This window comes from Triticum urartu, chromosome 4A, assembly GCF_056163025.1.
Source record: "Triticum urartu cultivar PI428250 chromosome 4A, HENAU_Tu73, whole genome shotgun sequence".
NCBI classification, from domain to species: domain Eukaryota; kingdom Viridiplantae; phylum Streptophyta; class Magnoliopsida; order Poales; family Poaceae; genus Triticum; species Triticum urartu.
This window is the reverse complement of record NC_141876.1, coordinates 513301841-513372685: the sequence shown is the minus strand read 5'-3', so window position 1 is coordinate 513372685 and position 70845 is coordinate 513301841. Positions and strand designations below refer to the sequence as shown.

General features: G+C 45.3%; 4 protein-coding genes across 4 annotated transcripts; 3 read left to right on the top strand and 1 right to left on the bottom strand.

The window, feature by feature from the left end:
* Window positions 1–11427: 11427 nt before the first annotated feature.
* Window positions 11428–17228, bottom strand: LOC147976355 (peroxisomal nicotinamide adenine dinucleotide carrier-like). Its single transcript, XM_087518724.1, has 12 exons — window positions 16941–17228; window positions 16788–16877; window positions 16600–16692; window positions 16447–16521; window positions 15889–16019; window positions 14940–14994; window positions 14219–14374; window positions 13706–13774; window positions 13513–13620; window positions 12774–12842; window positions 12035–12089; window positions 11428–11858 (listed from the first exon to the last, which is right to left on the bottom strand). Exons 2-12 carry the CDS (start codon window positions 16866–16868, stop codon window positions 11662–11664), a joined length of 1089 nt encoding a protein of 362 aa, XP_087374850.1. The 5' UTR covers window positions 16869–16877; window positions 16941–17228; the 3' UTR covers window positions 11428–11661.
* Window positions 17229–34629: 17401 nt separating this feature from the next.
* Window positions 34630–41344, top strand: LOC125552428 (Nucleoporin, Nup133/Nup155-like protein). Its single transcript, XM_048715981.2, has 8 exons — window positions 34630–34935; window positions 35141–35265; window positions 35361–37139; window positions 37520–38235; window positions 39095–39253; window positions 39398–39716; window positions 40163–40230; window positions 40534–41344. The coding sequence occupies exons 1-8, from the start codon at window positions 34760–34762 to the stop codon at window positions 41077–41079; spliced, it is 3888 nt and encodes a 1295-aa protein (XP_048571938.2). The 5' UTR covers window positions 34630–34759; the 3' UTR covers window positions 41080–41344.
* A 231-nt stretch (window positions 41345–41575) lies between these two features.
* LOC125552431 (oligomeric golgi complex subunit) lies at window positions 41576–47387 on the top strand. The gene is made up of 11 exons (XM_048715983.2): window positions 41576–41971; window positions 42073–42125; window positions 42448–42595; window positions 42724–42831; window positions 43448–43515; window positions 43937–44060; window positions 44170–44316; window positions 44481–44741; window positions 44821–45105; window positions 45840–45983; window positions 46705–47387. The coding sequence occupies exons 1-11, from the start codon at window positions 41756–41758 to the stop codon at window positions 47218–47220; spliced, it is 2070 nt and encodes a 689-aa protein (XP_048571940.1). The 5' UTR covers window positions 41576–41755; the 3' UTR covers window positions 47221–47387.
* A 1275-nt stretch (window positions 47388–48662) lies between these two features.
* On the top strand, window positions 48663–56642 carry LOC125552429 (Protein kinase superfamily protein). Its single transcript, XM_048715982.2, has 3 exons — window positions 48663–49908; window positions 51685–51765; window positions 55109–56642. The coding sequence occupies exons 1-3, from the start codon at window positions 49155–49157 to the stop codon at window positions 56404–56406; spliced, it is 2133 nt and encodes a 710-aa protein (XP_048571939.1). The 5' UTR covers window positions 48663–49154; the 3' UTR covers window positions 56407–56642.
* The last annotated feature ends 14203 nt before the right edge of the window (window positions 56643–70845 follow it).

Below are 70845 nucleotides of genomic sequence, written 5' to 3'. Positions count from 1 at the left end.
TCTGTCGGGTGAATGTGAATCGACTTCGTTTCACCAGACGACTGGAATGCTGAATCTGTGGCTGGCTTCTTGGCTCGCAGCAAGTCACTCGGATCTGCATTTTTCTGGTATTCTTGCAATTCTACCACGGCCATCTGGGCATCGGCGATCTTTGAGCCCTTCTGGAAGCACTCTTCTGCCTTCTTCCGATTACCAGAGATAGTGATCACTCCTCTGGGACCAGGCATCTTCAGTTTGAGGTACACGTAACATGGTCGAGCCATAAATCATGCATAAGCTGGCCTGCCCAAAATTGCATGATAAGCACTCTAGAAATCCACAACTTCAAATGTCAACTTTTCTTTGCGGCAATTTTTGCAATCACCGAAAACCACGTCGAGCGCAATCTGACCGAGGGATGCAACCTTCTTGCCTGGAATGACCCCATCGAAACTCATATTGCTTTCACTGAGTCTGGACATCGGAATGCCCATTCCCTTCAACGTCTCTGCATATAGTATGTTCAGGCCACTGCCACCGTCCATCAGGACCTTTCTCAGTCGAGTGCCTTCGACCACCGGGTTGACCACTAGTGCTTGCCTCCCAGGGGTGGCTATGTGCGCTGGATGGTCAGACTGATCGAATGTAATGGCAGTCTGTGACCACTTCAAGTAATTGTGTGTCATCGAAGCGACCATGTTCACTTCCCTGTTGATGACTTTCAACCGACTTTTGCTCTCAATGTCAGCAAAAATCATCAGAGTGGAATTCACGTGGGGATAACCATCATCATCCTCTTCCTCATCCTCAGCCTTGTCTGCTTCCTTCTCCTTTTCCTTGGGTTGTTTCTCTCGGAACTGCTGGATTAGGAGCCAACACTGCCGAGTGGTGTGCTTCGGGTAAATGAAATTACCTTCTTCATCTTTTTGGTGTGGATATGGCACGGCAGATCCAACACGTCATTTCCATCTTGATCTTTTACTTTCTTGGGGTTCCACGGCCCTTTGGGCTTACCCTTGAACTTTCCTTGAACCACAGCCAAGGCTTCACTCGGAGCAGCTGGCTCGACCTTGCGCTTCTGTTTCCGATCGGAGTTTCCTCCTCCGGCTTCGTGGGCGACTGCTTTGTGCTTGCCACTCCGGAGTCGCTCTTCTTCTTCACCATTGGCATACTTGGTGGAAATTTCCATCATCCGAGCCAGAGTCATATTTCTTGTCCGGCCGAATTTCATATTCAACTCCCGATACCTGACGCCTTCCTTAAAGGCGCACATTGCATGATGATCTGACACATCTTCTACCATGTGGTGTAGGATGATCCATCTCTGGATATAATCCCTCAAAGTTTCATTCGGTTTCTGAACACAACACTGTAATTCTGTCAAACCTGCCGGCCGTTTGCAAGTGCCCTCGAATGTTCTGACAAACACTCGGGCGAGATCTTCCCAAGTATAGATGCTGCCAGGCGCTAACTGATTCAGCCATGCTCTAGCCGAGCCCTCCAACATCAGAGGAAGGTGTTTCATGGCCACTTCATCATTGCCGCCACCAATCTGGACAGCCACTCGGTAGTCTTCAAGCCAAGTGTCAGGCTTGGCCTCTCCGGTGAACTTACTGACTCCGGTCGCCAACCTGAAGTTGGGGGGAATCACCGTAGCTCTGATAGCTCTGCTGAAGCACTCTGGACCAGAGACATGCACCCTGTTGCTGGTTTGCGGATCTCTGTCATGGCCCTCTCGGTGAGCTCTGTTTCTATCGACCAAGCCCTGCACGAGAATAGATCTCGCATCAAAGCCTAGCTCCCTGGGGTCGACTAGAATACCTCGTCCGACACTGTGAGGGCGTCTGTCTTCATGTGGCCGAGGCACGTATGACCCACTCCTTGGAGGAGGCGTGGGCACTCGATGGCGATCATCCCGATCGGCACGGCGGTCATACTGCTCTCGGTTTCTGTACTGATCACGCCGATCTCCACGTCCCTCACGTCTCAGGGGCGATCTTGGGCTATGGGCCAACTGAACTGTGTCTGCGACCACGGATTTGCTATGGATCCTATTCCATGACTGAGATACGACCATATTCTGCTCTCCCGCTGCCCGGAGCAAGGCTCTGATCTGCACCAGACCTCGGCCAGCTTCTGATTGGGAAGGTTGGATCGACTCTACTATCCAGGCAGCAGCTGCTAGATTCTGGATCGGTGTTCAGTATACCTGAGTCGGAGGTGGAAAAAGATGGCGTCGACTGGACTCAGGAGCACGTTGTCGAGCGCGATCGTCGAGTGCGTGCTGGAGGTTCTCCAGTCGAGTGCGCTCAGCCAGGTTGGCCAAGCGTGCCTGCTCCAAGGCCTGGGCCTCAGGGGTTTCTCCAACTATAGGAGTATGCAGTGCATCCATGTTTCGGCGGTGAAGTTCCTCCCTCTGCTGCGAGGAGAGGGGTTCGGGGAGGTACTCCTCGTGAACGCGTGACAGGTCGCCGTTCCCGTCGCCTCCGTCTTCACGGTTGAAGCCAGGAGGGCTGCGTGGTCCATTGACCATCAGGACTTCCGCCGTCAGGTCGCTGCTATCGCACTCGGATGCGGTCTCTACGGAGCCAGTCGACAGATCGAACAGGCCGTAGATAGTTTCGTCGGGCTCGATCGCCGCGACTTGAGGGGTGGCCGACTGGCGGGCCACCGCATGCTTCACCCACCGCTGAAGCCTCGACCGACCGGAGCGTTTGCTCCGTCGGGCCGCAGGAAGGGGGAAAGCTGCTGGAGTCGACTGATACTGGGTCAACGGCTGCCGCAGGAGGACGCCGCGGACGCACGCGCGAAAGTGCGTTGCCCCGCGGGCGGGGAGCGCATCGGCGTCGAGTGGTGCCTCCTGAAGCCAAGCGGAGTCGTCGGCGACAAACACGAGCGTGCCGAGACGGATCTCGCGGCCCTCAGCCAAACCTCCGCCTGGAACCATGATGAAGGGGATCGGAAAAATTGCAACTTCGCCAACAAGTCGCTAAGACACCTGCCCCACGGTGGGGGCCAACTGTCGTGGTTCTAAGACTGACAGTAGAATAGGGGGGTAGGAATGTAGAGGCAAGATCCTAGCTATGGAGGAGTTGTACACACGAGTTTTACGAGTTCAGGCCCTTCTCGGAGGAAGTAACAGCCCTACATCTCGGAGCCCGAAGGCGGTCGACTGAATATATGCGTGTGAATTACAGAAAGTGTGAACCCCTGTCCCAGAGGAGGGGAGTGGCTTATATAGAGTACGCCAGGACCCCAGCTCCCCTCCGTTACACAAGGTTCAATGCTCATAAAGGAGGGGCGTTACTGGTAACGTCTGTAGTAAAGTATTGTAAATGCCCATAAAGCTATGGTTTAAGCCCTGACCGTTGCAGAGTGGAGGGTTTCTCATCTTCTGGTGGTCGAGTGTCTTCAAGGTGGTCGAGTGAGCACATCTTCATGGTCGAGTGGATGATGGTTTCTCTTTGACTGCTTCTGATTCTTTGTAGAGATGTCCTTGGGGAGGGTACATTGGACAGATCCATGACCCTACCCTAGGTACATAGCTTCATCAGCCGTTGTCGCGTGTCAAGGCACGCCCTCGCGATCCGTAGATTGATCTAGTGTGTCCTGGTTTATTGTTCAGGGTTTGCCGGAGGTCATATGTATGCCCCTGGGCTAGTTTACCTCTGCCTGTGCGCTGAGGTGGGGCTGGCTGGTGTTCAGCGTGAGTTGTCGTTTTGTCTTGACCATGTGGTGGTCGGTCAGCCGCATTGTACGATGGAGGTATGTAGTTCGGCGCCTCCTCGTCAAACTGAGGTAGCAATTTGCGCTTTGGGTAGCTTTTGGTTGGGCACTTGAGGCCGTACTCTTCGGCTGCTAGGACATCGGTCCATTTATCATTGAGCAGATCTTGGTCAGCTTGAAGCTTTTGCTGCTTCTTTTTCAGGCTCCTTGCAGTGGCAATTAGCTGGCGCTTGAAGCGCTCCTGCTCAAGAGGTTCCTCAGGCACGATGAAATCCTCGGTGCCGGGGCTCACCTCATCCTCAGAGAGTGGAAGGTAGTTATCATCCTTCGAATCTTCATGCATGCCCTGTTTACCAGGGCTAACCTGCCCGCCCTCCCGTTCATCTTGTTCATTAACTGGATCAACGGGGTCTTCGTTGTCTTTGGCACCTTCTAGAGTGTTGTCTTCTCCTGTGCCGGTACTGCTGTCTTTACTACGGCATGACTTAGAGTGGCGCCGCTGACGCCGGCACTTGCACTGTATTTCAGAAGGTTTATCCTCAGGTGGATCTTCCTTGTCTTCGCCGATGTCCTCCTTTGGTGCATCCACCATGTATACATCATACGAGGAAGTGGCCGTCCAGCGTCCGGTGAACGGCGGGTTCTGGACCTCTTCTTCTCCGGCATCGTCGTCCATACCGTCGATGTCCTCGGAGTCGTAGTCAAGTTCGTCGGTCAAATCCTCGACAATGGCTATGAAGTGGGTGGCGGGTGGGAAGCGAAATTCTCCACCGTCAGCCCCTAGTTCGAGCCGGATATAGTTCGGCTGTGAGTCCTTAGTCAAGGACAGGTTTTTTAACGAGTTTAGCACATCGCCCACAGGCGAGCGCTGGAAGATGTCTGCGGCACTGAATTCAAAGATTGATAAACGATCAAGCTCAGCGTCCACGGCCTCACGTGGTTCGGAACTTACGGCCGGCGACGAGTCCGGAGTTTCGCTGACAGAGACGTCGTGAGAGGTTAAGTCTATATGCGGCTCCAACGGCGTGGAATCTGTGGCCTCCATGGTGGGGTTGATCTTCCCGTCCTTGGGTGGCGCAGCTTGCTCTGGATCTAGGGCCAGAGCGGTTACATGAGCAATCTCCTGGATGCAGCCTGATGACAGATTTAGGTCATGATCATCGGGGCGACCGGGAGCGGCTACCACGGTCTCGAATCCAGCGAAGATCAAGTCTCCACGGGTGTCCGCAACGTATTTCAAGCTCCCAAATCTGACCCGATGGCCAGGGGCGTAGCTTTCGATCTGCTCCAGATGGCCAAGCGAATTGGCCCGCAGTGCGAAGCCGCCGAACATGAAGATCTGTCCGGGGAGGAAAGTTTCTCCTTGGACAGCGTCATTATGGACGATTGAAGGGGCCATCAAACCTTTTAGCGACAGCATAGTGGAACTCTCAATGAAAGCACCAATGTCGGTGTCAAAACCGGCGGATCTCGGGTAGGGGGTCCCGAACTGTGCGTCTAAGGTCGATGGTAACAGGAGACAAGGGACACGATGTTTACCCAGGTTCGGGCCCTCTCTATGGAGGTAATACCCCACGCCCTGCTTGATTGCTATTGATGAATATGAGTGTTACAAGAGTTGATCTACCTCGAGATCGTAATGACACCCTAGAGGTCTAGCTTGTATGGCTATGATAATGAGTCTCCTATCCGGACTAAGTCCTCCGGTTTATATAGACACTGGGCGGATCTAGGGTTACACAAGGTCGGTTACAAAGAAGAGAATCTATATATCCGGTCATCAAGCTTGCCTTCCACGCCAAGGAGAGTCCCATCCGGACTCGAGTGCAGTCTTCGGTCTTCGTATCTTCACAGCCCATCAGTCCGGCTCATGGCTAATAGGTCGGACGCCCGAGGACCCCTTAATCCAGGACTCCCTCAACCACCCCTCGTCAGACTGGGGCATCTCCGCCGGCAGCTTCAACCGTGGGTGGACACACTTGGCATCCATCATGACCCGCTTGCTCCTGAAGCCATCGGCCTTCTTTCCGGCCTTTGAGATCTTGTTAGCCTTGCCGGCTGCAACGAAGTTGGCGCACCCCGTGGTGTGGCCATCGTTGATCCGGAGGAAGAAGTGGCGCAGCAGTGCCACGGACGGCATCACCCCGACATACGCCTCGCAGTAGAATGCAACGATCGACAGGAGAAGAACGGAGTTGGGATGGAGATGAAGACCCTGCAACCTGTAATGTTGGAGGACGGAGTAGAAGAAGTCGGAGAAGGGGGGAACCAGGCCCGCAACGACGCTGCTCATGAAGAAGGGGTAGAAGGAGCTCTTCGAAGCCTCCGGCATGGCGGAGCCAGCCCGGAGCTCGGTCTTCCCCTTCTTGTTGTTTTCCCTCACCGTCAGCAGGCGCGTGGCGGCAAGGTTCTTCTCCGAGACATTGGGCGCGTCCAGAGCCGGCTCGTACCAGGCAGGCGACGAAACGGCCTTGGGCTTTCGGGGCGCCATTGGTCGGAAGCTCGGAAGGGGATTGGAGCAGATCTGGAGGTTTTGGAAGTAAGGAGCGAGAGAGGGGATCTGGAGCAAGACGAAGGAAGAAATGAAGGCAGGCGTTGCCCGCACCGACCTTTTTGACAGATGGGCAGTTGCCGAGGCAGCATAGGGAAGCGGAGACGCCCATGTACAATCAGTCGCCACGCGCCAACCGTGGTCGCAGGCTATTGGGGCCCGTGGCACTCCGCATTTGCCCTTTGGCTTCGCCTCCAAGCCAAGCCCGAGCGCGCCTTGGGCCCGGGGGCTACTGTCGGCGTTCTGGGAACGGGGGTCCCCAGACTTGCCTGCCTGCGGCCCGTGGTGTGGCTGCCCCAGTGGCCCTGTACGGCCCATCTTCACCAGCAAACACTCAAGACCCTCGTGAGGGGCCAAGCCTCGTGAGGCGGACGACGCAAAACCTCCTCAGGGGCGGCCTCACCAGGCTGGCTCGCAAGGGGCAAAGAGATCAAGGCAAGGGATACCTCGCGAGGTTTGCGTGACGCAAGCCATGACGACTGGAGCCAGGCGGGTGCCAGCACGTGCAATGTCCTTGTTTCCTCTTTGGTGCTAAAGAGGCAAGCGCAGGTGAGGAGTCCCGAGGCATCAGGCAAAGGTTTCCATATCGGTGCAACAATACCAAGACCAGCAGGACAGTAGGACGGAGGTCACAGTGGAGCCCAAGATGTCGTCACCACGAGAGCCTTTGGCAGGCGAAGACTACTTTTGCCAGGATAGCTTGTACTAGCTGCCCCCCTTCAAATTGGCCGTTGTGGGATCCCTTCCCGCTCAATATTTGGGAAGAGTACCCGTGCCTCTATAAATAGGACTAGCAACCACCATAGAAAGGGGAAGACACAGCATCGAATCTTGGACTGGATCCATGCCACCAAGGCAACCACACCAGCTCACCCAACACAAGAACACCTCTCCTCAGGAGGCCGTTCTTCCCTTGTAACTGTTCATCCTCAGCCCAAGAGGCAATCCACCACACCACACTGGAGTAGGGTATTACACCACAACGATGGCCCGAACCAGTATAAATCTTGTGTCTCTCGTTCTTTGGGTTCGTCGAGCTAGGCCGTGAGAACGTGGAGTATGCGAGCTAGGAAGGGGAAGAGATCTTTGTGCGCACCCTAGTGTTCTAACCTCAATGGTTTTGCCGGAAGCCGAAATTCGACACCCTCTGGAGATCACTAACTTCAGACCCATTTCTCTAGTGCATAGCGCCATCAAGGTGCTCACCAAAGTGCTCGCCGTGAGGTTACAACAGTACATATCTATGTTGATTCACTGCATGCAATCTGGCTTCATTAGAGGAAGGGCAATTGTGGAAAACTTTGTGTTAGCCTCCGAACTGGTACAATGCGCGCGGAAGAGGAAGATCCCCATGATTGTTCTTAAGTTGGACTTCAAGAAAGCTTTCGACAGCGTAAATTGGGACTACCTTACCAATCTGCTACAACAAAGAGGTTTCGGCGATCAATGGATCTCCTGGGTCTCTATTCTCCATTCCGGCAGGGCCAAAGTCATGATGAATGGCTGCCTTGGGAATGATATTCTCTTCAACTATGGTGTTTGATAGGGCGACCCGCTATCTCCATACCTCTTCATCCTGGTTGCAGATATACTTCAATGGTTATGTGTTGCTGCAGCAGCTGATGGGGTTCTGGAATGTCCTATAAGTGGTTTGGATTTCTTCCCAGTGTTACAGTACGCAGACGGCACTTTGATTCTTTTGAAAGGTATAGGCACACAAGCTGCACGGATCAAGGATATCTTGTAGGAATTCTCTGACTTCTCTGGATTACAAATTAATTACCACAAGAGTACTTTCGTACCTATCCACATGAATGAAGACGATGCAAAGGAGGCAGCAAGTATTCTGGGGTGCCCGGTCAGTTCGCTCCCATGCAATTATCTTGGCTTACCCCTTTCTATTCACAAAATCTCCAACTCAGTTTTGATGTTGTGATTCAAAAGATCGACCAGCGTTTAGTGGGTTGGCTGGCCACATATCTTTCTTGGGGAGGGCGCCTCACTATGATTGATGTCGTTCTTTCCTCCATTCCAAATTACTACATGACATGCATCAAATGTAATAAGAGCAGCCTGGCCAAAGTAGACAAGCTCAGGAGAAACTTTCTTTGGCAGAAGAAAGCTGACAAACAGCGGGTTGACTGCTTGGTAGCCTGGGAACAGGTTGTTTCTCCCAAGAAGTGTGGTGGTCTTGGGATTAGAGATGTGGAAGCACACAATGATGCCATGCTCTGCAAGTTCACCAACAGAATTCTGCAAGGTTCATTGATACGTCTCCTACGTATCTATAATTTATGAAGTATTCATGCCGTGTTTACAACAATTTTATATGGTCTTGGTATGGTTTGATTAGAACTAACCCAGACTGGCACTGTTTTCAGGAGAACTACCATGGTGTCATTTTTTGTGCAGAAATAAAAGTTCTCAGAATGGGCTGAAAATTTACGGTGATTTTTTTATGGACCAAAAGAGAACCCCGAAGCACAAGAGTTGGACCAGAAGCTTCACGAGGAAGCGGAAAGGGTGGGGGCGCGTTCACCCCCTAGGGCGCGCCCCCTGGCTTGCCGCTGCCTCGTGGACCCCCTTGACGTGAGGCCGACGCCAAAAATTCCTATAAATACCAAAAACCCCAGAAAGAAACCTAGATCGGAAGTTCTGCCGCCGTAAGCCTCTGTAGCCACGAAAAATCAATCTAGGCCCTCTCCGGCACCCTACTGGAGGGGACCATCATCACCATGGAGGCCAAGGATCAGAGGGAGAACCTCTCCCCATCTAGGGGGGTATGGAGGAGAAAGCACAAGGGGGAGACCCTCTCCCCCTCTCTCTCTCGGTGGCGTCGGAGTGCCACCGGGGGAACCACCGCCGCGGTGATCGTCTTCATCAACATCACCATCTTCATCGCCTTCCTCGTCTCTTTTCGGTGGTCCACTCTCCCTCACCCCGCTGTAATCCCCTACTTGAACATGGTACTTTATGCCACATATTATGATCCAATGATTGTTGCCATCCTATGATGTTTTGAGTAGATTTCTTTTGTCTTTGGGTTGATTGATGATCTACATTGGTTTGAGTTGTATGTTTTATTTTGGTGTTGTCCTATGGTGCCTTCCGTACCGCGCGCACGTGAAGGATTCCCGCTATAGGGTGTTGCAATACGTTCATGATTCGCTTATAGTGGGTTGCTAGAGTGACAGAAGCTTAAACCCGAGTAAGTGGGTTGTTGCGTATGGGATAAAGGGGACTTGATACTTTAATGCTATGGTTGGGTTTTACCTTAATGATCTTTAGTAGTTGCGGATACTTGCTAGAGTTCCAATCATAAGTGCATATGATCCAAGGAGAGAAAGTATGTTAGCTTATGCCTCTCCCTCATATAAACTTGCAATAACGACCACCGATCTTGTTAACAATTGCCTAGGATAAATTCCGCACACCGACCCATCATTATTCCACACTCGCTATTTGTAATATGTTATAATATATTCTAACTTTATGTTAACAGCACCTATTTTTATGTTTTAGCTCTTCGGTATCATGCAAAGCTATCCTCTTCATACCCACAACGTAGTTTTATTTCTCGTTTCTAGATGAAGCAAACGTTCGGTGTACGTAGAGTCGTATCAGTGGTAGATAGGACTTGAGAGAATATTGATCTTACCTTTAGCTCCTTGTGGGTTCGACACTCCATACTTATCACTTCCGCCTTTGGAAATTGCTACGATGATTCCTTGCATTTGGGGATTATCATTCATCAATTCCATGCTATCGATGGTTCCAATATAGATATCTAAGCAAAAGTTTGCCTGACAAACTGAGGGCAACAGACACGCCTATCTGGAGAGCCATGGCAAAATATATACGTATGGTGCAACAAACATCTTTTTGTCATGTAGGAGATGGGAAACTAACTGCTTTTTAACAAGACAAATGGTGCCACGCACTTCAAATCAGCTCTTCCCCACTCTGTTCTCCTTTGCCAAAAATAAGCAGTGTTCGGTTGCCTCGCAATACCCCAGTCGTTGGACCTTGGAGCTTCACCCCAATCTCTCAAGGACTGCTACACAATACCCCAGTCGTTGGACCTTGGAGCTTCACCCCGATCTCTCAAGGACTGCTACGCAGGAGCTTCATGCTTTGAGTGAGCTACTCGCCTCTGCCCACACACCTTCTGCAGGCCTCTCCGACTCTCGAGTTCATATCTTTTCTGATAAGCCTGCAGCAGTTAGAGATTTCTACAGTTTGCTCACCTTCAGGGGGGCCCTTTGGGCACCGGCCGACGTAGTTTGGAACAAGGTGATTCCGAAGAGATGGAGAGTTTTCTTTTGGCTTGCTCACAGATGGCGTTTGAACGTCAGAACGACCATGCTCCGCAAGCAATGGAATAATATTGAGTACCCTTTCTGCGATCTCTGCCCGGCGGAAGAAACTATTGATCATATTACTCTGCGATGCGCACCCGCTCACTACACTTATGGCAGAAGCTCGGGCTACTTCAGCAAGCAATTGCATCACTCTCCTTGCAGGACTTTGTGCCCAAAATGAAGGCGGTCTGTCATCACTGGGTTGTGCTGATCGCTGCATGTGCTGCTCAACTCTGGAAAGTGGCGCAACGCCAAAATATTTGACAAAGTGGCCATATCACATACTGCTTCCGGGGCTGCTATAGCGGAGATGCTACGTCTCTGGTGCACCAGAACGAACGACAGTTCCTTGCAAACTTTTCTTCTGTGCAAAGCGGATTCTTTTTCAGCCGCTTCTTAGACCAGTTCATCTTTATCCTGCTGTACTCTTTTTCTGATGCAGCGATCTAGCTAGCATCCTTTGTACTCTAACAATCCTCAGACCTTATGGTCTGGCTTTGGAATATATACAAGGTAGACTGCGGCCTGCCTTTTTATGCAAAAAAAAAAAACACAGACACACTTATTATGGACCGGAGGGAGTAGCGATTACCAGTGAACAAACTCGATTCAGCTAGCTGCTTTCGATGAAATAACTGGCCAGACAGCTCTTGATGCCAGTGGTCAACTGCCATTGCACCAAACGACAGCGTCACTGAGACAGTGACAACCAAACGTCGCACACCGCCATACGGCTCATGCCCCCCGGTTCAATAAACCAAAAATAAATCAATGTCTGGGACTTAGACTATGGATTTCCTGAGGCAGTAATTATTTTTGAAATGGTCACCGGGGGGGAAGACTCCCCACCTGAATATATTTCAAAGGTAGCAGATGTTACAGAGTTCACAGATGGTTCGAAGAGAGGAACTCACGCCACAAAGAAGAACATCTTTAGCAATTAGAGATACTTAAGATTTTCTGACTAATAAAGAACTGAAAGTGCATTTTCAAAAGGAATACTACATGTGGAGACAACAAAATAATCTGATCAGAGAACAAGATCTATAGTTTGTTAGATCTAGTAAGAAGCAGAGTCCTGCTCCTGGCAACTAAAAGAACTACAAACTTAACCAGCTCCTCCTTCACCATAAAAAGGACCGAGGCGGCAAGAACACTCTGTACAATCTTTGTACCCATTCCTTTGTAAAATCCATGCAATCCCTCGTAGCGAATCATCTTCAATATTGCATCTAATGTACCTGGTAAATACAGGCGGTCAATCTCACGCCACTTTTGAACAGAGGTGACAGGAGTAGATGCACAAGCATAAAACGAGGATACAGCAGATCGTGCACAATCAGAGCACACTGGTTCAGAAAGCCATTAAAACTCCGACGTTTTTTACAAGTTTTGGTTAAATGCTGGTGAAAGATACCTGTATATCTGGACGCCGCGTTCCTGCCAATTTCCTGTTTTGCCTGCAACCTAGACTGCAAGGGGTAAAATACATGATCAAAAGAGATTGAACATAACATAATTTCTTTGCTGTTAAAGTAAACCCCATTTCAAACCACACGGAATAGGCTGTGTAGTTGCATGCATGCCTGATCAACTAGTTGCATTCACATTCCACAGCAGATCTAGATTAAACTCTTTTTGAGTGAAATTTGCATGCTGTTGTGTGGTCACATAGATGACAGAACCAGACATTCATGATGCTATGCGTCAGGTACTAGATGGTGAGCCTACTGATGGGGCTATTTTTCTCAATACTGCACTGCGGGAGATCAAGTAGTAGTTTCTTTGCTAGAACTGGGAAACAAGGTAACAAAATGGAAAGAAACCCCTTTTTATCAGAGTCTGCTTTGCAGTTCAGCTTGGTATAATCCAATTGAGTCATTTGGATAAGTTCACAAATACCATATGTTTCAGATTTTCCCAAAATTTTCTAACTAGGGGCATCTTTCTACCATAAATTATTTTTTAAAGATGTGCTTCAAATAAGTATGGGTAGGGCAGCACATTAGTGATAAACTTTGCAGGTGATGAACTGCCAAATACTCCCTCCGTTCCAAATTACTCATCATAGAAATGGATGTATCTAGAACTAAAATACATCTAGATACATCCATTTCTGCGACGAGTAATTCGGAACGGAGGGAGTATATTTTTACCTTGACCACTAACAACGGGTAGGTCACAAGAGTAGCTCCCAGCTTTGCCATTGCACCTATTAAGAATACCTGTTCAAGGGAAAATACTGAGAATGAAACATAGAAATATATGTGAGAATATTTCCAAAAGCTTGTACTGTTGTTTAGCTTTGGATTTGAAGTACAAATAAACAAATATAGATCTGGGATGTGGAATGAGACAAAGAGAAATAACTAATTGTCTAACTGCAATAAACAGATATGCATTGCATTTGTACCAAAATGGAGCAAGAAATAACCAGGAGTCAAGGATCCTCCTCCCTGAAGTCACCTCCCAAGCTGGACATTGTACAACATGCAAGCATGCCTAAAAACAGTATATATAATGTCCTGACCCTTTGTGCCAATAAAAGATCTAGCTTTCTCAAATAATCACAGTGTGTATGTTGAAATACAATCATGTAACGGAGAAGTGATCTGAGATAACTGCATCACCAATGAAGAATATTTACTATATGAAGCATCAAGCAAGTACTTCTATTCATATATATAAGAGATATAAACCTGCACTTGGATAAATAGTACATAGAAAACAAAGTTTCTAGGAAGACAGTCACAGGTACATGCAAATTTCTAGAAACAGAAAAATAAAGCTTCTAGGAAGACAGTATGCTAACAGTTAACAGTCAGTAATTAAACAGTCCAAAATAACATATATTCGTGAACATAGAGACATGAACTATAGATAAACATCCCTTACCTCCATAGCAGTGATATTCTTCTTGGGGAATCGCTTTCCAGACCGCTTTGACTTGAGATGCTTTGACAGTGTTTCATATATCATAAACTGAATTGATGGATTGCATACCTGAAGGTTCACATGGTTCAACCAATGTTATTACATATATGTCCACTAAATTTTGGTTCTGATGTTCTTGAAACAGATAACTAACCATAATTAGTGTCGGAATAAGTCCTTTCCAGAATCCACTTATGCCTGATTCACGATAGACCTCCCGGATCTGTTTAACACTGATAGTAGTAAGTATAATTATGTCTCGTAACTTCAGTTGAGAAGTAGAAAGTTAATTAGCAAGACTGGACACTACGGTGTTCTAATGCCAGTCATCATTACTGTTCAAATATACAGATGGAAGTTTTAGCAGATGATATTTGTCATATAGGGTGCAGTAATCAAGCCTACAGAAATAAGGTGATCGAACAAATGTAATTCGAGATAAATAGTTGGTGGAGTGGATCTAGATGAATGCTCGGCCTGTCTGGTGCTCATGGGCTCTACAGGCAAGCTTAATGTAACTTGAAGTTTAAACTCAACAATTCCAGCAGAAACGTCATCAGTGATTACATTTTAAAAAGAGAAACGGTATTTTAATTTCTATGTTTAGTATTTTCTAAGGAATCCGAATAGTAAGAACATTCGACAACTTGAGAAAAAGAGTGCTCACTGCTTGAAGTGTGCCATATGGGCGAGGTTTTTCAGAATCAAGCTTAGCTAATCTATCCTTAAGAATATGAGCATCCATTGGATTGGCCCTGGATATTTCCTTAAGCAAAAGCTCCCTCTTGGACTCTATCACCTTCCTTTCTGCCTGTGTATGTGTCTGAAAAGTAGGAGGGGAAATCATCTGCTGATCAGATATAAGTAAAGCATTACTTTCTATGGAATAGCATATAGAGACATTGCAAACTATTAGTGGTTGCGTTATAATTGTTATTCTTAGAGTGAGCAAAACCTTTGCACAGTTTTTTGTAATAGTGGTTGCATTACTAGTACAGGCCTGGTAACGACCGTATGGACTTCCAACTAATTTCACAAAAGGATGGCGTGGCCTAATAAGTACTCCCTCCGTCCCATAATGTAAGACGTTTTTTGACACTACACTAGAGTCAAAAAAAGTCTTATATTATGGGACGGAGGGAGTAGTAACCATTGTGCTTTGGTAGTGGAATGGGGCCCGTTTGTGGACTCCTTGTCATCATCAAAGACAGAGCAAACACAGTACACACGTATTAGGATGTAGTGGAAATCGTCGCACTGCTTTCACTACAATAGGGTCTCGTTAAGCCTATTTCGAATCTTGTAGTCTTCTGGTAACTCTTTTGTTCAACAAAATTCAGTGGTTCTCATGCCAAATTTTTAAAGGAAGTTCGTTTAATAAAGTTTACCTGCATACGTGTGACAAGAACCCATATTGGAATTGTAAGAAGAACATTGATTGACCTGAAGCACAGAAAGGATTCCATGAGCATGCCTAAGGATCAATCTCAGTATCTCATGCAACTCGGTTTTTTTTATTCATACAGATGCTTCAGTTTTTACCAATAAATAAACCAAGATAACTGCCAAGAACTGAAACACACGGCACGATATTCATGAATAACTTAAAGATGCATAATCCAAACAGATACAACCTGGATGAAAGGACTGCAGAGCTACAACAGAGGTAATGAAACTAGATGGCTGAGGGGAAATAGAACCCTGATATCCTTATGGAATATTCCTATTATTTAGTAGTTTACGCATTATGTTCATCCCTGGTTGGTTATTCCCGTTATACTTGTCCCTGCAACGAACCCAACACATGTCACTAAAGATAAATTTCATCTAGAAGTTGTCTCTGATCTTTCTTGTGAAGGGGATATAATCCACTAGACGACTATGAAGGAGTGTAAGGTGATTGAGTTTGGGATATGGTATAAAATTATAATTCATCAGAACAGAAACAGCCTTGGCTGGACAGAATTACAAGCTTACAGCTTAATGTGAACCATTGCTTCGGTCAGTCACAGGCAGGATCAGGGCAACAGTCATAGGCTCATAGCTGCCCATACATTAGCATTAATTGCATATTATCATCTGCTATCTAGTTCAAAATGATTTCAAGTTTCAACAGTCAGTGAACATTTACATGTTCATGTCAAAGTCAAAGCTTCCACAGGCAAGTGCACAACTCTTCTGCAAAAGCCTTTGTTTGATTGCATCCATGCTGCTGGAATGCCCTCTTACACTAACACCAATAGATAACTGAACAGCCCCATCCAGGATTTCTTACATTATCATTTCAAGAAAAATAAGTGACTGGTCCGTTGAACGAATGCAAGTAGGTTGACTTACCCAGCAACAGCTGCAATAACAAGCCAAGAAAACATCCCAACAGTGCCATCCCCTAGGCCCTTTTTCCCACGAGCAGCTGCCACATCTTCCACCTTGTTCTTGAGAAGCTGGTAGAAGTAGTAATAGATTCCCTGCAAATGAAAAAACACAAATATGATACTCCCTCCGTTTTTATTTAGTCTGCATATTAGGTTTGACTGAAGTCAAACTTCATAAAGTTTGACCAACTTTATAGAAAAAATTATAAGCATTTACCATAACAAATCTATATGATGTGTTAGTACATTCAACAATGAATCTAATAGTATTGATTTATTATTGTATATATTAATATTTTTGTTTATAAACTTAGTCAAAGTTTACAAAGCTTGACTTTGACCAAAGCTAATATGCCGACTAAATAAAAACGGAGGGAGTACTAGTACATAAGAAAATCAGACTAGATGGAATTATCAAGTGTCGCGTACTGGGAAAGAACACCATAGGTCTATGATTGTTCGAGAATAATGTTGCACATACAGAAAAACAGATCAAGAATTACAAAACTATTGTATTTACCTGCGAGGCAGCGGTGCCAATAAGTGAGGGTTTGAGGCCGCTGTACAACCCACCCCAGCCTTCCGTTTGGACCAGCTGCAGTTCCACAATTAACCACTAGGACATTAGCATTGGCAACTGTAAATAAATGATGATAAACCTAAGAGGAATCACCTGGAGCATCTGGAAGAGGGTGGAAGCGTCGGAGCCACCGCCACCGGCCTTCTTCTTCTTCGCTGACCTCTCTGTCTGCTGCCGGGTGTTCACCTGTCGAGACATCACCAGGAAGCGAGAGGAGTGAGCTGATTAGCGGGGAGTAGTGGAATTAGTTATAGAGAACGGGAGGGGAGAAGGGTTGGTACGGTCTGGAGGGGGTATGTGATGATCTGGGCGATGATGCCGCCGCCGGCGCCGGCCAGCCCGTTCACCACCGCGCTCGACATGCCCCCAACCTAACAATCGGGCGCAATCAGCAGGCGGTGTGGCAAATTGCTCCGAGCCAGTCGAGAGAGTGCCTGATAATAGCGGGGTCGCCTTGCTACTGGAACGCTACTGCTTGTCCGGCGGAGGCGCCCACCGTTGCGCCGAGCTGCCGCGGACGCGAGACAAGGCGCCAAGGTTGACCGTCGGCGCGCCGTGTGGAGCCGGAGCCGGAGCCGGACTGTGGAGCGAGATTTGGGGAAGGGGAGACCGAATTGGTTGCCACTGGCACTGGCGGACGACGGGGACGAACGAGGGTGTGCTCCGCGATTTTTCACATTTCGCTTTCCTTCGCGGGGATTAGGGGAAGAGAGAGTCAGGGTGTCAGATGGGCTTGGGCTATCCTCTCGCCGTCGACGTTTTTAGGCCTCCTTTGTTTTTGTTTGTTTGTTAGGGAATTTAGGCCTCCTTTGGTCGTAATACGACGATGGAGAACTATTAGAAATGAGATGATATGGATCTTAATTTTTATTAGCAAATAAATGTCACTTGATTCATAGGATATCATATTTTTCATTGAGTCTAGGCTATTTTTATTTCTTTGAAATGTGAAAGATTGGTTTATATCCTACTCTCTGTATCACGACACGTATTATGAAAAAGAGTGAGTACATAGGAATAGGAATCCATTTCTCTAAACCAAAGGCTTCAAAGTAGTTTTTTCAACAAATTACTATCCTCTAAAATTCCTACAAAATTTCTCTAAACCAAAGAAGGCCTTAGCTTAGACTCAATGAAAAAAATCTTTCTTTCACTGTAGGCATGTCAACTCACTTTCTTTGTCATATGATTCCTATTCTATGAACCAAGTAATAATGTTTTTCTTTCTTTCAAATGTGAATGATTGATCCCTATCCTACATAGGAACTAGATGATGTCCCGCGTGTTGCTGCGAGAACTGTTAACAAATAATTTGATGTTTAAAAATATGAAACATAGTATAAATTGATGACAAAGAATCATGTTTGAAATAAATGTTGTTTAGAGTAAGCATCTAAAGAAAACTTGATGAAAATGCTGAAAATGAGTGTGATCTTTGTTCTGTTAATTTGTTACATTGACAATATATCAAAGAAGCGATATGAGACGATCGTTGATTAGAGATGGCAAAGACATTTCAAACCTCGACTAAAGCTAAAACAACTATAGCAACTATAGATGTGCTTTCATAAAAAATACTCGCATAGAAAGATAAAATGCGAGTTGAATCAGTTTTGAGTAAATCATTCTTCACACCGATCAACCATGTGCAGTGTACTTTAGCCATGTGCGCAACCATGCATGCTTCCCCATTAGATAAAGCTTACTCCATCATTAAAAAGCCTGATTAGCTATCTAGTTGTATGCAATGGAACGAAATCGGGATTAAAAGGTTGCGCGGGAATAGTGGGTTTTTAAAAAATAAAAAAATTGATGAGCTACCTATCTGTATGCATTGGAATCAAACTGGTATTAAAAGGTTTCTTAGAACAATGGAGGTTCGAGGGAACGAAGGCATTTCGCGCAGTTTGGTGGCTTATAGGGAGAAAAAGATAAGGAGTAAAGAAGCCCAAGTCTATAAGAGGTCTTCATATGGAGGATAATGAGTGGTTGCCATGAGTCATGAATATTCAATCTTAGACTAGTCTTTATATACCCATGAGCCATCTTTTACTTAAGTGTACTAGTCATGATGGAGTTGCTGGATTTTCCCAAAGAGAAAGGGTGATGTAGCACAACAGTAGAAAGTATTTCCCTCGGTTAAGAACCAAGGTTTATCGAACCGGTGGGAGACACCGATCTAATAACGTTGGCAGTACCTGCACACAAACAAATAAATTTCCTGCACCCAACAAAGGCAAGGGGATTATCAATCCCCTTGTTTTAACTAGTTACAAGATTAAAAGCAAATAGTGATAGGGCAAAGTGGCAAAAAAGTAAAAGAGCGATTTTAGGAGTTTTTGTATGGATGGAAAATAGACTTAAGGGCCATAGGTTCACTAGTGTCATCTTTTGCAAAAGCATGCAGTGGCATGGTAGACAAATTATTGTTATGAAATTGTCAGAATATCGCAAATTATAACTATGATCATTCATGTCATAATCTCACATAGGCATTACGTATGTGATAAGTAAACCGTTAAACTTATTGACGTCCACAACTATTACTCCATCCCAAGACCATTATCCAACATGCATCTCAAAGTATTAAGTTCACAAGAAACAGAGTAACACAATAAGCAAGATGATATAATATAGACAGGAGAAAACCCAGTAATAAGATTAACCCCGTCGTTTATCCTTAGTGGCAACAACATAATATGTGACTTTGTCCTTTCTGTCATTGGACTAGATCACTGCAAGATTGAACCCACTACAAAGCACCTCCCCAACTGAAGATAAATTAATCAAACTAAAGTACACTAATAGACGAGAGAGAAATACAAAGGCATAAAATTACGCAACAAAGAAACTTCAAAAGACTCATATAGATTCAATGAAGAATTTGATCATAAATCCATAATTCATCGGATCCCAACAAAAAGGTCACAAGAACTACATCATATTGATTTTCAAAGAGATCACTGTATTAAAGACCAAGAGAGAGAGAGAGAGAAAGAGAGCTACCGTAGTTTGATAGAATTTTGAGTTTCTAGCATCCCAAAGCTTCTGTGGCATGAGGAGGATAATGAAGGGTCAAATCGAGGTTGTAGACCATTAGGTGTTTGAGTAGACCACACGCTTGCGAAGAGAAAGACGGGCGGATGCTAATAGCGCGCCCGAGACATCAAACACCAAAAGAACATATACTCGCGATCTTCCATCGCACATTGGCACCTGGGACAAGCAGGAGATTTGAGCAGCATCATCGAGAGTTGTGAGACTTCAAAAACACAATGTTATATGTGTCGAGTACTTCTCTCAATGTCTCCCCTCACATAAGACGTAGTTCACACGTTAGGAGACGGTTGGGCCTATTTAAAAACATCAACATGTCATTTGTAACCTTGGTATAAGGTTGTCGTACACACATATACTTACATTTCTTCAACCACACTACTAAGAATACCAAAATTGTTTATATAACAACATCAATGTATTATGATAATTGGTACTTTTTCTGTAGAAGTTACACATTATGAAGCTAATCTCTCCACTTGAATCAAAATGTCGTTATGATCCCTATCCACCATTCACCCCTTAAATAAAACACTCAGATGGCTGCCCCAAACGACCTTTCATCCTCCTAACCAAAACAAAATATTGGCTTCTCCCACCCACACACCCAAGCAGAAAAAATGGCTACCCCTAGCCAATTGGTTGGAATACTCGCAGTCACTCAAGCCTATCCTTTGAACCAACCACACTTTATGTAAGCACAAAAAAGTCAAAAAAAGGATATTTAACGTTGAATTAACTATTGACCGAAAGCTATAGCACTATGGGATAGCCACAATTTTTGGCAACTGGGTTGGGGTGTCATGCCATTCGAGAGGAGTCAGACACATATGAAGTAAACGAGATAGGATATGTGATGGAATGGTGCAGTGACCATCTTTTCACAATGCATAAACTTGCAACATGGGACCGGGAAGGTTGATTTCAAGCAATGTTTGTGAGAAGTTAATGAGATGGCACATGGAGTAGCTAGATTTTGTTTTGGTATAAAGTTTCTTGCAGGTGGAATGATGATCTCTCTAGCTTTAACCTTAAACAGTCTATGGATGATGTGTCTACTTGATGATCGCTAAACCATTGTTGCGCAAATACAATTTTAAAAAATGCACAATGCAGCCTTTTGGCTTATTCGAAGATGGCGACTTGGTTTTTCTTTACAAAGGAGAGCTAGTCAAAACCTAGGATAACTTTGGATTAGTGAAATTTTAAATAATTCAACCTGTCTTTTTTTTATCCTTTCGCAAGGCGACCGGTGCAAAGCCTTCCTCCTCTCGATCTCCACGCGGCGAACCCATGTATTCGCCTCCCTCTCCCTTGGTCGCTTTGACATACAATGGCGGGGAGGTGTATGTTGCTGCTTCGGCTAGGACTAGTTGATAGGTTAGGGATTTCAGTATTCACGGGGGTGACGCTGTTGGGGATCGTAGCAGAAATTTAAAATTTCCTACGCATCACCAAGATCAATCTATGGAGTAATCTAGCAACGAGGGGAAGGAGAGTGCATCTACATACCCTTGTAGATCGCTAAGCGGAAGTGTTGCAAGAACGCGGATGAAGGAGTCGTACTCGTAGCGATTCAGATCGCGGTTGATTCCGATCTAAGCGTCGAACCACGGCGCCTCCGCGTTCAACACACGTGAAGCCCGGTGACGTCTCCTACGCCTTGATCCAGCAAGGGGAGAAGGAGAGGTCGGGAAGACTCCATCCAGCAGCAGCACGACGGCGTGGTGGTGGCGGAGGAGCGCGGAACTCCAGCAGGGCTTCGCCAAGCACTACGAGAGACGAGGAGGGAGAGAGGTAGGGCTGCGCCAACAGGGGAAGAACTTCGTGTGTTGGGTTGCCCCTTTGCCTCCACTATATATAGGGGGGAGGGAGGTCTGCGCCCCCACCTAGGGTTTCCACCCTACGGGGGGCAGCAGCCCCAATCCCCATCTGGGGTGGCGGCCAAGTGGGGGGAGAGGGAGGCGCACCAGGCATGGGCCTTAGTGCCCATCTGCCCTTAGGGTTTGCCCCCTCTTCTCTCTAGGCGCATGGGCCTTTGTGGGGAGGCGCCCCAGCCCACCTAGGGGCTGGTCCCTTCTCACACTTGGCCCATGTATGCCTCCGGGGCCCGTGGCCCCTCCCGGTGGACCCCCGGACCCCTCCGGTGGTCCCGGTGATGCCCGGAACACTTTCGGTGGCCAAAACCATACTTCCTATATATCAATCTCTACCTCCGGACCATTTTGGAACTCCTCGTGACGTCCGGGATCTCATCCGGGACTCCGAACAACATTCGGTAACCGCGTACATACTTTCCCTATAAACCTTAGCGTCAACGAACCTTAAGTGTGTAGACCCTACGGGTTCGGGAGTCATGCAGACATGGCCGAGACAACTCTCCGGTTAATAACAAACAGTAGGATCTGGATACCCATGTTGGCTCCCACATGCTCCACGATGATCTCATCGGATGAACCACGATGTCAAGGATTCAATCAATCCCGTATACAATTCCCTTTGTCTATCGGTACGATACTTGCCCGAGATTCGATCGTCGGTATCCCGATACCTTGTTCAATCTCGTTACCAGCAAGTCTCTTTACTCGTTCCGTAACACATCATCCCGTGATCAACTCCTTGGTCACATTGTGCACATTATGATGATGTCCTACCGAGTGGGCCCAGAGATACCTCTCCGTTTACACGGAGTGACAAATCCCAGTCTCGATTCGTGCCAACCCAACAGACACTTTCGGAGATACCCATAGTGCACCTTTATAGCCACCCAGTTACGTTGTGATGTTTGGCACACCCAAAGCACTCCTACGGTATCCGGGAGTTGCACAATCTCATGGTCTAAGGAAATGATATTTGACATTAGAAAAGCTTTAGCATACGAACTACACGATCTTGTGCTAGGCTTAGGGTTGGGTCCTGTCCATCACATCATTCTCCTAATGATGCGACCCCGTTATCAACTACATCCAATGTCCATGGTCAGGAAACCGTAACCATCTATTGATCAACGAGCTAGTCAACTAGAGGCTTACTAGGGACATGGTGTTGTCTATGTATCCACACATGTATCTGAGTTTCCTATCAATACAATTCTAGCATGGATAATAAACGATTATCATGAACAAGGAAATATAATAATAACCAATTTATTATTGCCTCTAGGGCATATTTCCAATAGTCTCCCACTTGCACTAGAGTCAATAATCTAGTTCACATCGCCATGTGAATAACACTCACAGGTCACATCGCCATGTGACCAACATCCAAAGAGTTTACTAGACTTAATAATCTAGTTCACATCACTATGTGATTAATACTCAATGAGTTCTGGGTTTGATCATGTTATGCTTGTGAGAGAGGTTGTAGTCAACGGGTCTGCAATATTCAGATCCCTATGTATTTCGCAAAACTTTATGTCATATCGTAGATGCTGCTACCACGTTCCACTTGGAGCTATTCCAAATTGTTGCTCCATTATACGTATCCGGTATCTCTACTCAGAGCTATCTAGATAGGTGTTAAGCTTGCATCGACGTAACTCTTTACGTCGAACTCTTTATCACCTCCATAACCGAGAAACATTTTGTTATTCCTCTAAGGATAATTTTGACCGCTATCTGGTGATCCACTCCTAGATCACCTTTGTACCCTCTTGTCAGACATGTGGCAAGGAACACATCTGGTGCGGTACTCAGCATGGCATACCGTATAGAGCCTATGACAAAAGCATAGGGGACGACCTTCGTCCTTCCTCTTTCTTCTGTCGTGGTCAATCTTCGAGTCTTACTCAACTTCACACCTTACAACTCAGGTAAGAACCCCTTCTTTGACTGATCTATTTTGAACTCCTTCAAAAACATGTCAAGGTGTGCGTTCTTTGAAAGTATCATCAGGCGTCTTGATCTATCTCTATAGATCTTGATGCCCAATATGTAAGCAGCTTTATCCAGGCCTTCCTTTGAAAATCACTCTTCAAACAACCGTTTATGCTTTCCAGAAATTCTACATTATTTCGAATCAACAATATGTCATCCACATATACTTATCAGAAATGTTGTAGTGCTCCCACTCACTTTCTTGTAAATACAAGTTTCTAGCAAACATTGTATAAACCTAAAAGCTTTGATCACTCCATCAAAGCATATATTCTGACTCCGGGATGCTTGCTCTAGTCCATAGAAGGATCGCTGGAGCCAGCATTCCTTTTAGCATCCTTAGGATCGATAAAACTTTGATTGTATCACATACAACTCTTTCTTACGAAAACTGGTAAGAAAACTTGTTTTTGACATCCATCTATCAGATTTCATAATCGAAAAATACAACTAATGCTAACATGATTTCGACGGACTTAAGCATCGCTACGGGTGAGAAATTCTCATCGTAGTCAACTCCTTGAACTTGTGAAAAGACTCTTTCCCACAAGTCGAGCTTCATAGACGGTAACATTACCGCCCACGTCCATCTTCTTCTTAAAGATCCATTTATCTCAATGGCTTGCCGATCATCGGGCAAGTCCACCAAAGTCCATACTTTGTTCTGATACATGGATCCTATCTCAGATTTCATGGCTTCTAACCATTTGTCGGAATATGGGCCCACCATCGCTTCTCCATAGCTCGTAGGTTCATTGTTGTCTAACAACATGATATCTAAGACAGGATTACCGTACCACTCGGGACTAGTACATATCCTTGTCGACCTATGAGGTTCGATAGCAACTTGACCCGAAGCTTCATGATCACTATCATTAACTTCCTCTTCAACAGACGTAGGCGCCACAGAAAACATCTTTCTGTGTTGCATCACTCTCTGGTTGAAATAAAGGTTCGACAACCTCATCAAGTTCTATCTTCTTCCCACTCAATTCTTTCGAGAGAAACTCCTTCTCGAGAAAGGACCCGTTCTTAGCGACAAACAATTTGCCCTCGAATCTGAGATAGAAGGTGTACCCAACTGTCACCTTTGGGTATCCTATGAAGATGTGTTTGTCCGCTTTGGGTTCGAGCTTCTCCGGCTAAAGCCTTAAGCATCGCAGCCCCAAACATTAAGAAACGACAACTTTGGTTTCTTGCCAAACCAATGTTCACACGACGTCGTCTCAACGGACTTAGATGGTGTCCTATCTAAAGTGAATGCAGCTGTCTCTAACGCATAACCTCAAAATGAAAACGGTAGATCGGTAAGAGACATCATAGATCGCACCCTATCTCATAAGGTCCGATTACGACGTCCGGACACACCATTACAACTGTGGTGTTCCAGGTGGCTTCAACTGTGAAACAATTCCACAACGTCTTAAGTGATTGTCAAACTCATAACTCAGAAATTCTCATCGGTCAGATCGTAGGGATTTGATCTTCTTGTTATGATGGTTCTTAACTTCACTTTGAAATCGCTTGAACTTTTCAAACGTTTCAGACTTGTGCTTCATTAAGTAAATATATCTATATCTACTCAAATCGTCAGTGAAGATGAGAAAATAGCGATATCCACCGCACGCTTCAATTTTCATTGGATCACACGCATCAGAATGTATGATTTCCAACAAGTCACTTGCCCGTTTCATTGTACCTAAAAACGGGGTCTTAGTCATCCTGCCCATGAGGCATGGCTCGCATGTGTCAAGCGATTCAAAATCAAGTGACTCCAAACATCCATCGACATGGAGTTTCTTCATGCATCTTACACCAATATGACCTAAGCGGCAGTGCCACAAGAAAGTGGTACTATCATTATTAACTCTACATCTTTTGGCGTGAACATGCGTATTACCACGACCGAGATTCAATGAACCATTCACATAGGGTGCATGACCATGAAAGGTATTATTCATGTAAACAGAATAACCATTATTCTCTAACTTAAATGAATAACCGTATTGCAATGAACATGATCTAATCATATTCATGCTCAACGTAGACACCTGATAACATTTATCTAGGTTCAATACTAATCCCGAAGGAAGATGGAGCGTGCGATGTGATCTCATCAAATTTGGAAACACTTCCAACACACATCGTCACCTCGCCCTTAGCCAGTCTCCGTTTAGTCCGTAGCTTTTGCTTTAAGTCACCAATAATAGCAACTGAACCGGTATCCAATACCCAGGTGCTACCAGGAGTACTAGTGAGGTACACATTAATAACACGTATATACTTTGTTGAAGTTGCCAACCTTCTTATCTACCATGCATTTGGGGGTAGTTCCGCTACCAGTGACCGTTCCCCTTACAATAGAAGCACTTAGTCTCGGGTTTGGGTTCAACCTTGGGTTCCTTCACTAGAGCGGCAACTGGTTTGCCATTCATGAAGTTTCCCTTCTAGCCCTTGCCCTTCTCGAAACCAGTGGTCTTGTTAAACCATCAACACTTGATGCTCCTTCTTGATTTCTACTTGTTGCGGTCTTAAGCACCGCGAACAGCTCCGGGATCATCTCCATCCCTTGCATGTCATAGTTCATCATGAAGATCTAGTAGCTTAGTGATAGTGACTAGAGAACTCAATCAATCACTATCTTATTCGGAAGTTTAACTCCCACTTGATTTAAGTGATTGTAGCACCCAGACATTCTGAGCACATGCTCACTAGCTGAGCTATTCTCCTCCATCTTGTTGGCAAAAGAACTTGTCAGAGGTCTCATACCTCTCAACGCGGGCATGAGCCTGAAATCCCAATTTCAGCTCTTGGAACATCTCATATGTCTTATGGCGTTCAAAACGTCATTGGAATCCCGATTCTAAGCCGTAAAGTATGGTGCACTAAACTATCAAGTAGTCATCAGGACGTGTCTGTCAGGTGTTCACAACATCCACAGACGACGTTGTAGGGGTTTGCACATCGAGCGGTGCATCAAAGATGTAAGCCTTCTGTGTAGCAGTGAGGACACTCCTCGGACTACGCACCCAGTCCGCATCATTGCTTACAATATCTTTCAACTTAGTCTTTCTCTAGGATCGTATTGAAACAGGGAGCTACAACATGAGCTATTTATCTACAACATATTTGCAAAGACAATTTGGACTATGTTCATGATAATTAAGTTCATCTAATCAAAATATTTAATGAACTCCCACTCAGATAGACATCCCTCTAGTCATCTAAGTGAAACATGATCCGAGTCAACTAGGCCGTGTCCGATCATCACATGAGATGGACTAGTCAACATCGGTGAACATCTTCATGTTGATCGTATCTTCTATACGACTCATGCTCGACCTTTCGGTCTTCCGTGTTCCGAGGCCATGTCTGTACATGCTAGGCTCGTCAAGTCAACCTAAGTGTATTGCGTGTGTAAATCTGGCTTACACCCTTGTTTTCGAACGTTAGAATCTATCACACCCGATCATCACGTGGTGCTTCGAAACAACGAACCTTCGCAACGGTGCACAGTTAGGGGGAACACTTTCTTGAAATTATTGTGAGGGGTCATCTTATTTAAGCTACCGTCGTTCTAAGCAAATAAGATGTAAAACATGATAAACATCACATGCAATCAAATAGTGACATGATATGGCCAATATCATTTTGCTCCTTTTGATCTCCATCTTCGGGGCTCCATGATCATCGTTGTCACCGGCATGACACCATGATCTCCATCATCATGATCTCCATCATCGTGTCTTCTTGAAGTTGTCTCGTCATCTATTACTTCTACTACTATGGCTAACTCTTTAGCAATAAAGTAAAGTAATTGCATGACGTTTATGTTGACACGCAGGTCATAAATAAATTAAGACAACTCATATGGCTCCTGCCGGTTGTCATACTCATCGACATGCAAGTCATGATTCCTATTACAAGAACATGATCAATCTCATACATCACATATATCATTCATCACCCCTTTTGGCCATATCACATCACACGGCGCATGCTGCAAAAACAAGTTAGACGTCCTCTAATTGTTGTTGCAAGTTTTTACGTGGCTGCTATAGGTTTCTAGCAAGAACGTTTCTTACCTACGCCAAAACCACAACGTGATATGACAATTTCTATTTACCCTTCATAAGGACCCTTTTCATCGAATCCGATCCGACTGAAGTGGGAGAGACAGACACCCGCTAGCCACCTTATGCAACTAGTGCATGTCAGTCGGTGGAACCAGTCTCACGTAAGCGTACGTGTAAGGTCGGTCTGGGCCGCTTCATCCCACGATGCCGCCGAATCAAGATAAGACTAGTAACGGCAAGCAAATTGACAAAATCGACGCCCACAACAACTTGTGTTCTACTCGTGCATAGAAACTACGCGTAAACCTGGCTCTGATACCACTGTTTGGGATCGTAGCAGAAATTTAAAATTTTTTACGCATCACCAAGATCAATCTATGGAGTAATCTAGCAACGAGGGGAAGGAGAGTGCATCTACATACCCTTGTAGATCGCTAAGCGGAAGCGTTGCAAGAATGCGGATGAAGGAGTCGTACTCGTAGCGATTCAGATCACGGTTGATTCCGATCTAAGCGCCAAACCACGGCGCCTCCACGTTCAACACACGTGCAACCCGGTGACGTCTCCTACGCCTTGATCCAGCAGGGGGAGAAGGAGAGGTTGGGAGGACTCTGTCCAGCAGCAGCACGACGGCGTGGTGGTGGTGGAGGAGCGCGGAACTCCAGCAGGGCTTCGCCAAGCACTACGAGAGACGAGGAGGGAGAGAGGTAGGGCTGCGCCAACAGGGGAAGAACTTCGTGTGTTGGGCTGCCCCTTTGCCTCCACTATATATAGGGGGAGAGGGATGGCTGCTCCACCACCTAGGGTTTCCACCCTAGGGGTGGCGGCAGCCCCAATCCCCATCTGGGGTGGCGGCCAAGTGGGGGGGAGAGGGAGGCGCACCAGGCATGGGCCTTAGGGCCCATCTGCCCTTAGGGTTTGCCCCCTCTTCTCTCTAGGCGCATGGGCCTTGGTGGGGAGGCGCCCCAGCCCACCTAGGGGCTGGTCCCTTCTCACACTTGGCCCATGTATGCCTCCGGGGCCTGTGGCCCCTCCCGGTGGACCCCCGGACCCCTCCGGTGGTCCCGGTACACTACCGGTGATGCCCGGAACTTCCGGTGGCCAAAACCATACTTCCTATATATCAATCTTTACCTCCGGACCATTCCGGAACTCCTCGTGACGTCCGGGATCTCATCCGGGACTCCGAACAACATTCGTTAACCGCGTACATACTTTCCCTATAAACCTTAGCGTCATCGAACCTTAAGTGTGTAGACCCTGTGGGTTCGGGAGTCATGCAGACATGGTCGAGACAACTCTCCAGTCAATAACTTAAAGAACATGCGGTGCCCCCATGTTTGGTTTTGGTAATTGATGACAATCTCTATGGACTAATGGTTTCCTTGAGTTATATTTGAAGGTTTTGTCCATAGGCTTTTCTTGGAGTGCATGTGTTGATTTCAAGGAGAGTTTGTGTCGACCAAGGTGTTATTCAAGGAATTATCCAAAGATTGGTCATGTGAGAGTTGACTTATTGCAAGCATGTCTTGAAGAAGAAGATTGTGTGATCATTCATGTCTACCTTCAAGACATCATTCAAATGAAGAGAATTGGAAAGGTTCAAGGTTGATCAAGACTAAGTCAAGAGTGAATCAAGTTGATCAACTCACAAAGCGCAGAAGATGTACCGAGAGGGATCAAGTGATCCCATGGTATGGTAAGAATTGTCAATTACGCTTTGTGTACTAACCCATGGTCTTCATGAGAGTTCTTTGTGGGGTTAGGTTGCGGTGTGCAAGTTCAAGTGGAGCATCACGAAGAGATCAAATGCTTGAAGCTTGCCGTCCTTTGTGGTGATAATGGACTTGTGAAGATGTGCGGAAGAGTGGCTCACCCATAGTGGAGTGTGGGGGAGCAATCAACTAGTCTTCATCGAGTCAACACAATCAAGAAAGGTGGTCCAACTTGAGGGAGTCAAGATTGTCATCATCTAGCTCAAGTGGACCATGTGCAAGGCAAAGGTTTGCCCTTGATAGGTTTTCTATTTTACCGGTCTCATGATGGTAGTTGGGAGACCGGGTTATAGGATCGATTGCCGTACTATCAAGGGGGGCTCTCAATGAATAGCTTGATCGTATCGTTCATAGAGAGCTCAAACCATTGCATCCTTGCATCATCTTTCTTGGTTCTTGTTTGGTTCTATTTGTGAGTCTTAGAGCTTATGGTCATCTTGATGACAAGCTTGAGTTCATTGAAAACGGAGTTCGCATGCATCTTCTATGATGTTTTCGATGTTGGAGGTTTTGTCGATTCTTCTCGGTTGGAGGTTTCACTCCTTTTTTTGTTAGGCATACCTCCCCTGCCTCTTCTTACTATTACCAGTCGCTGTTTTGATGCTACTCGTCATCTTGTTTCCAACAAGCTTGAGTTTGCTCAATTCGGAGCTCATATGCAGAAGTTATGGCAGTTCTTGTTTTCTTGGAAGTGGTTTTTGTCTGGTCCCAGCGGTAGTACCACGAGCCCCAGCGGTAGTACCGCTTGGAGCTCTCAGTCGTTGTACCACTGCTTCCGGGTACCGCCATCTTGCTTAGCAAAGACTTGGGCGGTTGTTCCGGCCAGGCACCGCCCAAGTACCGGTCAGGCCTCTGTTTTGATGCGGTACTCGGGCGGTGGTGGCCCGGTTGGTCCGGTCGTACCGGTACCACCGGTGTCCGGAGCGGTTCTACCGCTCAGGACTTAGCCGCCCGAGCGCTCAAGGCCATGCGGTTGCACCGGCCCGGTACCGCTTGACTACCGCACTCAGGGGTGACTCCCTTCTGTTCCTATGCGGTGGTTGAGCGGTGGCTGGGCGGTTGCTCCAGTTGTTCTTCTCAACCGGTGCTACCGCCTGGTCGCCCGGTTGTACCGCCTGGTAGGGTTCTGCACGTATACTGTGAGTCCCGGTTGTACCGGGACCAGGAGCGGTAGTACCGCTCGTGTGCGGGCTGAGCACATGACGGTTGGATTTCCCCCCTCCTATAAAAGGGGGTCTTCTTCCCCAATGAACCATATCTCTTGAGCTTGTTTTTGCCTCCATTGTTGACCTTCTTTGAGCTTGCTAACTCTCACTCCCTCCATGGATTCTTGCTAGTTTTTGATGGAAAAAAGAGAGGAGATCTAGATCCACATTTCCACCAATCACTTTCTCCTCTATGTGAGGGGAACCCCTTGGATCTAGATCTTGGAGTTCTTGGTGTTCTCCGTCTTGTTCTTCCTCTCATTTCCCTCCCTAGCATTAGTTGCTCCGGTGGGATTTGAGAGAGAAGGACTTGGGCACTCCGTGTGCCCTTGCCATTGCATTTGGTGCATCGGTTTGAGTTCTCCACGGTGATACGTGGAAGTGAAGTTTGAGAAGCTTATTACTCTTGTGTGTTTGGGCACCCTAGAGCTTGTTCCTCTTGGGTGCCTTGGCGCCCTAGACGGTTGGTGTTGTTCGGAGCTCAATCATTATGGTGTAAAGCTCCGGGCAAGCGTCGGGGTCTCCAATTAGGTTGTGGAGATCGCCCCGAGCAATTTGACGGGTACCGGTGACCGCCCCCAAGGGTTGCCAAAGTGTACGGGTTCGGTGACCGCCCCCAAGGGTTGCCATTTGTACGGGTTCGGTGACCGCCCTTAAGGGTCCCTTAGTGGAATCATGGCATCTTGCATTGTGCGAGGGCGTGAGGAGATTACGGTGGCCCTAGTGGCTTCTTGGGGAGCATTGTGCCTCCACACCGCTCCAAACGGAGATTAGCATCCACAAGGGTGTGAACTTCGGGATACATCATCGTCTTCGCGTGCCTCGGTTATCTCTTACCCGAGCTCTTTACTTATGCACTTTACTTTGTGATAGCCATATTGTTTCTTGTCATATATCTTGCTATCACCTAGTAGTTTATCTTGCTTAGCATAAGTTGTTGGTGCACATAGGTGAGCCTAATTGTTTTAGGTTTTGTGCTTGACAAATTAACCGCTAGGTTTATTCCGCATTTGTTCAAGCCTAAATCGTAATTATTTTAAAACGCCTATTCACCCCCCCTCTAGGCGACATCCACGATCTTTCAATAACCAACAGCGGGATCTGGATACCCATGTTGGCTCCCACATGCTCCACGATGATCTCATCGGATGAACCACGATGTCAAGGATTCAATCAATCCCGTATACAATTTCCTTTGTCTACCAGTACGATACTTGCCCGAGATTCGATCGTCGGTATCCCGATACCTTGTTCAATCTCGTTACCGGCAAGTCTCGTTACTCGTTCCGTAACACATCATCCCGTGATCAACTCCTTGGTCACATTGTGCACATTATGATGATGTCCTACCGAGTGGGCCCAGAGATACCTCTCCGTTTACACGGAGTGACAAATCCCAGTCTTGATTCGTGCCAACCCAACAGACACTTTCGGAGATACCCGTAGTGCACCTTTATAGCCACCCAGTTACGTTGTGACGTTTGGCACACCCAAAGCACTTCTACGGTATCCGGGAGTTGCACAATCTCATGGTCTAAGGAAATGATACTTGACATTAGAAAAGCTTTAGCATACGAACTACACGATCTTGTGCTAGGCTTAGGACAGGGTCTTGTCCATCACATCATTCTCCTGACGATGTGATCCCGTTATCAACGACATCCAATGTCCATGGTCAGGAAACCGTAACCATCTATTGATCAACGAGCTAGTCAACTAGAGGCTTACTAGGGACATGGTGTTGTCTATGTATCCACACATGTATCTGAGTTTCCTATCAATACAATTCTAGCATGGATAATAAACGATTATCATGAACAAGGAAATATAATAATAACCAATTTATTATTGCCTCTAGGGCATATTTCCAACAGACGCTTAGACAAATGCTGATGCTTCTTCTTCGAGCCAATCTTCCGGACTCCGGTCCTCATCAATTTCATTTGTCAGGATGGATGATAACCCACCAGTATAGGAGACCAATTGTAGCCTTTTTCGATAAGTAAGAGTGTCGAACCCAAGAAGGAGCTAAAGGTAGAATTAATATTCTCTTCAAGTTCTATCGACCACGGATACAACTCTACACACACTTAGCATTCTCTTTACCTATAACAAGAATAAAACTACTTTGTAGGTATAAGAGGATAAGTTTGCAAGAATAAAACTAGAAGTACTTAGCGGGATAATAAAAGTTAGTTTATTTTCGTAGAGAGCTTTATGTAACACTAAGAGAAAAGATTGTCCATAGGCAATTGAATATAACACAATAGATACTTATCATGTGTAATGAGGGGGGGCATACACAAACACACTTTTCGTACTTGGATCATATGCACTTATTATTGAAAGTCTATCAAGCATCCGCAACTACTAAAGATCATTAAGGTAAAACCCAACCATAGCATTAAGTAACAAGTCCTCTTTACTCCCATATGCAACAACACCCTTACTCGAGTTTAAACTTTTGTCACTCTCGCAACCCACTATAAGCGAATTATGAATGTATTGCAACACCCTACATCGGTAATCCCACATGCTTGCGCGATACGGAAGGCACCATAGGACAACACCATATTAACATGCAACTCATATCAATCACACCATACCACAATTAACCTGTAGGATAAAAAGAATCTAGTCAAACATCATAGGATTGCCACACATCATTGGATAATAATACATAGCATTAAAAACCATGTTCAAGTAGAGAATTACAATGGGAATAGAGGTTACACCACTGCATAGATGGGGAGAGGGTTGGTGATGACGGCGACGAAGTTGTTGGTGTAGATCGCCGTCACGATGGTTCCCCCAGCGGCGCTCCGGCGCCACCGGAAGAGAGAGGGAGAGAGCCCCTCCTTCTTCTTGCTTGGCCTCCCCCTAGATGGGAGGAGGTTTCCCCTCTGGTCCATGGCCGCCATGGCTCCCAGAGGGCAGGAGCCCCTCCGAGATTGGATCTCTCGCTCTTAGTTTCTCTTATGTTCCGCGTTGTTGTTTCTGGCCAAAAACCGTTTTTTAAATATCAGGAGATCCGTAATTCCGATCGGTTTGAAATTTTAACATGATTTTTCTCGATATAAGCTTCCTTACAGCCGAAGAAGGGATCCAACCGACTTACGAGGAGGTGGCAAGGCAAAGGTTGTGGGCCTCCGTTTGCGTTGATTCTTCCTCCAAAAAATCACATATATTCCAAAAAAATCTCCATAAAATCGCGTTTGGAGTTCGCTTGATTGGTTTTCTGCGAAACAAAAAACATGCGAAAAACAGGGATGACACTGGGCACTGATCAATATGTTAGTCCAAAAAATAATATAAAATGTTGCCAAAAGTATATAAAAGTTGTAGAATATTGACATGAAACAATAAAAATTATAGATACGACGAAGACGTATCAATGGATTAGACGAAGCTCCGACATAGATTCGTGCCAGCTCCTCGGGCCAACGGTTTAGGGTTTCTCGTCGTGCGTACGCGACGGCGAGATTTGGTGTGAGGTTCTTTAAATCAATTCAATGGTTCAACTTCGATGCTGCAGCTCCATGGCGCTGGTCCTTAGGGGCACATGCCCAAAAAAATTCTGATTATTATCAACAAGGTTAGACTGGCTTCGATATGAGAGCGGCGAAAAGAATGCGTCGACGGTTTGTTGTAGCGGTGATAGTGCTCATTCGGTGGTCCAATGACCTTGATGTAATTTGCATTATGTTTGAAGTGCTTTGTACTTCTACAAAACCTTAGGATCCTGATAACTGACACAAGTGTGGCACGAACACATGGCAACTCCGATCGTTTTCTATGCCATGTTTAGCGACACGAGGATGGCAATTTCCTTTTCGGATGGCAAGCTTCAAATTTTTTTGTTTGTTTTTCTTTTCAGATGATAACTTTAGTTGTAAAAAACGTTAGATCCATAATTTTTTCAAGTGTGGCGCTTGTCGTTTGGGAACCTTTATAGCAGTGAGTCCTTTTAAAAAAATAAAATTTAAATAATGCATTTGGATTGCATGAAGAGTCGTAATAATCATATCTGAGGAAGTGACCTTTTCCATTTCTCTGGTTTTAAAACCATGTATTACACAAAGGCCCTTAGCTCCAACTAGCGTCTCCGTATTTCTATCTCTAAGGAGGGGCAAAACGCAAAGAAGAGAGAAAAGGAAGAAACTCAAAACACTAGTAAAACCCTAGCCTACCGGAGAGAGCGCCGAAAAAGGCCGGCTAGTCGGAGAGCTTGAGGTTGCCGCAGCACAGCTCGTCCGCCGCCAAAGATGTTCTCGCCGGCGATCCGGAAACCCCACCTCCACCGCAGGGAGAAGGAGGAGGCGACCCCTTCACCCCCTCCTCCCGCTCCCGCCCACTCCCCTTCCCCTGGTGGATTCATCCTCTCCGACCGCCCCGCCACCGGCACCCCGGCCCCATGGACCACCTCCTCCCTCCTCGCCAGGTGACCCTTCCGTCTCACCTGTCTTCGATTTGACCAGAATCGCCGCATTTCGCCGTATGCTTGTATCTAGTCGAGGCACCGGAAGCAAGCGATGCGCAGGAACCCCTTTGCCATCCTCACCGTAATAGGCTAGCGCGCTCACAGTTTGACACAGTTCGCCGAGGTATGATGTTTCTAAATTCTGTTTCTCTGTGCGAATTTTCAGGATTTCGACATCAAAGCAAACAGACAGGGCCGGCGATTCTGACCAGATCCAACCAGTGCGCGTAGCAGAGTTTCCCCAAGTCGTGAGGAATGCACAAGCCAACCTTCTGCAGAGGAATTTCGCCGGTAACTAGTTTCTCTTGGGCGCCCGCGCAATTTTTCTTTTGCTAGTTTGCTTCTACCATTCTGAACTGTAGATGCCGTTTATGTATCCCTTGTAGGCAAGAGCATGCTTGTAGGTGGCATTGACAAAGAGACATCCCTTGCATGGATGATATGTGGAAATGAGCTTTTTGTCTGGAGCTACTTGGCTGCTGTTGCAAAAGATTGTCTTGCATTTGAGATCCCGTCTTCGCTTGTGGGAGACAAAGACGGAAAACCCCTCTCTGGTAACCAGTGGACGGTTTGCATCATGAGATGGCATAGTAGTGGTCCATCAACAAGGAACAGTGGAGATATGTTGCACCGAAGAAGTTCAACTGGTGTTATCCTCTGCAACAGAAGAACACAAGCTATTGCGTATTGGCCTGATATCTATGATGAAAGTAGTGGCAAGGGTCCAGTTCTTAGTTCATTTGGCCACAGTGACACATCTGCAAGTGATGCCATATCTGGCTGTTACAGGTTTAACTCGGTAATTGCAGCTTCCGTTCCAGGAGCTGCTCATGAATGTATTGCGATTGCTTCTGAGCCAACAGGTGCTTTATGGTTGTTTCAGTGTTCACCACTGAGAATTCACCGAAGAGAAGTCCATCGTGATACATTAGGAGATAATGCTACTGATCATTCTCAGAAAAATAATGGTGGAAGATCCTTGGTTTGGCTACCAAGCAATGAATCATCCGAGGCTGCTGAACGGAAGTTCTTTTTGTTGACTAGCCAGGGGATACAATGTTGGGGCATCTCACTCTTGCATGGAATCAATGTAAAAATATTAGGGTCTCAGGAAATTGTTGGTAGTGATGGGGAGTTGGGCATAAAAAAGGACATAGCTGGTCAAAAGAACATCTGGCTTTTGGACATGCAGATAGATGAGCGCGGGAAGGAATTTAATATTCTTGTTGCTACCTTCTGCAAAGACCGGGTGAGTGGGTCAAACTACACTCAGTATTCACTTCTGACAATGCTGTACAAATCTAACCAAAAGTTTCCATCCGAAAACAATGTGGTTAAACGCGAAAGGTTTTTGGAGAAAAAAGCTCCTGCTCAGGTGATAATTCCTAAAGCTCGAGTGGAGGATGAAGAATTTTTGTTCTCCATGAGGCTAAAAACTGGCGGCAAGCCTTCTGGCTCAGTGATCATCTTATCAGGTGATGGAAAAGCAACGGTGGCCATTTATTGGAGGGGCTCTACCCGACTCTATCAATTTGATCTGCCTTGGGATGCTGGAAAGGTTTTTGATGCTTCCATTATCCCATCTGCTGAGGATAGGGATGAAGGAGCTTGGGTTGTTCTGACAGAAAAGGCAGGAATCTGGGCAATACCTGAAAAGGCTGTATTAGTAGGTGGGGTTGAGCCTCCAGAGCGCAGCTTATCACGAAAAGGTAGCTGTAATGAAGCGGTCGCTGAAGAGAAAAGGAGAAGTCAAGCATTCAGTGCCAGTATTGTTCCCAGAAGAGTTAGCTCTGAGGCTTGGAGTGCTGGAGACAGGCAAAGACCAGCATTAACTGGCGTAGCCCAGCAGGCTGTGGTTGATGAAGAGGCTGAGATGTTACTTAATAGGCTGTTTCATGATTTTATTTTGTCAGGCGCTATTCATGAGGCACTTCAAAAGCTTAGAGTAGCAGGGGCATTTGAGAAAGAGGGTGAGATGAACGTATTTGTTCGAGTAAGCAGATCTATTGTAAACACATTATCTAAGCACTGGACAACAACTAGAGAAGCTGAATTTCTTGCTTCAACTATTGTTTCATCCCTTGCCGAGAAACGTCAAAAACATGAGAAATTCCTTCAATTTCTTGTCTTGTCCAAGTGCCATGAAGAACTCTCTTCAAAACAAAGTATGGATCTTCTCTTGCCATTATTATCTTTTTTTTTCAAATTTTGGACTCGTATTATCCCTGTTACAAATAATCAAACGGACCCATTGGTTATGTTACTAATTGTTCTTGCCTCTGCTATCTATATTGCACATTGTTGTCAGAATTGATGTGATCTTTCTATTATGGTATATTGTGTATGCTATAGTATCTGTTCATCATTAGGCATTTGTCTTAGAACACCCCTCCCCCTTCTCTTTAAATCATTAAATTTGTAATTGTAACAATGTGATAGGACCTAGAGACTACAATATCAATTTATATAGACGTAAGGGGAACTGATACTGTTCTATGAGTTCATTTTCTGACCGAATAATTTTCATTATGCTTTTATTCCATAGGAGCTGCAATGCTAAGTGTCATGGAACATGGAGAAAAGCTCTCTGGAATGATCCATCTTAGAGAATTACAAAATGAGCTTAGCCAGCAGAGTTCAAGCACACGTTTATCACCACAGTCCAAAACTCCAACTGCTGGTGCACTGTGGAATCTCATTCAGCTGGTCGGTGAGAAAGCTCGACGGAACACCGTTCTATTAATGGATCGTGATAATGCTGAAGTTTTCTACAGTAGAGTTTCTGACATAGAGGATCTATTTTATTGTTTGTCGCATCAACTTCGGTATATTATAACCGGAGAAGAACACCCATCTGTTCAGATGCAACGTGCACTTGAGTTATCAAATGCCTGTGTGACCTTAGTTCAGGCAGCATTACACTACAGAGCGGAGTACAAGGACTGGTATCCTTCTCCTGAAGGGCTGATAACATGGAACAGTCAGCCTGTAGTGCGGTCTGGAATCTGGAATCTGGCATCATCTGTGATGGAGCTTTTGAGAGAACCAGGATCTGCAGGCATGCCAATGAAATCTAATCTATGGTCTCAGCTGGAAGGACTCACAGATATGCTACTGGAGGGATATATTGGTGTATTAACTGCCAAATTTGAACGTGGGGAGGACCATGGTGTGCTAGCCCAAGAATACTGTGAACGGAGAGATGAGCTTCTTGGATCCCTTTATGACCTTGCAAAGCAAATTATAGAAGCAAAATATCAGGTTTGGTCTAATTCTATGCCACTATGTTCTTAATGTTTTTCTTGCGCGTTTATATTTTGCAAGTTCATGATGTCTCTTTATTTCCTTGTACTCTTATCTTATTGTTCTATCTTAGAATTCAGTCTATCCTTTATTCCCTCAGAAAATGGTGTGGTTAGGTCCATAGCTTATTTTATATGATTATAAGCTGCCCCGTACCAATTTGCGGACTGTTGAGGTTCAAACTTGTGTTATACTTGTATGTATGCAATGGTAGTTCTGGAGCATTTTGTTATTTATGTAGCAACTCACCCTTTCACTACGCAATCTGCGACATCGACATTCAGATGAGATTTTAGTAGTTTGCTGCTTGGTTGGCTCTTTGGTTGATTTCCCCTAGTGTCATTTTCATTGAAGTGAATATGGACTATACAAGCATGCATTGACTAGTAATCTCTGATCATAGCACATGTATCAGTGTATGTTTTGTTCATCTGACATGAATGTAAGTTTGTATGCATCAATATAGTGGATGATAGCTTGACATCAAGTAACAAAGGGCAGTTTCAGCTAGAATGACATTCCAAATAAAAAAGAACCATGGCAAAGGCCTATTTGGACAATTTGTAATTTAATTAACTCAACATTTTTCTGGATTGCCCATCTGCTGTTGACAGTTTCTTGACATGATGCGTTCATACTTAACATGTACTCCCTCTGTCCCATAATATAAGAACGTTTTTTACACTAGTGTAGTGCCAAAAACGCTCTTATATTATGGGACGGAGGGAGTATCATTTTATAAACACTGTCAATGTTGGCTCTTCGGTTTTACTTGATTTTAATATGGTACTACCTAATACATGCCCATATCTACCAGGAGTCAAGTGAAGGCAATGACAATCCTGATCTGAAAGAATCTATATTTAGAGAGGTCACTTCTCCTATTTTGGCAACAGCTAAACGGCATGAAGGGTACCAAACGTTGTGGCAGATTTGCTATGATATCAGTGATACGGTTCTCCTCCGCAATCTTATGGTAAAATCATGTGATCATATCCCCAATTTGTCTAGGATCATTTTTATGCCTTGTTGTATATTTTTTCAGTGACCTAGCATATTATCCACTTTCGACCAAAAAATTGTTATGGAACACGGCTCTTATGTTGATCTTATGTTGCAGCATGATAGTATAGGACCTCATGGGGGATTCAGTTTCTACGTTTTTAAACAGCTAATCAACAGTCGGCATTACGCTAAGCTGTTAAGGCTGGGAGAAGAATTCCAGGAAGAGCTAGCTAATTTTCTGAAAGACCGCAGCGATCTTTTGTGGCTTCATGAGATATGCTTAAATCAGTTCTCAACTGCTTCAGAGACTCTTCATACCTGTGCTCTGCTTTCAAGTCCTGGAGAAGATGCTGACCTAACAAGCACCAGAAAGTCGCTGTCCTTTGTTGAAAGAAGACGTCTTCTCTATCTCTCTAAAATTGCTGCAACAGCAGGTTAACTATTTCTTCTGTTATACTTTCCTTCTATACCTCCAGCTATGCCATGATTGATGTAACCACATATTGTATAATAAGTTTATGTAAAACTGGCTTCCAGTATCACTTTTAAGATGGACAGCAGTAGTTTATCAAGTGCTAAATAAATGCGATGAATTCTATAATTCTCTCCATCATTGAATTTTTCACATGCTTAGGACTTGTAGCTGTTGCATATTCTTATGGGTGTGCTGCTTAACCTTTTATTATATGGTAAGAGTTTATTTCATGATTCTGCTGAACTTTCTGCAGCACAGGAAATGCCTGATTTTCTAGAAGATAATTTTTGTTAAGGAACAGAATGTTGCATCATTCTTTTGTATTAATTCCCGTTTCTTCAATGATATGTTCTGTTCTTTTCGTGGTAAATGGACTCCTGACAAATTGCAGTTTTTAACAAGTAGGTAAGGATGTTGATTATGAAGTGAAGGTTGCACAGATAGATGCTGATATCCGGATTCTAAATCTTCAGGTGAAGCGTCTTAAACAGAAAAAGATGATGTTACTTCTGTTCTCTATAATTAATTATCTGCCTCCAGACTTCAGTGTTAACGGGCATGTATTGAAGTATTCCATGTTTGGAGGCATGGCAGTACTACCAAGTTTGAACTCCTACAAAGTTTTACAATGCTGTTTTATTTATCTTTGATGAAAATATATTCAAGCTATACAAAAGAGGATAACTTGCTTGATGGCATGTAGCTGGATGCCTTATCATTTCTAAGGGAAGTCAGAACGCATAGCTGACGAAATAATCTTTACCTTTTCTTTACAGGAAGAGATTGTTCAGCATGATCCAGAATATGCACAGGGCAAACATGCAAGCAAGCTTCTTCCGCCATCAGAACTGATTGAGATGTGCATGAAGAGAGGCCGCGAGCTTTCTCTCAAAGCCTTCGAAGTATTTGCTTGGACAGGCTCCTCGTTCCGAAGCTCCAACAAAGGCCTTCTAGAGGCTTGCTGGACAAACGCAGCCGACCAGGATGACTGGGTCGAGCTCTCACAGGCATCAGTTTCAGAAGGCTGGAGCGACGAGGTCATCCAAGAATCTCTTCAGGGAACGGTCCTCTTCAACGCTTCGAGGCTGTGCTACAGCTCAGACGCGGTGGTGTTCGACGGCACGTTCGAGGAGGTGCTCCCCGTGAGGAAAGAGGACGTGCAAGCGAGAGGCCTGGAGGCCAAGTGCTTCTCGGTGGAGGAGGTGCTGATGCAGCACGACGCTTTTCCGGACGCCGGTAGGCTGATGATGACGGCGGTGGTGATGGGCAAGGAGCTGTCCTATGCTGCCCCGGCAGATGAGCCTGTGGACATGGACTCATGATCATGCCGGAGAGGGAGGCGTGTATGTAGGCTGGAGTTCCAAATCATCAGTGCTCTTGCTTTGTGTGGCCATGCAATCGTCGGGGTTATTTGGTCGACTGGAATAGTAGTAAATTTTACTCCGTGATGGCCATGCAATAGTAAATTTTACTCTGTGATACTGATGCCCATTGTCGGCTGTAAACCTTTGTAGAGACTGCAACATTGTCAGCTCTTGCCTTTTTCTTTTAGCTCGAGCTGTGTTTTGAAAATTGAGGCATGCGTCACTCTTTTTTCTGGTGCTACAATTTTTTCTGAGAAATTCTGATACTACAACTAGCTGGCGTTTTGTTGATTAAAATATTGATGCGCGGAGTTGGAAAAAGCAAAAACACTCTTCCAGTGACAGTGGTAGGAAAAAATAAGTGTGAACCGAGAATTGTGGCCCATCTGTGGGTGGTGCAAGCCCACTTACTTGCCGGGCTTCTTGTGAGCTCTAAGTGAGCCTGCCTTCAAACCAACACTGACAGACCCACGGCGGCACGGCGGAAGCCTCACCTCCCCCAGATCCCAGACGGCCATCGCCAAACTCCTCAGCCGAAGGGAAGGGAGGACGGAGGGGAAGATCACCTTCGAATTGAGATCGCGAACTCGGCGGCGTTGCGCGCAGCGTCCGGGCGGCGGCCAAGCGGGGCAGGATGGCGGCGGCGCTGGCGCCGGGGGTGTCCCGGAAGCTGAAGAAGGTGCTCGAGACGCGGACGGACAGCCCAGATCTGCTGGCCTCTCTGGGCGCGCTCTCCACCTTCTACGAGCACAACACCCCGCAGGCGCGGCGCAACCTCAAGTCCTCCGTCGAGCAGCGCGCGCTCGCCATCAATCGCCACTTCCTCGACGCCTCCCTCCCCGCTCAGAAGGTGCGCGCTCTTGCCGCATTGCTGCCCGCCTCTCCTCCGCACGTCGTCCGTTGGTCGATTGGTACCTGATTGCTCGTTTTCCTTCTATTGTTCGCGTGCAGGCGTTGGATCGCGTCGAGGGGGAAGTGCACGCGCTGGACGATTCCTGGAAGAAGTGAGTCCATTCTGGCATTTTGCTCTTTTGCTCCGCCTGCCTGGAAATGGAACCTTAGTTCATTTTCTGATATTTTTTGCACTAGGTTCAGCTCAAACCTGTAGATTTAGGGGAATTGTCACATTGTGTGAACACATGTTTTCAGTACAACGGAGACCGTAAAACCTGCAACATTTGTGAGTTTAGATGTAGACCTGCAGTTAATTATTGGTCCTAACTAAGACATTGGAGTAAATATAGATAATGTTAAGCTGTAGATGCAAAAGGTTTCTACCAGGATCAACCGGTTTAACTTGAATGCTATTCACCACCATTGTGTTAGGATTGAGGAAGCATTGAGCAGCTGTAGTGCAAGTACAGGGGATATCATCAGCACAACGGAGAGGTTGCAACAAGAACTTGAGGTTATCACTCAGCGCCAAGAAATTGTATCATGTTTCCTGCGGGATTACCAACTTTCAAATGAAGAGGTACTACTCTCTACTTAAACGAAATCAGTTGTTCCAATGATTCTTTGGTTGCTATGGTATGATGTCTTGCCCATTTAGTGGCACGACAATCTGGAGTATGTTTATTCACAGAACCTTATGTTTAATAGATACATGCACTCCGGGAAGAAGATATAGATGAGAAATTCTTTAAGGCACTACTGCATGTCCAAGAAATCCATTCGAACTGCAAGGTTCTGCTGCGAACACACCACCAGGTACTTTCACTTTGTCCTTCAGATTTTTTCTTGCCTTAATTTTCGAGATCACAGCAACATCAACATTTTGTCTTGCCAGTCAACCCAATTAGAAGAATGGTTTTTCAGCTGTCTGTCATAAATAGGCTCTTCCTCGGGTGAAAGCAGTTAATAGGATATCTTAATTTGATTTTTTTAGTTTTGTATTTTCGGAAGTATGGAGTTCTATTAATCCATTTACTGGCATGTACATGGTCTGCTCAAATTATGTAGGGCTCATTTGGTTTACGAGATTTCCAGATCAAAGCAATAGGAAAAGTAAAAGATTTGGATGCCCTGTCCACTCCAATCTTTAGGAATTTTCCATGAGGTCTCACATAATGCTAAGAATCCTCAGAAATTAGGCCAATATGGACACAATCCTAAGGAATCTTAGTTCCTCCATTCCTATGAAATGAATGCCATATTCAGGAAAAAATCCTATTGGAATCCTAAAAAAGCCCTGCAACCCGAATGGGCCCGTAAGGATATGACCCTACACTCCACCAAGAACTAGACGCTTTGACACTGGGAACCTGCTTCTAATAGCTGATTCCATAGAATATTTGTGTTAATGCCCTATTTTATATTTATTCAGCGTGCTGGTTTGGAACTTATGGATATGATGTCCGTGTACCAAGAAGGAGCTTATGAAAGATTATGCAGGTACTGGCTATCTTTCTATAGTCATCTAATCTTTTGCTGTTCCTTTTCCTTACATTAGATGTCTTTATTTTTTACTGCATATTGGAGATATATTTCCACTCACCGCTTTTGATTGCTTTTACTGCTACTGACAATATGGTACCCTAACATTTCCTTTGGCTGTTTTTTTTAACTTTGTAATTCTTGTTTTGTGCTCTAATTTGACCTTACCTACTGTTGTAAAGCTAGTGTTCAACGTTCATCTGTACTTGACTTCATTCATTAGGCACTCTGAAAAATAATTAAGTTCTCATGATAAGTACTGTTGAATGAACTGTTGCCAAATACCTTGCTCGAATTTGTTATTGTGCTGTGTTCTATATAATATCATCAATTGATGTTTTATGTTGAAGTGTCGTAATTCAAATTTCCCTGTCATCAGGTGGGTTCAAGTTGAGTGTAAAAAACTAGGTGATACTGATAATCCTGAAGTAAGTGAACTTTTGAAGAAGGCTGTTCGGTGCCTGAAGGAAAGGCCTGTTCTGTTCAAGTACTGCGCAGAAGAGGTATGCCATGCCTTGTAAATAGTCATGATACCTGAGTTTACCTTCTATACACAGTAAAGTTGCAGTTAATTCAAATGGTGTCTGATAGTTTAGTTGTCCACATCCATAGGTTGCCAATATGAGGCATCATGCCTTATTCAGGCGGTTCATAAGTGCTCTTACTAGAGGTGGACCCGGAGGGCTCCCAAGGCCAATAGAAGTGCATGCTCATGATCCTCTTCGTTATGTAGGCGATATGCTGGGATGGCTGCATCAGGTGATTTCCTTGGTCTATCCTTGTTAATAGTCAGTATGCAATGAGCTAATTAATGTTTGTTAAATAAATTCCCTTTCAAATAACATGCACACATATGCATCATTCATCTGCAACTTAAAGATAGTCCTTTAGCCTTTCTGAACTTCTGGTTTTAATGTTTGAAGGCACTTGCATCTGAAAGAGAGCTTATAGCTGCGCTGCTTGATCCGGATGCAATAAGTGACAGTGGTCCAGCTAATCGTCGTCATTCTGTAAGAGAAGGTGATTCATCCAAAGGAGAATCTGATTTCACTTTTGTTCTCGATAGAATATTTGAAGGGGCATGCCGACCGTTTAAAGTTCGAGTTGAGCAAGTTCTGCAGTCACAACCAAGTCTGATAGTTTCTTACAAACTTAGTAATACCCTGGAGTTTTATGGTTACACGGTGAGTCTGAAATTCTAGTTCTGGCCATTTAGTAAAGCTAAGATTTATTCAGTTCACACATGGTCCTTTTCTATTCTAGATATCAGAACTGCTGGGTGTAGACACATCATTGTGCAATACAATATGGTCACTTAGAGATGCAACACAGCGGACATTCTTCAACATCCTGAAGAGCCGTGGAGAAAAGTTATTGCGATATCCTCCACTTGTTGCGGTTGACCTCTCTCCCCCGCCAGCAGTGAGGGAGGGAGTTTCTCTGTTGCTTGAGCTCATAAGTACCTACAATAGCATGATGGTTTCTGCCTCTGGAAAAGGGTTAAACTTTGATCCAGTCATTTCTGCAATACTGGATCCTATAATTCAGGTGAGCTTTCTGCATTCGGTGTACTTAGTTTGTACAGATGTCTAAAAAGCATGTCCGGCAAGCTGAAAATTTATTGCTCGATCTGACTAATTTTTATCCTTGGTGCAATTTTGAATTGTTATCCTATCCAGTATCCACTGAGCACTCTGTATTATTATTTTTGTAATAATAGGATTTATCTTCCTATCCTCTATGTCTACTGTGATGTTATGGGACAATTCTTGAAACTAGCAGTATTTCAGTGTCTGTATTCACCATCAAGTTATCTTCAGTTCAAGCAAGCTATCAGTATTACACAATTGCTTAATATCTCCAAAGTAATTATGTGTTTTAGTGTCACTTCCAAAACATTTCATTTCATTCTAGAAGTTTTTGGTGCTGTTCCATGTGGATGTTTTATTGGGTAATCATATAGTATAAAGTAACGCTAGACTGCACCTAATATGAAATAACAGGTGTGTACGTTTTACACATTTTGCATTGCATCAGTACCTGTGATTTGTAGAAACTAATATATTAGTATGTTCTAGTGGAGCCAGTTACTACAGATGACATGCGCTATCGGTTCAAAAGGTGTTCCATATTTGCTGTTCTTCTCTTTTACAAGTAGTTTTGTTATATCTTTATTCTTGTTACCACAGAATGTGATGTTATCTGCATTGTGGTTTATAGGGAGTCCTCATTTACATGTGGTACTGTTAGTGCTAATCCTGACTTCCTGACCTACTCTTCAGATGTGTGAGCAAGCCGCAGAGGCACAAAAGTCAAAAGGTGCACTTGCACGGCGTGGTAGAACTAGTTCTGAACCTATGGGAAGTAAGAGAGATTCAATCTCAGTTGATGCTATTCTATCAAAGAAATCATCTACATCGGTCCTGGTTAGTAGCATAATTCTTTTTGTTTGCCACGTGCATCGTAATGTGAATCCCTTGGACCTGTGACTATTGTGGAGCAACCTTTGTACTTTTGTTCTGGTCATGAACTGAACTAGTAAAACAGACTGCCTTTTTTCTTTCTGTTGCCAGTCACCACCACACACTATACAGTTACTAGACTAGTAAAATACAGATGGTACAAGTCAAGAAATTTCAGAAAGTTCCCTGTAGCTGCAACAGTGAAACTGGCACCTTTGTTAGTGCAAACTGTAGAGAAAAAAGAGGAGACAACTAGCGGGGCAGAGATGGATAAGATCAAACACTTCCAATCATTTTGTGGCTAGCACTATTAGACATGGGAAACACTTATGATTTAGTAATTGACAAGCTGATCCTACATATACTGATAGGCATGCAATCCCAATTTGCATTCCTTAGTACTCGCCTTATGGTCCCAGAATAAAAATATAACTGGCTTTATGAAAAACAGCCGGTGTTGTGGATTTCATGATTGCCTTTGTGTTCAATTTTATTTCATAACCTTTTGGGCACTGATCAGATTAAAGAAACTGTGATTTTTTATGCTCGGATCAGAAACCTTTTTGCTTTAAGCCTTTGACTGGGTAGACTAGCTCGCTTCAGCTGTGCAAATCAACTTGTAGACATTTGCTTACATCCAAGTAATTTCAGTACTTTTCCTTACATGATGCCATGCAATGTACAGAGTGGTGAATCTTCGTCCAAAGTTTACCTCATCAACTGCTTATCAGCTATTGAGGAACCACTGATGGATCAGGAGGTTGCTACAAGCTATGTTAACAACCTTCGCTCTATGATCGAAACACACACGCGTGCCTTAGTAGATAAAGAAGCTGATAGCATTCTCAGTAAATGTGGATTGTCAAGTAAGATGCCATACCTAAAGAACTACAGCTCCACTGACGGCAATGACGATGCAAGACCTCTGGCAGATGTCGTGGAGACATCACCACAAATGCTTCTGGAATGCTTGAAGGCATTCTATGGTATTGTGACTGGAACAGAAGGCTCCTTGCCGGAATTCGAGCAGCTGCAGGTTCCAAGGTTACGCTCAGACGCGTGCTACGGTTTGGCGAGAGCCCTAGCAGAAGCTTACGAGCTCATTTACAGGGCGGTGATGGATCCAAAGAACTGTTATCCTGACCCAAGATCGTTGGTCAAGCATTCGCCTGAGCAGATAAGAACGATACTGGAAATCTGAGGTCCACACACCATACCTTTTGATACATGTAATGAGAGGAGATTCATGTTCAGAATCACTGTGATGTATATTACTACCTGCTAAATCTGAGGTTGCAATTTCTTGAGAAATACTGAAGTGGTCACACCTTTGGTGAACTGTTATATCATATCGATACTCATGTATTACAGTTTTGCTTGTTTATAAAACCACATGAATCATTGTCGGATGAACAATAGTGTCAGAGAAGCATTCCGGTGGAAGATGAATGAAACCAGATTCCAGTATTTCTGGTTCTTGCTTGTGTAGGGTTGAAAGCGATGCCGAATAACTGCATCCAACTTGCCAACTAGAGTCAAGCAACTGCTAGTGGACCAGAGGCTCTCATGAGCAAATTGGCAGGGATGTCACTGTTTTCCTTCCCGCTGTAACCTTCCGCAAAACGTCGGAATTAATTGCATCCTTACTGTGTTACTTCCAATATTATTACTACAGACGAGCAGCTGATTTTGATGGAACTTTGTGTGTGGGCCCCCCGCTATCTGATCTCCTTTTTCGTGCTGATTTGGCGGATGCAAGCTGTAGCTGTTGACTGCAGCGACGAGCGGAACTCGGAACTTTGGCCGGTGTGGAAAGTGGAAGCCGCCGCTAATCAGGATCCAAGGCCGTTTCTTGGGGGATAACTAATGCTATCAGGGACAGGTTATCCAGGTATGGTTGAAAAGGTATTCAAGCTTGTCGGCAGTGTACATTTGTTTGTTTTCCTCCTACTTTTCTTTTGGCAACATGTTTTCCTCTTATTTTGTGATCAAATTTTCTCCTCTAAGGCAGCTGAAAAATATGATATATGTATAGTCAGTCAATCAAATCAACTAATTTAAATTATGGAGTAGCGTGGCTTGCAATAGCAGCATCAACCTCGTTGAATACTGCACAGCCCATCCATTAGCTGCTCATCAGCACCGTAGAGTAGGTTGACCTTGATTAATTAGTCCCCCTACAGCAAATTAAACTGCATTATGAAGCAGATAGTTGCACGGTTAGGTGGGTGTCTCCACCATCCTACGTGATTAGGGTGCCTCTAGCCGCCCCTAGTACGTGGTGCCACTAAACTAGCTTCTCCTAATCCTGAAAACCCTGTGAGGTCACGTCCCCTCTCTTAATCTAAGGCCACGGGCATACGTGCGCACTTCCACTACCCGTTTCCCGGACAAGAAAACGACCAGTTGCATGCCTTGCGTCGTCGGACCCCGGGTCGTCGTTTGGCCCGCCCGGGATTTTTCCATGCGTTGGCATGCGGCGCACGGCAAGTGGGCGCAGCGTGTGGAGAGGGTGGGACGGCTAGCTGGCGGCTACCCGAGGCCGAGGTCGAGGTCTCCGGTCCACGCCTGCGCGGCCACGGTGGAGGGATCACCGATGCAGAATGTAACAAGCTAACCGTGACTGTGCCTGTGGTGGGAACGGGCGCCCGTGAGCGGCGGGCGGACGACGACGACGACGTACGGCCCCGCATTCCCATGACGGCGAGGAGGCGAGACGGGAGGATGGACTGCTGGAGTGATTACTTGGATTCTCTCTCTGGGCCTAGCTAGAGTAGACGGGATAGTGATGAGCTGCGTGCCAGTGTGTTTGTGTGTGCAGTGCGGGATGGGGCAGCACAGCAGGAGCAGTAGGAGTAGGTTGGTCGTTGGTCTCGGCTTTCAATGCGGAAAATTCCACTGCAATGAACCAGCAAAAATGACAGCCGACGCGGCGGGGACGCAAGCGCGCGCACCACCACAGACACCATCAAGCCATTGTGCTGCCGCGCGCGCCTTCCTTTCCTTTCCTTCCCTGCGCCGCAGCTAGCAGCAGCACCAAGCTCGCTTGACTAGCTATAGGAACAAATCTAAGATGAGAGGGACGCCGTGCTCGGAGCTCGGGAGTAGGATAAGCTAAGGCAGCTAGCTACGGAGATGCGGTGCGCGGCGCTGCTGCTGCTGCCGCTGCTGGCGGCCGTGCTGCTGCACGCGGCGGCCGCGGCCGGCGGAGGCAACGGGAGCTGCGTGCGGAGCTGCGGCCGCATGACGCTGCCGTACCCGTTCGGCTTCTCCAGCGGCTGCACCGTACGCCTCGGCTGCCACGTCGGGGCCGACGGCGTCGGCGCCGCGTGGCTCGGCGGCGCGCCGGAGCTGGGCCTGCTCGTGCGCAACGTCACGCCGCGCGCGCTCACCCTCAACCTGCAGCCCGACTGCGCTCGCTCGTTCAATGCGTCCGTCGCGGCGCTCTTCTCGGACAGCTACGCGCCCTCCTCCCGGAACGGGCTCGTCGTCAGGTCATGCAGCAGCTCCGAGGCTGACCGCATCAGAAACTGCAGCAGCGACTACATCAACCGAACCACGTCCAACTGCACCGCCAACGAGCCCATCCGCTGCATCCTGCCCCCTTCCAACACCACCAGCGGCCACCATTTTCTGAACAAGAGCGAGGTGCTCAGGTCCAACTGCACCGGGCTGGTGACGGCGGTGAGCTACTCGGACGCGCAGGGGCCGTCGCTGCTGCTCGAAGCGCTGGAGCTGGACTGGTGGGTGCCGGGGCGGTGCGGCTGCGCCCCCAGAGCCACCTGCACCCAGTTCAACGCGACGACGGCGAGGCGGGAGGCGTTCCGGTGCGAGTGCCCGGAGGGGCTCGAGGGCGACGGCTTCGTCGACGGCGCCGGTTGCCGGGAAGGTCAGTGCTTCATCACACACACCACAACGAGTATTTCTTTCATCGTTTGTTTTCCTTCTCCATTTAGCGAGTCAAGTTGTGCGAGCTAGACGGACAGACTAGCCATTACTCTACGCCTTCGCTCTCGTTGACCACGCAACTAACAATCCGCGGCGTCGGCTGCGCACCTAGAATTGTGGACCATTGGCACCTTGAAGACAGACGGGCAGGAATTGATCATATCCCTTGGTTCTTTGGTTGTGTCACCCACATGTTCAATGGAGCCGCGAAAGGCTCTGCCCACCGACTTCTCTGACAAAAAAAACCTCACGGATAAGGTGGCTCCGCCCCCTTTCTTGGTAGCCATTTACGTTTCACACTGTCGACTAAAACGCACATTGCTGAATTCCCTCACGTTTCTCCCTCGCCCGTTAGCCGGCGAGATGTTAGGCGTCGCAAACGGCACCGGGACCTCGTGGCGTGCTGGTTCAAAAGGAGGATAACCTCCGGCCTCTGCATGGAGAGCAGCAGCGGGAATCATCACTTTTGGGTGTTTAGATGGTGCTTTTTGTTGTTGCGTCTTATTGCATTGTCAACACGTGCGGATTGCACTCGTTTCTCGGCCAGCTCTCCATGTTATTTTTAGAAAATGATCGATCGAATTGACCATCGGTCGGCCAACTCCCCAGGTTTTCCTCCACTCAAGTGCCTCCAGCACTTCATGGATGACCACATTGCGACTTTGCAGCACCAATGTTGGGAAGGCATTGTGAGTATGGGGAGTGGGTACCGGGTTGCGTGACTTAGCTCTTGGGGCTCCGGCGATCTAGGATCTAGGAAGGGTGGTGTCTCCATTGTTAATTGCGAGAGGTTAGTGAATTAGAGATTTTATTATGTTGCCTAGATATTTTTGACATGCATGCAAGCACATATGTCGTTTGTTGCATACACACCTTCATCTTGAAAAAAGGAACAAATTGTTTTGATGTTGCAAATGTGTTCCTTCGTTGTTGTATGTGTTGTTCACATATGTTGCTTAGGTTAGTCTTTTTATATATTACGAGTATGGTAGCAAATTTTCTACGCTTTTGTTTCAACGAACGGAGATTTTTGCATACATATAACTTTTGCTATGTGGCGTGTTTGAAATGCTGCATTATTGTTGAATGAGTTTTTACGAGTGTGGTGGTAAACACTGCAATGATGTTGCGTATGGGTATGATATGTATTCCTAGATTTGCCACTTAAAGTGGGATGGTGGATGAGGATATCGATCGGGTGAAATATCACCTGGCCGATGCCTGGGGTTAGCCATTCTTTTTCTTTTTAATGAAAATAATCATCTTGCATTTCATACTGTAAAAATCATGCATCACTGAATTTTCTCAGGAGGTTCTCACGTGCAATACAGAATGTGGTGGAATACATACATTGAAATTGGTCAAAAAAAATTACTTTGCAAAATATTAATCTTTGTTGACCAGCAAGTATCTATTGATAGCTGAGTTAACTTTTGATCACTGAATAAAATTGCGTGAAGTTTAACGTAATCTGATATTTGAGATCTGCCGGCGAGAGTAAATGAGTAGTTAACTAGCTCGTTAGCAGGCGGTTGGCCTTGGAATATTTTATTTTTGCATGCATGTCAATGTAATGTTATGAAAGGAGTTCTTCAAATTGCCGCTTAAATTATGTTGAAATTGCTAAATAATGTATGAAGTCAGACTCTTGATATCATTGCTACTCCCTTTTTCCCTCTTCTCGTCAATCTTACACCTGTGTGTCCAATGGTTACAGTTTCCAAGTCCAAGTGCGATCGCTCGAATTACCTATCAAGAGATTGTGGCAAGATCGTCCTCGTTGGTCTTATCATGGCAGGTAACTTGCTCATGCATCTTATAAGCTGATATAAAACTTAAGAAAGCTACATTATTTATTTTTTAGATTGCTTTTTTGGCACTGCCACTATACAATCCTCAGAAATGTCTCACCGGTTGAAAGTTTAGAACTGATCAAGGCTACAATAAGAAAGAAAAGCTCTATCGTAGCTACTAAAAAGAAAAGTTGTACAAGTGGCTACCATCGTGCAACACAAATGTCATCCACTCACATAGAATAGGATTGGTTTGCTCCCAATATTTGGCTAGCCAAATGTTGGCAATACCAACGCTTGCCAACTATTGGCAATTTTCTGTGAGATGGTAAGATGACTCGGTAACCAACCAAGTAGTAGCCAATATTTGGCACAATGCCAAACATTGGCATGCCAATTCTTGGCACCAAACCAATTATGCTTATATTGTGTGCATGTTTTCAACGGGACCTCCTATTTCGCGCACGGGTTGCTGGGTAGCGACCGAGCGCGCACCCCCCGCTACACGAGCGTGTGCTTTTGGGCCAACCCGTATGAGCGGCGGGTGATCCTGTTTTTTTATTTCTTTTTGTTATCTTCTGCCTTTTTGCTTCAATTAAATTGTTCGGGGTTTAAACACTCCTGAATTTCAAAAAATGGTTGGTATTAAAAAAACTTGAATATCAAAAAATGTTCCCAAGTTTTCAAAAATTGTTCTCAAATTCAAAAGGTGTTTCCAAGTTCGACAAATGTTTTTGAATTCAAAAAATGGTCTTGGAATTGAAAAAAAGTTCCCATATTCAAAAAAGGTTTATGATTTTGAAAAATGTTCAGGAATTCTAACAGATGTTCAGGATTTTGAATACATTATTGTGGATTAAGAAATGATCCAGGTTATTTTAAATGTTCAGCAAAAAATAAGAACCAAAAAATTGGAAAATGTTTGTGAATTTGAAAAAATGTTCGCGATCAAATAGATTTTTTTACGAATTCAATTTGTTTTTGTGCTTTAAAAAATGTTCACAAAAATAGAAAAATGTTCGAAAATGAACAAGAAAAAAAATAAAAGTAAAACAGAAAATGAACATGTAAAAAGAAAAAAATAAACGCTAAAACGTAAACGAAAAAGAAAGGAAAATAAAAAAGCGTAAAAAGAAAGAAAAACCGGCCTGGGAAGGTTTTAAAACCTTGAACCTTACCCAAAATGGCCCCCCTCTATCAGACGGCGACCTTGGGCCGGCCAGGTTTCAGACGGCATTCCCCTATTTTTTTCGTTTCTTTTCGTTTTCTGTTTTTTTTGCTTCTTTAGGAAAGTTCAGGATTCGAAAAAAAACTTTAGAATTTCAAAAAATGCCACGAATACAAAAAAATGTGCTTTAATTCAGAAAAAAATTCATAATTTCTGAAGCAATGAACATTTTTTTAGTTTCGATGGACATTTTTTGTATTTTGATAAACAAATTTATTTTTGGATGCCCATTTTTTATTTTTATGTACACAATTTGAATTTTGGATGAACATTTTTAGAATTTGTTTTATATTTGATGATAAAATTTTAAATTCAATGAATTATTTTTCGAAATTGATGAACACATTTTATTTTTAGTGAATTTGTGGTGAAATTAAGGTACACATTTTGAATTTGACCTACATTTTTTAGTATGATGAATTTTGTTAGAAAATTCATCATCATTTTTTGAACTTGATGAACATTTTTTGAATTTGATGAACAAAAGTTGAATTTGAAAAACTATTTGATTTTAAAATAGATTTGAAAAGGATGTTCCCAAATTTCAGAAAATGTTTGTGAATATGGAACGAAAAGAACAACAAGAAGGACAAACGAAAATTTAAAATCGTACAGATATCTCAAAAGAAAAGGAAAATTCGCACGGAAGCAGTTCGATCATGGGAAGAATTTGTTCTTATGTCTCATGAAATTTCATAATATTCCAACATTCACTCTAATATAATTTGCATTTTTTGTCCGTACAAGGTCTCTGTAACTTTTCTGCAAAACTGCAGCCCTTTCGGTTTTAATGAACATTTTGAAAATATAAAAATTAAAGAGATGATGAACATTTTGAAAATATAAAAATTAAAGAAATGATGAACATTTTGTTCATTTTGAAATAAATGAACGAATTTTGAATTTGACCTGCATTTTTTGATATGATGAGCAATTTTAAAAAATTCATCATTATTTTTTGAACTTGATGAACATTTTTTGATTTTGATGAACAAATTTTAAATTTGAACACTATTCTACTTTTTTTAAATAGAGTTGAAAAAGATGCTCCCAGATTTCAGAAAATGATTGTGGATATGGAATGAAAAAAACAAAAAGAAAGCAAAACGAAAATTTAAAGTAGATTTTTTTGGAGAAAGAGATAAACCCGCTGTTGCGAGTACATGTTAGGCTGAAGAAAGGACCATCTTTCCATTTATGTGGGCTCATTTGTCTCTCGGTCCTGTAAATAATATTATGGGCCACCATGCATGTGTACTGTTTAATATGATTTCTGAAACTGGGCTGTATTTTATATTCTACTCCATATGTAAAGAAATATAAGAGTGTTTAGATCACAAAATAGCAAGGTTGGGCTGTTCGTTCATTGATGGGCTTTTAACATAGCCCAGTATCACTTGGTTATTTAAAATGTAAAAATACTCTTTTGAGAATAAAATAGGTCCTCTCTGGAAGTTGCTAAAAAAATAAAGCAATGCTACACATACGTGATGTTACGTACAGATCTTACGTAAAAGACGATGTGGAGGTTGTTAGCAAGGAGTGTTTGATTTCACGGGAAAAACAAAAGAATTGTAAAAAGAGGTTGGAGTGGATGTTAGATTTTCTATGAAATGTAGTACACAAGATTCTATTGGAAAAATTCCTATGGGATTCAATCCTATGAATCAAAGGACAAACGTAGGAAAAATTCCAAAGGCTTTCAATCCTCCAAAATTCCTATAGAATTTCTTTGAATCAAAGAAGCTCTAAACTCCCACAAATAACACAGCAACAAGGAACAAAAAAACTGCGACAAAAAAAATAGACCACATACATAGTGGACATCAGGTTAGATGTGAGTGACATATGTCACATCTAAAATGTGTCCTAAACAGACCCTATTGAAAAAAATACTCTCCGGAAATCCTACGGACATCTCAAAAGAAAAGGAAAGTTCATACAGAAGCAGTTCGATCATTGGAAGGATTCGTTCTTATGTAACTTTTCTGCAAAACCCTTATCGGTTTTTGATGACATTTCTACAATATAATTTGCATTTTCTTGGTCCATACAAGGTTTCTGTAACTTTTCTGCAAAACCCTTATCGGTTCTTGATGACATTTCTGCACGTACTGTAGGAATAATTTTCGGAGCCATGGTGACGGGCATCGGCTGCGTGGTGTGCCACGTGCTGAAGCGCCGTTCCGCGTCCATCCGGTCGCAGCAGAGCACGAAGCGGCTCCTGTCGGAGGCGGACTGCACGGTGCCGCTCTACTCGTACCGCGAGATCGAGCGCGCCACCAGCGGCTTCTCCGAGGACCACCGGCTCGGCACGGGCGCCTACGGCACGGTCTACGCCGGCCGCCTCAGCGACAACCGCCTGGTCGCCGTGAAGCGGATCAAGCACCGCGACAACGCCGACGGCGGCCTGGACTCCGTCATGAACGAGGTGAAGCTGGTGTCCTCGGTGAGCCACCGCCACCTGGTCCGCCTCCTGGGGTGCTGCATCGAGCAGGGCCAGCAGATCCTGGTCTACGAGTTCATGCCCAACGGCACGCTGGCGCAGCACCTGCAGCGGGAGCGCGGCCGGCCCGCCGTGCCCTGGACGGTGCGCCTCCGCGTGGCCGCCGAGACCGCCAAGGCCATCGCGTACCTGCACTCGGAGGTGCACCCGCCCATCTACCACCGCGACATCAAGTCCAGCAACATCCTCCTGGACCACGAGTACAACTCCAAGGTGGCCGACTTCGGGCTGTCCCGGATGGGCATGACCTCCGTCGACTCGTCGCACATCTCCACGGCGCCGCAGGGCACCCCGGGGTACGTGGACCCGCAGTACCACCAGAACTTCCACCTCTCGGACAAGAGCGACGTGTACAGCTTCGGCGTGGTGCTGGTGGAGATCATCACGGCCATGAAGGCCGTCGACTTCAGCCGGGGCCCCAGCGAGGTCAACCTGGCGCAGCTCGCCGTGGAGAGGATCGGCAGGGGCTGCGTGGACGACATCGTCGACCCCTTCCTGGACCCGCACCGGGACGCGTGGACGCTCACGTCCATCCACAAGGTGGCGGAGCTGGCCTTCAGGTGCCTCGCGTTCCACAGCGAGATCAGGCCGTCCATGGCCGAGGTCGCCGACGAGCTGGAGCAGATACAGGTCAGCGGGTGGGCGCCGTCGGCGGACGACGCCGCGTTCATGTCGACCACGTCGTCGCTCTGCTCGTCGGCGCCGTCGCGCGGCACGGACAAGTCGCTGGGGCCGGACAAAGGCAGGGGCGAGGCGTTGCCGACGTCTGCCCCGGCGACGGCGGTGGCTGAGCGGGAGACGGAGAAGGGCGCGGCGGGGTCCTCCCCTGTGTCCGTCCAGGAGAGGTGGTTCAGCGACAGGAGCTCCCCTTCCTCCAATAGCCTGCTCGGGAATAGCAGCTCGCTTCACTGAACTGAAACACGCCGCCATTAGTCCTGACATCCATTCCGTCGTTGTTTAGTTTAGCTGTAAAATTTAGAGATGTACGATTTCTTCTAGTATAGCTACCAAAGAAAAGAAAACGTACGATTTCTGGGTCTCTTCTTGTGCCGCTCATTTCCTTTTCCGTTGGTTCCAGGCAATCTGTAAATGAAACTTTTTACCTAGTCTACTCAGACGTCAGGTTGAAGAGCCATTGATTCGACCAAGTCGACGTGCAGACGGAGAGATGATTGTCTAGAACGGAACTCGCTGACCAGTTGGGTGGAGCTGGCGGAAATCCGGTAAAACCCCCGGTAGAATTTGGTCCTTGGCTTACATTTCGTGGTCCAGATAAAAGTACGACGGGGTCAATTCTCGGCCAGGTGAAAAGTACGTGCCGGCCACGCTTGTGCACATTATACCCATACAATCGAAATCATTTTCCCTGCAGGCCCATGCTAGCTTCAAGTGTGGAAAATATGTTCTCTGGTGAAACAAACAAAACTGACGGTCCCGAGAACCTGCTAGCTAGGCTGCCCCGTCCCGTGCAAGTGGGGAAAATATCTTCTCTGGTGAAACAAACAAAACTAACGGTCCCGAGAACGGTCGTACGTGCTGACGGGCAAACCATGAAGCGGGAAAACCCTATACGACGCGCGCTGAGTCAAACTGCTGAGGCTTCGCACAGGGAGCTAACAACTACTCCCTCCATTTCAAAATAGTTGACTCAACTTTATACTAACTTTAGTGCAAAGTTAGTATAAAGTTGGGTCATCTATTTTGAAACGGAGGGAGTAGTGAATAACGTGGACAGGCCCAGTTACGAGATAAAACGCGCTACAGTTTCCGCTTTTGGGAACCTCCTAGAAGTTTCCTGATCGGTTTGGGAAGCTTCTAGAAGGTTTCTGAAGCGGTTTTTATTGGTTTTCACTTTTTTATTTGCAGTTTTTTCTTAAACTGTTTTTCTCATTTTCTTTTTTCCATTACATATTTTTTCATTTTTCATTTTTTGTATTTCTCTTTCTTTTCTCTTTTTTCTATTTATTTTATAATTCCTTTTTATACTAGTTTTTTTGTTCCTATTTTTCTCTTTCAGAATTTCAAATTTGATTGAAATTTCAAAAAATGTTTGGAAGTTCAAAACATGTTCCTGTTTTTTAATTACTATTCAGAAGGTCAAAAAATATTCGGGATTTCTAAAAAATGTGCGCATATTTGAAAACATGTTCATGTTTCAAAAAAAATCACAAATTCAAAAAGTGTTTTTGATATTTAAAAACTATGTTCATAAGTTCAAAAAATGTTCCTATTTTCAAATTTTGTTCACAAATTCAATAAATGTTCGTAAGGGTCACATGTTTAAATTTTGTTCAGAGTTTCAGATTTTGTTAAAGGATGCAAAAAAATTCCTTTTGTTCAAAATGTTCATGTTTTAAAAAAATGTTCCTTTTTGTCAACATTTTAACAGAAATTAAAGAAAGTTCCTGGCTTGAAATTTGTTCGTGTTTGTGAAAAAAATGGGAACTGGAAAATTGTTCCTGTTTTTCAAAATTTGTTCACAAATTCATACTTTCTTCCCTGTTTGAATTTTGGTAACAAATCAAAAAATTGAGCAATTTCTCCAATACTAGTTCATATTTTTCAAAAAAAAAAACAAAATTTTATTAAAAAGTATTCTTTATTTTCTTTAAATGTTTTTAAAAAAGGATTCTTCGATGTGGGTAGTTCTAAAAGATTTCACGCTGCAAATACAACACTCACTGATCTGCTCTACTGGTTACGCACCTGTCCATACAATCACCAAAGGAAAACTCTTTAATTCATCCGGCTGATTTCTAAGAAATCAAGCCTCCTCGTCTGCGTGCCACGTGCCAATGGTCCCGCCCAGGCTGGTGCGTCTCGGTCAACTACTCAGCCTCACATCCCGCATCCACGCATCCCACGAACTTCTCCATTTCTTCCCATTCTCCCACACGTTGAGCCTGATGAACCTCGCCGGAAATTCTTTCTCCGCCGTATCCCGCAAGAGGCCCTGGAGACTCATAGAAGTGCCTCTCCAATTGCAGCCACCGCGCCGCTGACACTCGCCGCAGGCCTCCATCTCCGCTTGACAACCCAATCTCACAGCAGACCTCCACCAGACGACCTGCGCCGACGCAACAGCGCCGCTGCTGCAACACAACACCGTCGTTCATGGCAGCTGTCGGTGTCAAAACCGGCGGATCTCGGGTAGGGGGTCCCGAACTATGCGTCTAAGGATCGATGATAACAGGAGACAGGGGACACGATGTTTACCCAGGTTCGGGCCCTCTTGATGGAGGTAATACCCTACATCCTGCTTGATTGATATTGATGAATATGAGTGTTACAAGAGTTGATCTACCTCAAGATCGTATGTTGTGGTCTAAACCCTACAACTATGATGAGTAATGTCCTAATCATCTATTGACTAGCCTGGCCTCGGCTTATATAACATACCAGAGGCCTAGGATAACAAGAGTCCTAGTCGAATACGTTGGTGAAGAGGAGTCCTTGTCTTCATCACCAAGTCTTGTGGAATCTTCCTCGTATATGTCTTCGGCTGTCCGAACTGGCCCATGAGTAAACGACCATGGGGGTCCTCGGCCCAATTCAACTGATCGGGAGATGATGTGGTGAGTACCCCCTAGTCTAGGACACCGTCAGTAGCCCCCTGAACCGGTCTTCAAGTTGGGGACGCTCCTCGGTTCTTCCGAACTATTCTTCGTCTTCGGTCGTCGGTCTTGAAAATTGGTTCAACAAATCTTCACATCTTCTATCTTGAGGATTGCCGAGCTAAATCTGAAGATCTAACACGTCGGGTATCCAGGAGCCATTTAATTCTTCGGCCTTTATCAATGCCTTGTTATTTTTATGCCACACCTCGGGTTTGAAGTTATTTCCGGGCGGCAGTGTCCTCTTGCGTCCGAGCTCCAACGCCAGACTATATTCGAGGTATCTTTTGCAGACGAGCACCAACGCCGGAATGTATCCGAGCTCCAACGCCGGACTATGTCCAAGCTCCAACGTCGGACTATATCCGAGGTGTCATAGATCACCTTGGTTCAAAAAAGTTGAAAGAGTTTAGCCGAGCTTAATGCCGGGAATGCCCTCTATGGAGCCAGCCACTGGCGCCCGAGCTTTATGCCGGATTGCTTCCGAGGTGGTACACCACCCCGACTATGGGCCGATTTTTTGTCAATATTTTTGATTGGTGCAATTTATTCTCTACCGAGATATATAGCCAGTAGCCCTCAAGGTGTGTATCGGTCTAAAACCCGAGATGCATCTGAAGGATGACATGAGACTGCTGATCCCAGTAGCCGCTGAGACTCAGGTTGATTTGCAAAATCGGTCTGAGGATCAACTCCTAGCTCGGCAGAATACTTCGGGACACAAAAAGCGATGTGCAGAGTCCTTGAGACTCAGGTTGGGTGTGGCCGACCAACCTGAGGATCATAATCTCCTCGAAAACTATTTTGCACTTAAATTTTCTGCACTGGATTGCCAATGCAATAGCCCCCGAGACACTGGTCGGGTGGCAACACCAGATCAGGGGATCGATACGCCCCTTTAATATTAGTAAATGATAAGCCCGAAGCCAAGTAGCCCATGAGCCTTAATGCGGGCATGGGTGGCCGAATTAAGGATCGATATCCAGAGTAAAATCACAAATTATGTGTAATGATTCTATGTATCCAAGTACTTTACATCATTAATGCTCGGATCCGCATTGTACAAAACTTTGTTGACCGATCATCGGCTTCCACCTCCTCGGCTAGGAGCCGAGGAGTGTTTGTCCTACTTTATAAAGCCTTTATGAGGGCAAAGGTTTACGACAAACAAGGCAATATGGCCATACGGTTTTATAAACAAAGGTATGCAGAGAGATATGTTATATCTTTGTTTAACATAAGAAATGTCTTCCAAAGAAAATAGTCCCGCTATCGATTCCTTTCTTTGGGTTGTCATGCTAAGCATGATCTTGAAACCTCAGCTCTAATGTAAGAGCAAAATATTGAGGATTTGGTTTGGGAGGCCACTTACTAGGCCCCGGTAGTGTTCGGCGACAGTCGAGGTCGAGCCGTAAACACTTCGGCCAATGTTATGAATGGCCCGTCATTTAACACAGTCATCGGATCGCTGACCAGTTTACACTTATTGTGATAGTTAGTTTTCGACTTTCTCCACTGAGGTGCTTAACCATATGAGCTGGAAGCACAATCGCAATGGTTCTCCCTTTGCACACCTAGCCAAACAAAGCGTAACGTAGGAGGCAAGCACAGGAGCCGGGCAACCCAACTATTGATCGAAGACACAATTCGAAACCAATGCATATATAGCAATATCCGAGAATGTTTTTGTTGGGGATCGTAGCAGAAATTTAAAATTTTCTACGCATCACCAAGATCAATCTATGGAGTAATCTAGCAACGAGGGGAAGGGGAGTGCATCTACATACCCTTGTAGATCGCTAAGCGGAAGCGTTGCAAGAACGCGGATGAGGTAGTTGTACTCGTGGCGATTCAGATCGCGGTCGATTCCGTTCTAAGTGCCGAACAACGGCGTCTCCGCGTTCAACACACGTGCAGCCGGTGATGTCTCCCATGCCTTGATCCAGCAAGGAGAGAGGGAGAGGTTGGGGAAGACTCCGTCCAGCAGCAGCACGACGGCGTGGTGGTGGTGGAGGAGCGCGGTACTCCAGCAAGGCTTCGCCAAGCACTACGAGAGACGAGGAGGGAGAGAGGTAGGGTTGCGCCTTGGGAGAGAGAGACTCATGTGTTGGGCAGCCCCAACACCTCCACTATATATAGGGGCAAGGGGGAGGGGAGGCGCCCTAGGGTTTCCCCTAGGGGAGGCGGCGGTCAGGGCAGATGGGATCTCCCCTTTGGGTGACTTGGCTCCCAAGCCAGGAGGTGGGAACCCTAGATGGGGCGCCCCAAACCCCTTGGTCACGTGGGAATAGGTGAGGGGGGCGCACAGCCCCTTAGTGGGCTTGTTTTCCCCTTCCCTTGGCCCATGAAGCCCCCCAACACTGTTGGGTTTCGTAGTAATTTCAAAAAAATTCCTACGCACACGCAAGATCATGTGATGCATAGCAACGAGAGGGGAGAGTGTTGTCTACGTACCCAACGCAGACCGACTGCGGAAGCGCTAACACAACGTAGAGGAAGTAGTCGTACGTCTTCACGATCCAACCGATCAATCACCGAAACTACGGCACCTCCGAGTTCGAGCACACGTTCAGCTCGATGACGATCCCCGGACTCCGATCCAGCAAAGTGTCGGGGAAGAGTTCCGTCAGCACGACGGCGTGGTGACGATCTTGATGTACTACAGCAGCAGGGCTTCGCCTAAACTCCGCTACAGTATTATCGAGGACTATGGTGGCTGGGGGCACCGCACACGGCTAAGGAATAGATCACGTGGATCAACTTGTGTGTTCTAGGGTGCCTCTGCCTCAGTATATAAAGGACTAGAGGGGGGAGGCTGGCCGGCCAAGGTGTGGCGCGCCAGGAGAGTCCTACTCCCTCTGGGAGTAGGATTCCCCCCCCCCCCAATCCTAGTTAGAATAGGATTCGCGGAGGGGGAAAAGAGAGAGAGGGGGCCGGCCACCTCTCCTAGTCCTAATAGGACTAGGGGAAGGAGGAGGCGCACAGCCCATGTAGGGCTGCCTCTTCTCTTTTCCACTAAGGCCCATCATGGCCCATTTAGCTCCCGGGGGGTTTCGGTAACCTTTCCGGTACTCCGGTAAAATCCCGATTTCACCCGGAACACTTCCGATATCCAAACATAGGCTTCCAATATATCAATCTTTATGTCTCGACCATTTCAAGACTCCTCGTCATGTCCGTGATCACATCCGGGACTCCGAACAACCCTCGGTACATCAAAATGCATAAACTCATAATATAACTGTCATCGTAACCTTAAGCGTGCGGACCCTACGGGTTCGAGAACAATGTAGACATGACCGAGACACGTCTCTGGTCAATAACCAATAGCGGGACCTGGATGCCCATATTGGCTCCTACATATTATACGAAGATCTTTATCGGTCAGACCGCATAACAACATACGTCGTTCCCTTTGTCATCGGTATGTTACTTGCCCGAGATTCGATCGTCGGTATTCCAATACCTAGTTCAATCTCGTTACCGGCAAGTCTCTTTACTCGTTCTGTAATGCATCATCCCGCAACTAACTCATTTAGTTGCAATGCTTGCAAGGCTTAAGTGATGTGCATTACCGAGAGGGCCCAGAGATACCTCTCCGACAATCGGAGTGACAAATCCTAATCTCGAAATACGCCAACCCAACATCTACCTTTGGAGACACCTGTAATGCTCCTTTATAATCACCCAGTTACGTTGTGACGTTTGGTAGCACCCAAAGTGTTCCTCTGGCAAACGGGAGTTGCATAATCTCATAGTCATAGGAACATGTATAAGTCATGAAGAAAGCAATAGCAACATACTAAACGATCGGGTGCTAAGATAATGGAATGGGTCGTGTCAATCAGATCATTCAACTAATGATGTGACCTCGTTAATCAAATAACAACTCTTTGTTCATGGTTAGGAAACATTACCATCTTTGATTAACGAGCTAGTCAAGTAGAGGCATACTAGTGACACTCTGTTTGTCTATGTATTCACACATGTATTATGTTTCCGGTTAATACAATTCTAGCATGAATAATAAACATTTATCATGATATAAGGAAATAAATAATAACTTTATTATTGCCTCTAGGGCATATTTCCTTCAGTCTCCCACTTGCACTAGAGTCAATAATCTAGATTACACTGTAATGATTCTAACACCCATGGAGCTTTGGTGCTGATCATGTTTTGCTCGTGGAAGAGGCTTAGTCAACGGGTCTGCAACATTCAGATCCGTATGTATCTTGCAAATCTCTATGTTTCCCACCTGGACTAGATCCCGGATGGAATTGAAGCGTCTCTTGATGTGTTTGGTCATTTTGTGAAATCTGGATTCCTTTGCCAAGGCAATTGCACCAGTATTGTCACAAAAGATTTTCATTGGACCCGATGCACTAGGTATGACACCTAGATCGGATATGAACTCCTTCATCCAGACTCCTTCGTTTGCTGCTTCCGAAGCAGCTATGTACTCCGCTTCACATGTAGATCCCGCTACGACGCTTTGTTTAGAACTGCACCAACTGACAGCTCCACCGTTTAATGTAAACACGTATCCGGTTTGCGATTTAGAATCGTCCGGATCAGTGTCAAAGCTTGCATCAACGTAACCTTTTACGACGAGCTCTTTGTCACCTCCAATACGAGAAGCATATCCTTAGTCCTTTTCAGGTATTTCAGGATGTTCTTGACTGCTGTCCAGTGATCCACTCCTGGATTACTTTGGTACCTCCCTGCTAGACTTATAGCAAGGCACACATCAGGTCTGGTACACAACATCGCATACATGATAGATCCTATCGCTGATGCATAGGGAACATCTTTCATATTCTCTCTATCTTCTGCAGTGGTCGGGCATTGAGTCTTACTCAATTTCACACCTTGTAACACAGGCAAGAATCCTTTCTTTGCTTGATCCATTTTGAATTTCTTCAAAATTTTGTCAAGGTATGTTGTTTGTGAAAGTCCAATTAAGCGTCTTGATCTATCTCTATAGATCTTAATGCCTAATATGTAAGCAGCTTCACCGAGGTCTTTCATTGAAAAACTCTTATTCAAGTACCCTTTATGCTATCCAGAAATTCCATATCATTTCCAATTAATAATATGTCATCCACATATAATATCAGAAATGCTACAGAGCTCCCACTCACTTTCTTGTAAATACAGGCTTCTCCAAAAGTCTGTATAAAACCAAATGCTTTGATCACACTATCAAAACGTTTATTCCAACTCCGAGAGGCTTGCACCAGTCCATAAATGGATCGCTGGAGCTTGCACACTTTGTTAGCTCCCTTTGGATCGACAAAACCTTCCGGTTGCATCATATACAACTCTTCTTCCAGAAATCCATTCAGGAATGCAGTTTTGACATCCATCTGGCAAATTTCATAATCATAAAATGCGGCAATTGCTAACATGATTCGGACAGACTTAAGCATCGCTACGGGTGAGAAGGTCTCATCGTAGTCAACCCCTTGAACTTGTCGAAAACCTTTTGCGACAAGTCGAGCTTTGTAGACAGTAACATTACCATCAGCGTCAGTCTTCTTCTTGAAGATCCATTTATTCTCAATTGCTTGCCGATCATCGGGCAAGTCAACCAAAGTCCATACTTTGTTCTCATACATGGATCCCATCTCAGATTTCATGGCTTCAAGCCATTTTGCGGAATCTGGGCTCACCATCGCTTCTTCATAGTTCGTAGGTTCATCATGATCTAGTAGCATGATTTCCAGAACAGGATTACCGTACCACTCTGGCGCGGATCTTACTCTGGTTAATCTACGAGGTTCAGTAGTATCTTGATCTGAAGTTTCATGACCATCATCATTAGCTTCCTCACTTATTGGTGTAGGTGTCGCAGAAACAGTTTTCTGTGATGTACTACTTTCCAATAAAGGAGCAGGTACGGTTACCTCGTCAAGTTCTACTTTCCTCCCACTCACTTCTTTTGAGAGAAACTCCTTCTCTAGAAAGGATCCATTCTTAGCAACGAATGTCTTGCCTTCGGATCTGTGATAGAAGGTGTACCCAACAGTCTCTTTTGGGTATCCTATGAAGACACATTTCTCCGATTTGGGTTCGAGCTTATCAGGTTGAAGTTTTTTCACATAAGCATCGCAGCCCCAAACTTTAAGAAACGACAACTTTGGTTTCTTGCCAAACCATAGTTCATAAGGCGTCGTCTCAACGGATTTTGATGGTGCCCTATTTAACGTGAATGCGGCCGTCTCTAAAGCATAACCCCAAAACGATAGCGGTAAATCAGTAAGAGACATCATAGATCGCACCATATCTAGTAAAGTACGATTACGACGTTCGGACACACCATTACGCTGTGGTGTTCCGGGTGGCGTGAGTTGCGAAACTATTCCACAATTTTTCAAATGTACACCAAACTCATAACTCAAATATTCTCCTCCACGATCAGATCGTAGAAACTTTATTTTCTTGTTACGATGATTTTCAACTTCACTCTGAAATTCTTTGAACTTTTCAAATGTTTCAGACTTTATGTTTCATTAAGTAGATATATCCATATCTGCTTAAGTCATCTGTGAAGGTGAGAAAATAACGATATCCGCCACGAGCCTCAATATTCATCGGACCACATACATCGGTATGTATGATTTCCAACAAATCTGTTGCTCTCTCCATAATACCGGAGAACGGTGTTTTAGTCATCTTGCCCATGAGGCACGGTTCGCAAGTACCAAGTGATTCATAATCAAGTGGTTCCAAAAGTCCATCAGTATGGAGTTTCTTCATGCGCTTTACACCGATATGACCTAAACGACAGTGCCACAAATAAGTTGCACTTTCATTATCAACTCTGCATCTTTTGGCTTCAACATTATGAATATGTGTATCACTACTATCGAGATTCATCAAAAATAGACCACTCTTCAAAGGTGCATGACCATAAAAGATATTACTCATATAAATAGAACAACCATTATTCTCTGATTTAAATGAATAACCGTCTCGCATTAAACAAGATCCAGATATAATGTTCATGCTCAACGCTGGCACCAAATAACAATTATTTAGGTCTAATATTAATCCCGAAGGTAGATGTAGAGGTAGCGTGCCGACCGCGATCACATCGACTTTGGAACCGTTTCCTATGCGCATCGTCACCTCGTCCTTTGCTAGTGCCCGCTTATTCCGTAGTCCCTGTTTCGAGTTGCAAATATTAGCAACAGAACCAGTATCAAATACCCAGGTGCTACTGCGAGCTCTAGTAAGGTACACATCAATAACATGTATATCACATATACCTTTGTTCACCTTGCCATCCTTCTTATCCGCCAAAAACTTGGGGCAGTTCCGCTTCAAGTGACCAGTCTGCTTGCAGTAGAAGCACTCAGTTTCAGGCTTAGGTCCAGACTTGGGTTTCTTCTCCTGAGCAGCAACTTGCTTGCTGTTCTTCTTGAAGTTCCCCTTCTTCTTCCCTTTGCCCTTTTTCTTGAAACTAGTGGTCTTGTTAACCATCAACACTTGATGCTCCTTCTTGATTTCTACCTCCGCAGCTTTCAGCATTGCGAAGAGCTCGGGAATAGTCTTGTTCATCCCTTGCATATTATAGTTCATCACGAAGCTCTTGTAGCTTGGTGGCAGTGATTGGAGAATTCTGTCAATGACGCAATCATCCGGAAGATTAACTCCCAATTGTATCAAGTGATTATTATACCCAGACATTTTGAGTATATGCTCACTGACAGAACTGTTCTCCTCCATCTTGCAGCTATAGAACTTATTGGAGACTTCATATCTCTCAATCCGGGCATTTGCTTGAAATATTAACTTCAACTCCTGGAACATCTCATATGCTCCATGACGTTCAAAACGTCGTTGAAGCCCCGATTCTAAGCTATAAAGCATGGCACACTGAACTATCGAGTAGTCATCAGCTTTGCTCTGCCAGACATTCATATCATCTGGTGTTGCTCCAGCAGCAGGCCTGGCACCCAGCGGTGCTTCCAGGACGTAATTCTTCTGAGCAGCAATGAGGATAATCCTCAAGTTACGGACCCAGTCCGTATAATTGCTACCATCATCTTTCAACTTTGCTTTCTCAAGGAACGCATTAAAATTCAACGGAACAACAGCACGAGCCATCTATCTACAATCAATATAAACAAGCAAGATACTATCAGGTACTAAGTTCATGATAAGTTTAAGTTCAATTAATCAAATTACTTAAGAACTCCCACTTAGATAGACATCCCTCTAATCTTCTAAGTGATTACGTGATCCAAATCAACTAAACCATAACCGATCATCACGTGAGATGGAGTAGTTTTCAATGGTGAACATCGTTATGTTGATCATATCTACTATATGATTCACGCTCGACCTTTCGGTCTCCGTGTTCCGAGGCCATATCTGCATATGCTAGGCTCGTCAAGTTTAACCTGAGTATTCTGCGTGTGCAAAACTGGCTTGCACCCGTTGTAGATGGACATAGAGCTTATCACACCCGATCATCACGTGGTGTCTGGGCACGACGAACTTTGGCAATGGTGCATACTCAGGGAGAACACCTCTTGATAATTTAGTGAGAGATCATCTTATAATGCTACCGTCAATCAAAGCAAGATAAGATGCATAAAAAGGATAAACATCACATGCAATCAATATAAGTGATATGATATGGCCATCATCATCTTGTGCTTGTGATCTCCATCTCCGAAGCACCGTCGTGATCACCATCGTCACCGGCGTGACACCTTGATCTCCATCGTAGCATCGTTGTCGTCTCGCCAAGCTTATGCTTCCACGACTATCACTACCGCTTAGTAATAAAGTAAAGCATTACATCGTGATTTCATTGCATACAATAAAGCGACAACCATATGGCTCCTGCCAGTTGCCGATAACTCGGTTACAAAACATGATCATCTCATACAATAAAATTCAGCATCATGCCTTGACCATATCACATCACAACATGCCCTGCAAAAACAAGTTAGACGTCCTCTACTTTGTTGTTGCAAGTTTTACGTGGCTGCTACGGGCTTAAGCAAGAACCAATCTCACCTACGCATCAAAACCACAACGATAGTTTGTCAAATAGACTCCGTTTTAACCTTCGCAAGGACCGGGCGTAGCCATACTCGGTTCAACTAAAGTTGGAAAGACAGTCGCCCGCAAGCCACCTATGTGCAAAGCACGTCGGGGGAACCGGTCTCGCGTAAGCGTACGCGTAAGGTTGGTCCGGGTCGTCTCGTCCAACAATGCTGCCGAACCAAAGTATGACATGCTGGTAGGCAGTATGACTTATATCGCCCACAACTCACTTGTGTTCTACTCGTGCATATAACATCAACATAAATAACCTAGGCTCGGATGCCACTGTTGGGTTTCGTAGTAATTTCAAAAAAATTCCTACGCACACGCAAGATCATGTGATGCATAGCAACGAGAGGGGAGAGTTTTGTCTACGTACCCAACGCAGACCGACTGCGGAAGCGCTGACACAACGTAGAGGAAGTAGTCGTACGTCTTCACGATCCAACCGATCAAGCACCGAAACTACGGCACCTCCGAGTTCGAGCACACGTTCAGCTCGATGACGATCCCCAGACTCCGATCCAGAGTGTCGGGGAAGAGTTCCGTCAGCACGACGGCGTGGTGACGATCTTGATGTACTACAGCAGCAGGGCTTCGCCTAAACTCCGCTACAGTATTATCGAGGACTATGGTGGCTGGGGGCACCGCACACGGCTAAGGAATAGATCACGTGGATCAACTTGTGTGTTCTAGGGTGCCTCTGCCTCAGTATATAAAGGACTAGAGGGAGGAGGCTGGCCGGCCAAGGTGTGGCACGCCAGGAGAGTCCTACTCCCTCTGGGAGTAGGATTCCCCCCCAATCCTAGTTGGAATAGGATTCGCGGAGGGGGAAAAGAGAGAGAGGGGGCCGGCCACCTCTCCTAGTCCTAATAGGACTAGGGGAAGGAGGAGGCGCGCAGCCCATGTAGGGCTGCCTCTTCTCTTTTCCACTAAGGCCCGTCATGGCCCATTTAGCTCCCGGGGGGTTCCGGTAACCTTCCCGGTACTCCGGTAAAATCCTGATTTCACCCGGAACACTTCCGATATCCAAACATAGGCTTCCAATATATCAATCTTTATGTCTCGACCATTTCGAGACTCCTCGTCATGTCCGTGATCACATCCGGGACTCCGAACAACCTTCGGTACATCAAAATGCATAAACTCATAATATAACTGTCATCGTAACCTTAAGCGTGCGGACCCTACGGGTTCGAGAACAATGTAGACATGACCGAGACACGTCTCCGGTCAATAACCAATAGCGGGACCTAGATGCCCATATTGGCTCCTACATATTCTACGAAGATCTTTATCGGTCAGACCGCATAACAACATACGTCGTTCCCTTTGTCATCGGTATGTTACTTGCCCGAGATTCGATCGTCGGTATTCCAATACCTAGTTCAATCTCGTTACCGGCAAGTCTCTTTACTCGTTCTGTAATGCATCATCCCGCAACTAACTCATTTAGTTGCAATGCTTGCAAGGCTTAAGTGATGTGCATTACCGAGAGGGCCCAGAGATACCTCTCCGACAATCGGAGTGACAAATCCTAATCTCGAAATACGCCAACCCAACATCTACCTTTGGAGACACCTGTAATGCTCCTTTATAATCACCCAGTTACGTTGTGACGTTTGGTAGCACCCAAAGTGTTCCTCTGGAAAACGGGAGTTGCATAATCTCATAGTCATAGGAACATGTATAAGTCATGAAGAAAGCAATAGCAACATACTAAACGATCGGGTGCTAAGCTAATGGAATGGGTCATGTCAATCAGATCATTCAACTAATTATGTGACCTCGTTAATCAAATAACAACTCTTTGTTCATGGTTAGGAAACATTACCATCTTTGATTAACGAGCTAGTCAAGTAGAGGCATACTAGTGACACTCTGTTTGTCTATGTATTCACACATGTATTATGTTTCCGGTTAATACAATTCTAGCATGAATAATAAACATTTATCATGATATAAGGAAATAAATAATAACTTTATTATTGCCTCTAGGGCATATTTCCTTCAAACACTTGCCGGGGCTCCCGAAATACCTTTCGGTCATGCTGGTCATCACCCGGTACCTCCGGAACACTTCCAGACTCCAAAACCCTTCGTCCAATATATCAATCTTCACCTCCGGACCATTCCGGAAATCCTCGTGACGTCCGGGATCTCATCTGGGACTCTGAACAATATTCGGTAACCGCGTACATAATTTCCCTATAACCCTAGCGTCATCGAACCTTAAGTGTGTAGACCCTACGTGCTCGGGAATCATGCAGACATGACCGAGACATCTCTCTGGTCAATAACCAACAGCGGGATCTGGATACCCGTGTTGGCTCCCACATGTTCCACGATCATCTCATCGGATGAACCACAATGTCAAGGATTCAGTCAATCCTGTATACAATTCCCTTTGTCTACCGGTATAGTACTTGCCCGAGATTCGATCGTCAGTATCCCGATACCTTGTTCAATCTCGTTGCCGGAAAGTCTCTTTACTCGTTTCATAACACATCATCCCGTGATCAACTCCTTTGGTGACATTGTGCACATTATGATGATGTCCTACCGAGTGGGCCTAGAGATACCTCTCCGTTTACACGGAGTGACAAATCCCAGTCTCGATTCGTGCCAACCCAACAGACACTTTCGGAGATACCCGTAGTGCACCTTTATA

What these genes read in the sequence shown, in the direction of transcription:
- LOC125552429 (XM_048715982.2), top strand. Translation starts at nt 49,155, where the DNA reads ATGCGGTGCGCGGCGCTGCTGCTGCTGCCGCTGCTGGCGGCCGTGCTG. An exon ending in CGGCGCCGGTTGCCGGGAAG is followed by an intron (nt 49,909 to 51,684) that starts GTCAGTGCTTCA and finishes CAATGGTTACAG; the next exon opens with TTTCCAAGTCCAAGTGCGAT. An exon ending in CGTTGGTCTTATCATGGCAG is followed by an intron (nt 51,766 to 55,108) that starts GTAACTTGCTCA and finishes CACGTACTGTAG; the next exon opens with GAATAATTTTCGGAGCCATG.
- LOC125552431 (XM_048715983.2), top strand. Translation starts at nt 41,756, where the DNA reads ATGGCGGCGGCGCTGGCGCCGGGGGTGTCCCGGAAGCTGAAGAAGGTG. An exon ending in TCAAGTACTGCGCAGAAGAG is followed by an intron (nt 44,061 to 44,169) that starts GTATGCCATGCC and finishes CCACATCCATAG; the next exon opens with GTTGCCAATATGAGGCATCA. An exon ending in TGCTGGGATGGCTGCATCAG is followed by an intron (nt 44,317 to 44,480) that starts GTGATTTCCTTG and finishes TAATGTTTGAAG; the next exon opens with GCACTTGCATCTGAAAGAGA.
- LOC125552428 (XM_048715981.2), top strand. Translation starts at nt 34,760, where the DNA reads ATGTTCTCGCCGGCGATCCGGAAACCCCACCTCCACCGCAGGGAGAAG. An exon ending in TTCTCCTCCGCAATCTTATG is followed by an intron (nt 39,254 to 39,397) that starts GTAAAATCATGT and finishes CTTATGTTGCAG; the next exon opens with CATGATAGTATAGGACCTCA. An exon ending in TAAAATTGCTGCAACAGCAG is followed by an intron (nt 39,717 to 40,162) that starts GTTAACTATTTC and finishes TTTAACAAGTAG; the next exon opens with GTAAGGATGTTGATTATGAA.
- LOC147976355 (XM_087518724.1), bottom strand. Translation starts at nt 16,868, where the DNA reads ATGTCGAGCGCGGTGGTGAACGGGCTGGCCGGCGCCGGCGGCGGCATC. An exon ending in TTGGCACCGCTGCCTCGCAG is followed by an intron (nt 16,020 to 16,446) that starts GTAAATACAATA and finishes TTTCATTTGCAG; the next exon opens with GGAATCTATTACTACTTCTA. An exon ending in CGCGGCGTCCAGATATACAG is followed by an intron (nt 11,859 to 12,034) that starts GTATCTTTCACC and finishes TGTATTTACCAG; the next exon opens with GTACATTAGATGCAATATTG.